This window comes from Nerophis ophidion, linkage group LG10, assembly GCF_033978795.1.
Source record: "Nerophis ophidion isolate RoL-2023_Sa linkage group LG10, RoL_Noph_v1.0, whole genome shotgun sequence".
Classification (NCBI taxonomy): Eukaryota; Metazoa; Chordata; class Actinopteri; order Syngnathiformes; family Syngnathidae; genus Nerophis; species Nerophis ophidion.
The window spans coordinates 40,128,995-40,201,083 of NC_084620.1; the positions used below are offsets into that span (position 1 = coordinate 40,128,995).

The window sequence follows — 72,089 nt, forward strand, 5'->3', positions numbered from 1 at the left end:
TATTATATATATACATATGTACTGTGTATATACAACATATTATATATATATACATACGTACTGTGTATATATATACAACATATATATGCATACATATATATGTGTATATATATACTGTATATATATATATATATACATATATACTGTACATATATATATACATATATATATATATATATATATATATATATATATATATATATATATATATACACATACACATACATATATACACATACATACATTTAGTTAGTTAGGGACGGTGTGGTTCAATCCCGGCCTAGTACCAACTTCGTCACGTTCGTTTTGTCCTGAGCAAGACACTTCACCCTTGCTCCTGATGGGTGCTGGTTAGCGCCTTGCATGGCAGCTCCCTCCATCAGTGTGTGAATGTGTGTGTGAATGGGTAAATGTGGAAGTAGTGTCAAAGTGCTTTGAGTACCTTGAAGGTAGAAAAAGCACTATACAAGTACAACCCATTTATTTATTATAGTTAAAAGTAAAGTACCAATGTTTGTCACACACACACTAGGTGTGGTGAAACTTGTCCTCTGCATTTGACCCATCCCCTTGTTCAGCGGTGCCGCGTCCGGGAATCATTTTTGGTGATTTAACCCCCAATTCCAACCCTTGATGCTGAGTGCCAATCAGAGAGGTAATGGGTCCCATTTTTAAAGTCTTTAGTATGACTCGCCCGGGCTTTGAACTCACAACCTACCAATCTTAGGGCGGACACCCTGACCACTAGGCCACTGAGTTTGACTTTGGTAAGCTATGAAGCCGCACCGCTTGATGGATTGTCAATATACGAGTTCTATAATGGTGTGTGTATAAGGACCGCAAAATGGCACCTACTAGCCGACATATTATTTGCCGTTTTGTTTTGCAATATGATGCAAAACCAACTTTTCTTACCTTCTGGTACCCACTGATGTTTATCTGGGATCTGCATAAGTCTTGAAAATTTGCACTCGTCCGCCATTGTAGTCCGACATTGTGGTCAACAAGTGACTTCTTTTTCTCTGTCTTCTTGTTATGGGACATTCATCCTCCGCTGTCGCCATTTCTAATATAAATTAGTGTAAAGTTCTAACTTGTATCTTCCTATAGAAGCGCTAAAAATTACCGGTGTAGTGGGTGTAGATAATTCACCCAAGGCACTTTAGTAATTTGAGAGTTCCGGTCGGACGGTTTTTCACGGGACACATTTCCGGCGCTGTTGGACTAGTGAGCCACGGATGAGGAGATGCTGCTCCGTTATTGGAAAGTCTGAATGTCATTAAAACAGTTAGCTCCATCTTTTGATACTTCTTCCACTCCCGTCCTTGCACGCTACACCAAAAATGACTGCGAAAAGACGCTGTTGAAGGTGAGCCACGTAAATAAGACCGCCCACAAAACAGCGCATCCTGAAGCGACTGTAAGAAAGCGACTTAAAGATGATCGGTTTAACATAACCTATGCAACATTTTGACCAAAGAACCACCATTAGACCACAAGGAAGTGTTTTACATTTAGAAAAAAAAAATGTGGAGGTCTTGCACCTCTGGGTTCTTTGGACCACCAAGTATGGACATGCTTGCCTCGTTCATTGTTGTGTACAACAAATGTATTTTTCAATAAACAGTTTTTAATCAGTCATTATTTCTCGCATTTGTTGCGCCTCCTCTCGCTTGGCTCCAACTGTGCTCTCCACAATCAACAACCTTCTCTCCTTCCCGACTGTTGCCTTTAAACGGAGCGAAAGGTGATCAGACAAACCCTCACAGCTGTGTCATTTACGCCCTGTCGCTTATCTCGAAGCTGTTCCTGGCACACCTCGCTTCGCTACAGGCCCGCAGGCCACCCCCCCCCCCCCCCCCCCCCCCCCCCACAAAACATACCGTATTTTTCGGATTATAAATCGCCCTGGCCGAAAATGCATAATAAAGAAGGAAAAAAACATACAATATATAAGTCGCACTAGAGTATCCATCCATTTTCTACCGCTTATTCCCTTTCGGGGTCGTGGGGGGCGCTGGTGCCTATCTCAGCTACAATCGGGCGGAAGGCGGGGTACACCCTGGACAAATCGCCAGCTTATCGCAGGGCCAACACAGATAGACAGACAACATTCACACTCACATTCACACACTAGGGACCATTTAGTGTTGCCAATCAACCTATCCCCAGGTGCATGTCTTTGGAAGTGGGAAGAAGCCGGAGTACCCGGAGGGAACCCACGCATTCACGGGGAGAACATGCAAACTCCACACAGAAAGAACCCGAGCCTGGATTTGAACCCAGGACTGCAGTACCTTCGTATTGTGAGGCAGACGCACTAATCCCTCTGCCACCGTGAAGCACTAGAGTATAAGTCGCATTTTTAGTGGAAATTTATTTGATAAAATCCAACACCAAGAATAAACATTTGAAAGGCAATTTAAAATACATTAAGAATAGTGAACAACAGGCTGAATAAGTGTACGTTATATGAGGCATAAATAACCAACTGAGAAGGTGCCTGGTATGTTAACGTAACATATTATGGTGAGAGTCATTCAAATAACTATAACGTATAGAACATGCTATACGTTTACCAAACAATCTGTCACTCTTAATTGCTAGTCTCAGTTTTTATAAGTAACCCCCAATGTTGAAATGATCAATTTTCATAGGTACGAAAGTAGTAACAGGTAGCATCTTTTTTTTTCACAATGCACTTCTGCCATGACTCGCCTCCGCCATATTTTTATTGGTTGACGTGTGTGTGTGTGTGTGCGTGCTTGTGTGTTTGCGTGCGTGCGTGTTTGTGACGATTGCTGATATACGCCTGGTCTCTTACGTGAATGAGATAAATTTCTTATTTGAAATTTCATGATAATGTGTTAATAATTTCACACATAAGTCGCTCCTGAGTATAAGTCGCACCCCTGGCCAAACTGAAGAAAATTAAGGCTTATAATCCGAAAGATAAGGAAATAATAATGACGCCCTATAATCCGGCCCTATAAACCTGACTAGACCCGCTCATCGGCAGTGCGCCTTACAATCCGGTGCGGATTGTAAGGGAAAATACAGTACTTTTCCCCTCACAAATCTTACTCCTGGTAATTCCGTCCTTCCGGTGTGTCGCCCCAGCTGGAAAAGGCTCAGAGCAGGAGGCAGGACAAGCTGATTCTCAGGCAACGCGAGGTCCTTCAACACATTGACGAGGAACTGCCCGTGGTATGTGACAGCACGGATCACAGAGCTAAATATGTCTGGAAATAGTTTGGTTTTCAAGTGATATGTGTGTGATGCTGCAGAGGCTGGCTCAGCTGAAGAGCAAGCTCGACGAAGAGTTCTATCAGCTCCCACAGGAGATCCACCAGCACCTGGAGATGGAGCACCATTCCAAATGTCAGCACAATACCGCCCCGTGCTCGGCCATGTCCAACAACAGTAGCCCCTACTCCGGCTCGGATCCGCCGTCCAATTGCTCCACGCCCACCTACCCCACTACGTCGGATCGCAGCGCGTCGAACCGGAGCTGGGACAATAGCACCGCCTCGCTGGCCGACTCCACGTCCTCGTCCACGACCCCCGTGTTGTCCGAGGCCGAGATGTCCTTCAGCTGAAGTTGTGTTTTGTACAAGTACGTTTAAATGGGGTCTATAATGATTATATTGCGGGTTAGTAATAATGCTCTTGATTCTTGAATAATTGTACTCTTTTTTTAAAACGGTTATTATTGTCTACAGAGCTATATTATTTTTTTCTAGTGATACATCAAAAATCATTAGCAATAGCAGAAAAAAAAAATCCTCGTTTTCTTTTTTTTGTCAAATTCTTCCCACTCAGCAGTATTTGTCGCCTACACTGCCGAGTAAATGTTCCAAACTTTTATTAAGCCAATGCACACATTTCACATTAGAACAAAAGGCAACCCACTAGTGGAAGAGCATTTTATTTGTCTACTTGCCAATGTTCGTCATTGGCGCCGATGGACCATTTGTTGTAAATAATCATTGTCGGATCCATCACGTAAAATTGGATAGGGTGTGGCGCAGCACATTAGTTGGGAATTACTGCACTATACTATTACTTAAAACCCTCTTTTTTAACCTGGTTATCGTGTTTTTTTTTTTTAAACTTCTGGTACTATTTTCCGAGTTTGTCCTTTCTACACACAACGAAATGGAGGACACACTGGCTATTTTAGCTGTAATGGCTGCAGTTGACCAGCAGGTGGGGAGGGAGTTACAGACGTGTTTTTCTTGCCCATCTCCATTAGTCTCCTTTTTAAAAGCTGCACCAAATCCCCCTTTTTTGCCCAATTGTGTTGCACAAGAGTAATGGTACTTTAACTTCTCAATGTTCTTTTTTGAGGGGCTTTATCAAACATTCATGTATACTTTGTACATTTCCATGTTTATCCGCCAAACCTGTGGAGTTGAGGGTTAAAAACGACAACGTCGTAAATGTTATTGTTGGATGTGAATTTTACTACTGACCATAGGTGCTGGAGGAGAGCGAGGCATCACGTGACGCCGCCTCCTGCCTCCATGAGCACTGTCTGCCTGTCTGTCTGAATGTCTCCCTCACAAACCAAGACCTATTTAAATGGCATTTTCACTACACCTGCCCTGTCTAGTCTGTTTGTCGTCAGCGTTCAGATGTTTGGATCAGGGTTTTTGAACTCATTTAAGATCGGGGGCCACGTGGAGAAAAATGTACTCCCAAGTGGTCAAATCACGGCACGATAACTTAAAAATAAAGACAACTTCAGATTGTTTGGGGGATTTTTTTACACTTACATGTTGTGGTTAATAGTATTCTATCTTTTAATTGTTGTTATTTATACTTACTGAATAAATTTATCTGATAACGTTCATCGGTCAACTCATTGGTGTTCATTTTCAATCTATCAAGATAAAAAAATATATATATCAAAATAAAGGAGGTTATTTATGTATTTTGCTCATTTTCCTCGACTGATGCACTAACGTGGTTTATTTTGCACATATGTTGCATCATCTACAAAGATACAAATAATTGCTCTAGTGATTCATCCGACCCGTGGGCCGTATGTTTGACACCCCTGGTTTAGATGGTTGTAGATCAGGGGTGTCAAACTCATTTTAGATCGGGGGCCGCATGGAGTTAAAATCTACTCCCAAGTGGGCCGGACTGGTAAAATCACGGCCCGATAACTTAAAAATAAAGACAACCTCGGATTATTTTTTTTTGTTTGTTTAAAAATAGAACAAGCACATTCTGAAAATGTACAAATCATAATGTTGTTGGGGGTTTTTTTACACTTAAATTATGCGGTTAATAGTATTCTATCTTTCTCATTATTTATACTTTCTGAATAAATTATCTGACCATGTTCATCAGTCAACTCATTTGTGGCTCATTTTCAATCTATCAAGATAAAAACTATCAAAATGCAGGATGTCATTTACAGTGTTGGGTTGGTTACTGAAAACCAGTAACTAGTTACAGCTACTAGTTACTGTATTTAAAAAATAACTCAGTTACTTACACCAAAAAGTAATGTGTTACTGTGAAAAGTAACTATTCAGTTACTTCTTTGTTTTTGTTTTTTTAAAGCTCCCATTAATGCTCTTTCAGCCTTCATTTCAGTACTGTTATTGCACTGGAGAATAATACAATCTGTTGATCAACTTGACATGCTTTTGGATAACTGAACTCTGCTAAGCAATTTGGTCTACATACAACACACAAATACAAAGATATGTTTCAAAGGGCCAATTTATTTTCGGACCAAAACAAATTGACTAAAACTATTTTAAATAGCTGCAACATAACATACATAAGTAACAAAAAGCATAAAAAACACAGCTGTTAACCTGGCTTCACACATGACATACACAGAGCTAAACCAGGCGTTTTTTTCTCTCAAGGAATTCTGAAATAAAATCATGTCCTCAGGAGATCAACACTGTACTGAAGCCCGAAACACTACACATTTCCCCAGTTTTATTTTAGAGAAAAGGAAAGATTGGCCTGGCCCACTAGGATCTCTCTTTGTTTGTGATCGTTATAGTCTATACATTTATGCTGTGATGTGATGTGATAATCTGAGGATTGCAGGTTCGCTTCCTGCCTCTTTACATACAAATCGCTGCTGTTGTGTCCTTGGGCAGGACACTTCACCCTTGCCCTTGGTGCCGCTAACACTGGTGAATGAATGACGAATAAATGATAGGTGGTGGTTGGAGGGGCCGTAGGCGCAAACATTGGCCCAGCTTTTACTCACTGGCGTGAGCTCAAAGACGAAGTATTTAACACCGATGGTGCCTTGGCTTTGTTCTTGCTTTACTAAAAAGTAGCTTTCGTTGCGCAAATCCAAATAAAAATGCTAACTTTAGCAAACGGACATTTGCGTGATAGCATTATAAATAGCCACCATCTCGATAGTTGGCAGTTCCACACTGACACGACCAGCCAAGAAAACCAACTCAAAGGTACTGTATAAAGAAAAAAAAACAATGCTATGACTGAAAATGAATATATGAAGTTTGAGTAAATGTGTATTATCAGTGTAACTGAATCATTGTGGTATTATCGTGTCAGTTTTTTGTTTTTTAGAATTTTATAAACTTTTATTCATAAACTGCAACATTTACAAACAATCGAGAAATAATAATCAAAATGAGTACAAATCAGCGCGAAGTTTTATTTAATTTTTTTTATTTTATAAACCTTTGTAAACATTATCGTGTCAGTTTCTGACGATTTACGACGCTATGCGCTGGTTTTCTTTGGAAATGTAGTCTTTCTGCAGGCAAAACACTACCGCTTATGTCCACTGAATGCCGCTAAAATCAAGCAAAACTGAACGTTCTTTCTTTCTTTAGTTTATTTCGAACATGAACAAACTTACGGCACACACATACATCGCACAATTTCATATCATTTCACTTTACATCATGTCCGAAAAGGACTAGGAAGAAGCAAATCTTATTAAATCCTACCCCTGTCCCACTTCAGAGCGCCCACAAATACATATATTCATTTCCTGACTTCTTTTTGTAGCGCACTGACATCCGTGAATGATTAATACAGCAGTTTTGTAATATATAATTAAGTCAGTTATGGTACACATACTGAAATGAAGAATATCTTATTTTCAATTAGGTTTAAATTTTTTCTCATAATTGTTCTTCTTTGTACTTTGTAAGCACTGTTAATTTCAACAACCTCTTAAAGGCCTACTGAAACCCACTACTACCGACCACGCAGTCTGATAGTTTATATATCAATGATAAAATATTAACATTGCAACACATGCCAATACAGCCGGTTTAGTTTACTAAATTACAATTTAAAATTTCCCACGGAATTTCCTGTTGAAAACGTCGCGGGATGATGACGCATGTTTGTGACGTTATTAGGTGGAGGGGACATATTAGCCCAGCACCACTTACGGCTAAAAGTCGTCTCTTTTCATCGCGCAATTAATATTAGAGAAGTCAAAGTAGAAGGATGGAGTTGGGAAGCTTTAGCCTTTAGCCACACAAACACCCGGTGATTCCTCGTTTAAAATTCCGGGAGGTGAAGCTTTACTATGGATCAGAGCGGTCAAGCGAACATGGATCCCGACCAAATGTCAACCAGCAGTTTTCGTTGAGAAAACTGTGGAAGGGCCACAGAGAAGGGCCACACCTCTCCGATTTTAAGGTACTCTTTAACTTACTAAAACACTAGCAACACAATACACAGATAAGGGATTTCCCAGAATTATCCTAGTAAATGTGTCTAAAAAAATCTGAATCGCTCTCACTTGCCCTTACCTTTTTTTTATTTTTTTATTTTTGTTTTTTTGGGGTTTTATTCTAGGCCTTTACTCTAAATTTCCTCATCCACAAATCTTTCATCCTCGCTCAAATTAATGGGGAAAGTGTCGCTTTCTCGGTCCGAACAGCTCTTGCTACTGGAGGCTCCCATTATAAACAATGTGAGGAGCCCTCACACCGGTGACGTCATCGTCTGCTACTTCCGGTAAAGGCAAGGCTTTTTTATTAGTAACCAAAAGTTGCGAACTTTATTGTGGATGTTCTCTACTAAATCCTTTCAGCAAAAATATGGCAATATCGCGAAATGATCAAGAATGACACATAGAATGGACCTACTATCCCAGTTTAAATAAGAAACTCTTATTTCAGTAGGCCTTTAAACTGGATCATATCTGTACATTGTTTGACTTCTTTACTTAATGCATTACATAACTTAATTCCACATACAGATATACTAAAGGTTTTAAGTGTTGTCATCATCATCATTATTATAGCAGTCTGTCGGGCGCGACAATGACTGTGCCATTTAGGTCGGATCATAGACCTCCACTCAGCCCTGTTTTTTGCCTTCAGCTGCCAGGTTGCAGTTTCGATTTTCAGTTCCCTCAAATTCCGTTTAACGGTGTCCTTGTACCTTAACCTTGTACCTAACCTCCCTCGGTTTCGTTTCCCTTCCTCCAACTGTGAGTAGAGCAGATGGCGAGGGAGCCGCTCGTGACTCATTCTCTCTACATCCCCATCTCAGGTTCGTTTGGGTTAGCATGTCATCCATTGATGGCAGTCCAGCACGACTTAGGGCCTCTGTGTTCGGGATTTTGTCTGTCCAGGAGATATCCATGATGGTCCAAAGGTGGCGCATCATGTAGGCGTGAAGTTTTCTGACTTGCAACCTGTAGATGCTCCAAGTTTCAGCACCGTACAAAAGTGTAGCTAGCACATTGAGACATGACTGTTGTTCCAGAGTCTTTCCCTTAATTTCCCAAACGCAGCACTTGCTCTCCCCATCCTGAGTCTGATCTCATCATCAAGCTTGGCATTTTCTGTCACTGTGCTTCCGAGGTACTTGAATGTTTTGCATTGCACAAGTGGGTCTCCCATGACACAGACCTCCCCTGGTAGGGATGATGTGGGCTCATACTTGGGTAGCTGGTACAAACATTTCGTCTTCTTAATGTTTATTTTGAGGCTGAACTTACTAGCTGTTACTGAAAACTTGTTCACAAGATCTTGTATGTCCTCTACATTGTGCGCAACTATAGCACTGTCGTCCGCAAACGGTAATTCTCTCACTCGAAAATGAGCAACCTTGAACAGATCTGCATCTTTTCTTGTCAGGATGTATACCCCCTTTGATGTGTCCTTGAAAGCAACCTCGAGCTTGGCTGATAGGTAGAGTGAGAACAGGGTTGGTGCTAGAACACAGCCCTGCTTCTCTCCATTGCTGACTGGGAAGTCCTTCGAGACAGATCCACCCAGTGCCACATTTGCCTGCATGCCCGTATGAAGCGCCTCAATAAGCTCAACAAATTTGTTTTTACATCCGTACTTCTTGAGAACTTGCCACCATCCCCTCCTTGAAACCGTGTCAAAAGCTTTACTGAAGTCAATGAAGACCACATAGAGCGGCATGTTCTGCTCAATACACTTTTCCTGCACTTGTTTCGGACAAAATATCATGTCCATTGTGCTCCTTCCTTGTCTGAAGCCACATTGAGTTTCTGGAAGTACCTCTGGTGAGATCTGTTCATTTAACCTGTTAAGAAGCATTCTTGAGAAGATTTTACTGACAATGGCTAAGAGTGAGATGCCTCGGTAAGTCCCACACTCTCTTCTGTCTCCTTTCTTGAACAGTGGTACAATGCTGGCATCCTTCCACTCCTGGGGTATCTGATGAGTTGCCCAAATATTTGTGATCATCTTATACGGACAGGTCAACAACTGGGCACCCCCCAACTTCCACACCTCAGTTGGAATGCCGTCACGACCTGGGGCTTTATCTTCCTGCATTGTGTTGATTGCTGTTGTTAATTCGGAGATATCAGGCGGCCCATCCAGACTCTCTACTACTAGGCCCTGTGCTATAGCATACGTGACATCCTCTGCTAAATCCCCAAGTTGGTTCAGCAGTTTCTCAAAATGACATGCAAATTTGTCCTAGATCTTATCCTTTTCCTGCAGGACTGTCTCGCTGTCTTGTGCTTTCAGCTGGATCAACCTTCTGGATGTTGGGTCATAGATTTCTCTGAGACCTGTGAAGAAAGTTTTCATATCATTCCTATTGGCGGAAATATGCAGCTCTTCTGCCTGTCTTTCCCACCAGTCAGATTTCATTTTTCTGGTGTACCTCTGTAGTTCACTTTGGGCTCTGCTGTAAGCATGCTTTTTGGATCTTGTGTTGCACTGCAGCCTCTCCTGCCTAGCTTTGTTCCTGGTTACAAGCAACTCCTGCAGATGTTCGTCCCAAACATCGAACCAATCCTGATATTTCCTCTTTGGGTGGCCCAAAATATTGCAGGCTGTGTTGTACACAGTTTCCCTCAATGCAACCCATTTTTCATTTATGTCTAACCCTGCTGTCTTCCTGTCCCATTTTCGCAAACTACAATTTATTTCCTCAGCCAGCTTTACTCTCTTCCCTTGAACTCTCAGTGCACCAGTATCCAGCTTGCGTGCGGGTTTTGTCCCTGTCTTGTGGCAATACTTCCGCCTGTAAAGCTTCAGTTTAGTTCTCAACATTACATGATCCGTGCCACAGTCAGCGCCCCTCATTGCTCTGGTGTCCAGCACTTCTCTCAGGTCCCGTTGTCTCTCCATGGTGTAGTCCAGCGGATGCCAGTGTTTAGATCTCGGATGTATCCAGGTCTTCTTGTGTGATTATTTGTGCTTGAACACGGTGTTAGTTATAACAAGGCTATGTTCTGAACATAGTGCGAGCAAGAATTCACCGTTTATGTTGCACCTGCCGACCCCGTGGCTACCGAGGACGCCTTTCCATTTCTCGTTGTCCAAGCCAACTCTGGCATTGAAATCACCCACCAAGATCAGTCTGTCATCTGTTGGGACAGATTTTATAGTTTCACGTAGATCACTGTAGAATCTATCTTGCCTCGATTGGAGTTGTCATAGAAGGGGCAAACAGACTGATGAAAGTGGCATACAGCTTCTTCTGTAGTGGGAGCCTCATTGTCATAATCCTGTCGCTAATCGGTATGGGAGCTTGGTCCAGCATGGTGGCCAATTCCTTCTTGAGTGCGAGTCCAACCCCTGCCTCTCGCCTGTCGTCAGCAGCCTTCCCACTCCAAAATAATACATTTCCCTGATCTTTCAGAGAGTTGTAACCAGGTAGTCTAGTCTCACTGAGTGCGGCGATGTCTATATTATACTTAGCCAGCGCGAGAGCTACGAGTGCGGTCTGACGTTCTGGGCGTTCAGCTGATATTCGGTCCATCAGAGTGCGTACATTCCACTCTGCTAAACACAATGGTGTCGATATACTCTTTCTGGTTTCTCTTCCCGTTGTTCTTCGTCTTCGTCTTTGTCTTTCTCCTGACTCACTTTCCACTGTCTGCCGGAGTGTGAACAGATCAGTGCGGACCTTGGTAACCCGGGCTACGTCCGAGCCGGTTTGAAATCTATTTCTCCTGACTATGTTCATGAAAACTGCTTGCAAGAGGTTTCAAGTATTGCTAGATTTTGCGGGACTAACAGCACAAACTTGGTGAATCGAGGTTTCTCAGGGGCAAGGCCAGGCTGAGACAGACTGATTCCCCGACTCGTTACTGACCAGATGATAGGTTTGTCTATCTCTGCTCATATGTAGAGTATGTCGCTATGCTCTGACTGGCATGGTCCACCACAGACCTTGTGGCAGTAACATGATTGGAACCGCCAGGATGTCCAGCCTCACCCAGAAGCCGTGATTTGTCTTTGGGGTTTACTCCCTTAGCCTTTGGTCAAACAAGACCTTAAAAGCCTACTGAAACCCACTACTACCCACCACGCAGTCTGATAGTTTATATATCAATGATGAAATATTAACATTGCAACACATGCCAATACGGCCTTTTTAGTTTACTAAATTGCAATTTTAAATTTCTAGCGAAGTGTCCTGTTGAAAACGTCGCAGTATGATGACGTGTACCCGTGACGTCACGGACTGTTAGGAAATATGATCGCTGCAGAAACACACACCTAAAAGACGTCTGCTTTAACCGCATAATTACACATTATTTTGGAGATCTGTGTTGCTGAATCTTTTTCAATTTATTCATTTGATAATGGAGACTATAAAGAAGAATGCTGTTGGTGGAAAGCGGTGGATTGCAGCTGCCTTTAGCACCGAGACACAGCCGGTGTTTCTTTCTTTGTTTTTAACACAGAGCGGTCAAGCGAACATGTTTTCTCTACGTCAACCAGCATGTTTTTGGTTGGGGAAATTGTGATATATAGCTTACCGAAGACATCCGTGGATTATTCGTCGTTCTGCAGCAGCTGTGGGCTTGGCTTCTCGGCTTCTCTCTGAGACACAGTGTGTTCAACGCAGCCATCCGACCTCGAGGTATGTCTTTACAATCTTTACTTTACAATCTTTAAAATCTCACTAAAACACTATTACAACAATAAGCATATAAGGGCTCTTCCAGAATTATCCTAGTAAATGTGTCTAATTACATCTGAAACGCTCACACTGCCGTCGCCCGGAGCCGTCGCTTTTTTTTTTTTTTTCCTATTCCTTCACTATCAATATCCTAATTCACAAATCTTTCATCATCGCTCAAATTAATGGGGAAATTGTTGTTTTCTCGGTCCGAATAGCTCTTTTTGTTGGAGGCTCCCATCAAAAACAATGTGAGGTTGTGAGGAGCCATCCACGGGTGACATCATCGTCTGCGACTTCCGGTAAAGGCAGGGCTTTTCTGTTAGCGACCAAAAGTTGCAAACGTTATCGTGGATGTTCTCCACTAAATCCTTCCAGCAAAAATATGGCAATATCGCGAAATGATCAAGTATGACACATAGAATGGACCTGCTACCCTCGTTTAAATAAGAAAATCTAATTTCAGTAGGCCTTTAACCACAAGGCAGCAGTAAACGCTTTGTAACCCTGAGGAGGGAGGCTACCAGGTGCTACACCTTGCCCAAGGGCGACCTGGAGTTTTCTGTCGGGGTTGTCCATCCCCTAGCCTTTGGTAAACCAAGACCTGCCCGCAAGGCAGCGGTGACTCATGGAAGGCGGGGTTGTCAAAGCCCGTGCAGTAACCAAACTGCCCACTTTAAGTGTTGTACGTGCATACAGATGTTTTAAATTAGATTTTCCTCTGAGTTTATATTGTTCCTCTCTAGTGGAGAAGAATTATTGTACATTCTTGGGTAGCAGGTTATAATTTGCTTTGTACATCATTTTAACTGTTTGCAATTTTACCAAATCATCGGACTTCAATATTTTTGACTCAATAGATAAAGGGTTTGTATGTTCTCTATATCCAACATTATGTATTATTTGTAATTGATCTTTTTTGTAACACAGTTAAAGAATGAAGCACACATTTGTAGTTATTTCTCAATATTTCTGCTCAATAACTCAGATATGGTAACACTAGCGAGCAGTAGAGAATATGAAGTGATTTTTGGCCCAGGAAATATTTTGCTTTGTTCATTATTGAAATGTTCCTTGCCACCTTATGTTGTATATGAGATTTCCAGTTAATTTTATCATCTATTAATGCTCCCAAAAATCTGGTGACGATTGAAAAGGACTTGGCCTGGGGCTGGGCTACGCACCGTACGTATGCACTGAATGCATTTGTCACCACAATTTTGTCATTCTTTTTAAAATCTTTTGTTTCTATCGTCTCCTAAATATATCCAAACATTTGATAAAGTCAAATACAAATAAGGCAACAAGAGCAGTGTTCACACTTACATGTATATATGCAACAGAAATAAACATCAACAATATGATTTTCCTGAGTGGCGGAACAGTAGTGGTTTAATATATATATATATATATATATATATATATATATATATATATATATATACATGTATGTATGTATTAGGGTTGTACGGTATACCGGAATTAGTATAGTACCGCGATACTAATGAATCGTATTCGGTACTATACCGCCTCTGAAAAGTACCTGTCGGTTTTAAGTACTTCTACTAACTAATCCTCGCCTACATGGCGACAAAGTAAGTAAATCTTACAAGTATCATCTCTACAGGACGAGGAATAGCTAAACATGCTTCACTACACACCGTAGCTCACCGGCATTAAAATGTAAACAAACGCCATTGGTGGCTCTACACCTGACATCCACTGTAACGATACCAAGTACATTAGTGTATCTAGTCGATACTACTATGAATACGTTGATATTGTTTGGCATCACATCTTTAGTTTTTTTTAATTTATATCATGTTTATCAACTCAGAAAATATGTCCTTGGACACAAGACTTTGAATATGAGCAATGAATGATCCTGTAACGACTTGGTATCGGATTGATACCCAAATTTGTGGTATCATCCAAAACTAATGTAAAATATCAAACAACAGAAAAATAAGTGAATATGTTTTAACAGAAGTGTAGATAGAACATGTTAAAAGAGAAAGTAAGCAGATACTAACAGTAAATGAACAAGTAGATTAATAATTCATTTTCTACCTTTTGTCCTTAATAATGTTGACAAAATATTAGAATGGAAAATGACACAATATGTTACTACATACGTCAGCAGACTAAATTAGGAGACTTTGTTTGCTTACTTACTGATAAAAGATAAGTTGTCTTGTATGTTCACTATTTTATTTAAGGACAAACTTTGTGGGATGTATGTATATAATGTGTATATGTATATGAATATGTATTTTTGTATATGTATTGTATATATATATGTATGTATATATGTGTGTGTCTGTGTGTATATATATATATATATATATATATTGTATATATATGTGTATGTATATATGTGTGTGTATATATATGTGTGTGTGTGTGTGTGTGTATATATATATATATATGTGTGTGTGTATATATATATATATGTGTATATATGTATATATATATATATATATATGTGTGTGTATATATATATATATACATATATATATATATATGTGTCTGTATATATATATATATATGTGTATATATATATGTGTGTGTCATGCCTGCTAATCTGGTTTTATGTTTGATCGTGTTTTGTTTTGTTTTTGGACTCTTGCTTCATGTTTTGCATTTCCTGGTTTTGTTTGTTTCCATGCCAACCCATTGATTTTCACCTTGCCATCCTAGTCACGCCCAGTCACTCAGCTCTCACACCTGTTTCTCATTACCACTGCTACTATTTAAGGATTTTACTTTCTGTCCATCAGTCTGGGATTTTTATGTGCTTACCTGCTACGCACCCTGCTATCCATGCCCCTTGTTTCGGTCACAGTAAGTGTTTTTGTTTTAGTTGTTCATAGTTCTGCCACAGTGCAAGTTTAAGTTTATAGTTTATCGTCTTTCATGCCATCGAGCAGTTGTTTTGTTTTCCTGTTTGTATTTTTGTAGCCAAGTTTTGTACCTCCTTGTGAGCCCCCTTAGTTTGTTTAGTTTTGTATTTAGTGGTCAAATAAACGACCATGTACTTACACTCTCGTCTGGCTTGTCCTGTATCCTCTCTGCATTGAAGAAGAAGAAAATAACCACAGTCCAGGCTTGACAGTGTGTGTGTATATATATGTGTATATATATACATATATATGTATTTGTGTATATAAATATGTGCGTATGTATATGTGTATGTATACATATGTGTAAATATATACACGTGTGTGTATATATATATATATATGTCTATATATACATATATATGTGCGTATATATGTATATATATGTATGTATACGTGTATGTGTATGTATATATATATATATATATATATATATATATATATATATATATATATATATATATATATATATATATATATGTATGTATGTATGTATGTATGTATGTATGTATGTATGTATGTATGTATGTATGTATGTATGTATGTGTGTGTGTGTGTGTGTGTGTGGACGTTTTCGTCCTCTCCCCTCCCGCATTTGTCGGGTAGACAGGATCACCACTGCCAACTTCAGAGTTTCACACAGTTTTAGTTTCCTTTTTCACACAACAGTTCGGCTTCTGCTGTGCAGCTCTCTGCCTCCTCCTTCACCTCATGGTCTCCAGCGCTGCCAAATAAAGTAACAGGTGATTAGACAACTCGTTCCTGCTGAGGTATCCACTCACCTGTTGCCGCTTCGTGGCCGGCCCCTGCACATACCCCGCCCGCAGCGAACGCGTGCGCCACGCCCCTCTTCACATGCCTCCACCGCCAGACTCAGAAGCGCACAGACCCATCCTTCTTCCCTACAAGAACAATCGGGCTGCACCACGCACTGTGGGATTCTTCTAATACTCCCAGTTCCAGCATATTTTTTAATTCTTCCTGAACTACTTTGCGTTTGTGCTCAGGGAGCTTATATGGCCGAGACCGCAGCGTAATTCCCGGGCTGGTCTCAATATGATGTTGGATGAGATCCGTGCGCCCGGGCCGCGAGGAGAACACATCCGCATAGCGCCGCTGTAACTCAGCCACCTTCGCTCTTTGTGCCAATGTGAGCTGGCCATCACAGGGAAGAGGAGGGGAAGAGGCGGAGCGCGGAATCTCAGGCCCCAACTCCTCCTCCTCTCTCACTACCGTCACCATGGAGACAGGCAACGCCTCCGTCCATGCTTTCAGCATATTTATATCATAAATTTGTACGCCTTCGCTTCGGTACAAGTGCCGAACTTCGTAATCCACATCATTAACTTGCCGTGTGACCACAAAAGGTCCTTGCCACTTTGCTAGTAATTTTGAGCTGGAAGTTGGATGTAGTAAAAGTACTTTTTACCCCGGTGAAAATTTTCTAAGCTGGGTTCCCTTGTTGTACGTGCGCTGCTGCCGTTGCTGGGCATGGAGCAAATTTAAGCGTGAAAGGTGCCCCACCTTGTGGAGTTTTGCTCGCATGTCCAAAACATACTGAATTTTATTTTTACTGCAGCTTGGACCTTCCTCCCAGCTTTCTTTAATTAGGTCCAGTATGCCGCGCGGTCTCCTACCGTATAACAACTCGAATGGTGCAAAACCGGTAGAGGTCTGGGGTGCCTCCCGCATCACAAACAGTAGGGGATCCAGCCATTTATCCCAATTAGGTTTGTATTCGTGCGTGAACTTACGGATCACGATTTTTAGCGTTTTGTTAAACCGTTCCACCAGCCCGTCAGTTTGTGGGTGATAGACGCTGGTGCGGATCGGTTTAATCCCCAATAACCCGTACAGTTCCTTTACCGTGCGTGACATAAAGGACGTGCCTCGGTCCGTCAAAATCTCTTTCGGGATTCCGACGCGGGAGAGGACCGTGAAGAGTGCTTGCGCCACACTCTTGGCAGCGATGGAGCGCAGCGGCACTGCTTCGGGATACCGCGTTGCGTAATCCACCAGATCTACCACAAAGCGATATCCCCGTGTGCTCGGGTTAAATGGTCCGAGGAGGTCCATTCCAATCCTTTCGAATGGGACCTCCATGAGTGGTAATGGGCGCAAAGGGGCTTTTGGGATGGCCACTGGGTTCACCAGCTGGCAGTCCGGGCAGGCGGCACACCACCGGCGTACGTCTGCTCGGATGCCGGGCCAATAGAAGCGGACCATGACCCTATTGGGTGTTTTGTCGTACCCTAGGTGGCCAGCGAGGGGATTGCAATGCCCCGCCTGTAAAACCATTTCCTGGCAGGGTTTTGGCACCAACAACTGGGTGGACTCCTCACCTGTTTGAGTGTCACGGTTCACTCTGTAGAACCTATCTCTAACAATTGAAAAGTGAGGGAATACCCGCGTTTTCCCCGGGCGCACCAGCTGACCGTCTATAAAATCCACCTGGTCCCAGGCCGCGCGCAAGGTTTCATCACGGGACTGCTCTACGGGAAAGTCCTCTGTTGGCTGCCAACGGGGGGTTGGGGGGGCTTCCCGTGAAGCCCCCGCCGGTTCCCGCTTGGCAGCGCCGGATGAATCCGCGTCGCCAGCGAGTACTGCGCGGATATTCCCCTGTCCTACAGTCCGTGAACGCATCCCCACACATTGTGCTACTAAATAGTTAAATCCCGGCCAATTTGTTCCCAGAATTATGGGGTTAGTAAGGCCCGCGCTTGCGGCAACCTGAACACTATGCTTTTGACCCCCGTACTAAGTTTCCACTGGCACCATCGGGTATTCGTGCACATCCCCATGAATACACCTGATTTTACCCCGTGATGCTTTCCTCAGCGCCCCGGGTCAAATCAGGTTTTGGTGAATCATGGACTGTTTACAGCCCGAATCCACCATCGCCCGATATGTACTCCCTTGCACCCTTACCGGGACGCAGTACGTCTCTCCTGGGTCGGGGGCGGGTTATGGAGGCCCGACAACCTGCAACACCTGCCCTACCTCCATTACGGGGCACTCCCAGCGCATGTGCCTAGGTTGGCCGCACCCCCAGCACACCGGCCCTGGTATTTGAGGCGCCGTCTGTGAGGGAAGCCCTCTTTGCCCGGCGCTGGAACCCTGCAACAAAAAAACAGAGGGAGCATTATATCCCTGAGTCCCCCCCCCCCTTGTTAAGCGTGTCTGTGTAGATGAATAGGTGTGTGTGCTAGGGTGTGGATTGTTCGCGGAGGGGACCTGCTCGATGTTTCCGGGTTGACCAGCCGGGCGGTGGCGCTGCTCCAGGGTGGTTCTGTCTGGTGGCATGAGTCGTCGGCGGGGCGCTGGAGTGGGTCTTTCGGCCGGCTTCGTGATCGCGTCTCGGTGCACTGCCAGGTGGTCCTCAGCCAGTGTCACAGCTGTATTGACGTTGGCGGGGCGGTGGTACCTTACCCACGCGGCGTCCAAAAATTGCTCAAGGTTTATGTACTCCAGCATTCCTGGGTCCTGCCCATTTGGCTGGAGCCATCGGGTCGCCGCATCCCGCAGCTGCTGCGCCAGGACGTAGGGATGGTCTTCTGGGCCCAGTCTCATGGCGCGGAACTTCCTCCAGTAGTCTTCCGAGCTGCTTCCGACCCGATCCAGGATGGTGTGGCGCAGGTTGGAGTATTGCATGCGGCCTGGAGCGGCAGCAGCCTCGCTCCCCACTCCTCCTCCGGCCATTCGCACTATCTCGCCGTGGCCTCAAACACATCCAGGAATATGTGCGGGTCTTCAATTTTCAGGCATGCGTTGCATAGGTCCCATTGCACTCGCCCCTTACGAGTCTGATCTGTCCATCAATGATTGTATCAGCTGAGTCTGCTGTTGGCTCGGCGCTGACACCTGAGCCAGCACTTGTCCCAGCGCCTCCAGAGGGGTTGTAGTAGACATTTCTTTTTTCAATTTTATATACACATATATTTTTTCCTTACTTGGTTCTCTTAGTTGGGCGCCAATTGTGGACGTTTTCCTCCTCTCCTCCCGCATTCGTCGGGTAGACAGGATCACCACTGCCAACTTCAGAGTTTCACTCAGTTTTATTTTCCTTTTTCACACAACAGTTCGGCTTCTGCTTTCCAGCTCCCACACAACAGTTCTCTTCCTGCTGTGCAGCTCTCTGCCTCCTTCCTCCTCTCATGGTCTCCAGCGCTGCCAAATAAAGGAACAGGTGATTAGATAAGTCGTTCCAGCTGAGGTATCCACTCACCTGTTGCCGCTTCATGGCCGGCCCCTGCACATACCCCGCCCGCAGTGAACGCGTGCGCCACGCCCCTCTCCACAATATACAAACCTCGTTTCCATATGAGTTGGGAAATTGTGTTAGATGTAAATATAAACGGAATACAATGATTTGCAAATCCTTTTCAACCCATATTCAATTGAATATGCTACAAAGACAACATATTTGATGTTCAAACTGATAAACTTTTTTTTTTTTTTTAAATAATCATTAACTTTAGAATTTGATGCCAGCAACACGTGACAAAGAAGTTGGGAAAGGTGGTAATGAATTCTGATTAAGTTGAGGAATACTCACCAAACACTTATTTGGAACATCCCACAGGTTTGCAGGCTAATTGGGAACAGGTGGGTGCCATGATTGGGTATAAAAGCAGCTTCCATGAAATGCTAAGTAATTCACAAACAAGGATGGGGTAAGGGTCACCAATTTGTAAGCAAAATGTCGAACAGTTTTAGAAAAACATTTCTCAACGAGCTATTGCAAGGAATTTAGGGATTTTACCATCTACGGTCTGTAAAATCATCAAAAGGTTCAGAGATCCTGGAGAAATCAATGCACGTAAGCGATGATGTTACGGACCTTTGAGCCCTTAGGCGGTACTGCATCAAAAACTGACATCGGTTTGTAAAGCATATCACCACATGGGCTCAGGAACACTTCATAAAACCACTGTCAGTAAGCAGAGTTGGTCGCTACATCTGTAAGTGATAGTTAAAACTCTACTATGCAAAGCGAAAGCCATTTATCAACAACACCCAGGAACGCTGCCGGCTTCGCTGGGCCCGAGCTCATCTAAGATGGACTGATGCAAAGTGGAAAAGCGTTCTGTGGTCTGACGAGTCCACATTTCAAATTATAGTTGGAAACTGTGGACGTGGTGTCCTCCGGAACAAAGAGGAAAATAACCATCCAGATTGTTATAGGCGCAAAGTTCAAAAGCCAGCATCTGTGATGGTATGGGGGTGTATTAGTGTCCAAGGCATGGGTAACTTACACATCTGTGAAGGCACCATTAATGCTGAAAGGTCCATACAGGTTTTGGAGCAACATATGTTGTCATCCAAGCAACGTTATCATGGACGCCCCTGCTTATTTCAGCAAGACAATGCCAAGCCACGTGTTACAACAGCGTGGCTTTGTAGTAAAAGAGTGCGGGTACTAGACTGGCCTGCCTGCAGTCCAGACATGTTTCTCATCGAAAATGTAAGTCGCATTATGAAGCGAAAAATACGACAACAAGACCCCGGACTATTGAACAACTTAAGCTGTACATTAAGCAAGAATGGGAAAGAATTCCACTTGCAAAGCTTCAACAATTAGTTTCCTCAGTTCCCAAACGTTTATTGAGTGTTGTTAAAAGAAAAGGTGATGTAACACAGTGGTGAACATGCCCTTTCCCAACTACATTGGCACGTGTTGCAGCCCTTAAAATTCTAAGTTAATTATTATTTGCAAAAATAAAATAATAATTTTATGAGTTTGAACATCAAATATCTTGTCTTTGTAGTGCATTCAACTGAATATGGGTTGAAAATGATTTGCAAATCATTGTATTCCGTTTATATTTACATCTAACACAATTTCCCAACTCATATGGAAACGGGGTTCGTATATGTATATGTATACACACATATATGTATATGTGTGTATATATGTATAATTGTGTGTGTGTATAAATATATTAATTGGGAAGTCCTGCGGGCCTGATTTTGGATGCCTGTGGGCCGTAGTTTGGGGACCCCTGGTATAATGCAAAGCACTGTAAAGGTACAGGTACAGTAAAGCGCTGAAAAATAAAGACCATTTTCCATTTGAATTAAATGTGTATTCTAAAAAGCCTAATGTAGGTCACAAGTGTTTCTCGGTTGTTTGTGGTCGTCCCTTCTCGGGGTGGGAGGGTTTTTAGAGAGGATGTACGGTCTATGTGAGTGCTTTCAGTGTGGAAACATGAAGCTTCTTATGAGCTGCCTGCTTCTCGCCCTCCACTGTGCGCCTTCATCATGGGGTAAGTACAAAGAATGTAACAGCAAGGTCTGGAAGCTGACAAGCTACAAAAAAGTTGTTGCCATCAAAGTGATCAGGATCTGACCCCGTCTCTAGGTTCCAACATGCATGTGACCCAGAGTGCTGACATCCGCGTCACGGAGGGCCAAGATGTCAACATCACCTGCTACTGGACAGGAAACTTCAACGGAGTTGTGGTCAAGTGGCTGAAAAACAACACCACAGTCCGCTCCAAAGACATCCAGCAGGATACAAAGACCACCTTAACCATCCACAACATAACAAGAGAGGAGTCGGGGAAATATGTATGCCAGGTCTTTGTGGACATACCGGCGCTTAATGTCTGGACTGGGAATGGTACGCGTGTCACAGTCGAAAACCAAGAGCCCAACTACAGTGGAGGAAGCGGAGGTAGGCCTCAGGGTCCTGAAATGTCACCTAACATTCTCAGTGACTTTTTATGCTGTTCAAACGTATGAGTGTTGTTATTATTCGTCAGGTTCAAACACCGATGACATTTAATAATCAGACAAGAAGCAAGGAATCATGCAGAGACAGAGTTCAATTTAGCTCATGAGGAGACACGTGTTTTGGGCTGTATTCTAGTTACAGATCCAAACTACGTTCTAAAAATCAAGCCCGCGCACCTGCTCTATTTATTAGGAAAGTCCCTATTATATCATTGTCGCTGAGGGAAGTGGGTAGACTCGACAACTCCAGTTAAACACAATATATGATTATACAAAAATGCAAATATGTTCACACTTGGTGCTATCACCCAGTCTCCGCTTCGTCTGGTCCCGGTACCCCAATGTTCGGTCTTGGCAGTCAGCAGGCCGAGTCTGGGCGAAACACTGATAAAAAAAGGCTAGCAATCTTTTGGACTGCTAGCTCTGCACAAATACAGAAATACCACTTCAGCACAAATTGACAATACTTTATAACAGGGGTCCCCAAACTACGGCGCGCCAGCGTCCAATATCCAGCCCGCGGGAAGTCCCAAGTTAAAAAAAAAATTAATAATTAAATTATTTTAATCCATTTTACTCTCCTCGCCGCTCAGGAAAATCATAGCGTCGAAAAATGCATTTTCCCATCGATAACTTGACATCATCAGCGGCAAGTGTGCGCTCTTTCAGTCAATTAGTGCGCCAGGAATATATATATATATGTTTATATATATATGTATATATAAACATGTGTGTGTATGTATATATATATGTATATATATATATATATATGTGGGTTCCCTCCAGGTACTCCGGCTTCCTCCCACTTCCAAAGACATGCACCTGGGGATAGGTTGATTGGCAACACTAAATTGGCCCTAGTGTGTGAATGTGAGTGTGAATGTTGTCTGTCTATCTGTGTTGGCCCTGTGATGAGGTGGCGACTTGTCCAGGGTGTACCCCGCCTTCCGCCCGATTGTAGCTGAGATAGGCGCCAGCGCCCCCCGCGACCCCGAAAGGGAATAAGCGGTAGAAAATGGATGGATGGATATATATATATGTATATATATATATATATATCTATAGATATAGATATAGATATACTAAGAAAACAGTACCACTTTTTATATTTTTTTGGGTTGTTTTTTAATGTAGCAATAGTAGTATATATATTTCATTTCATTTTTATTTATTTCATTCATTGATGTGCATTTAGAACAATACATAATTACATCACAATTATACAATTTAAATTCACACAATTCCTGAGAGGGAGCAGGATGAAGAAAATCTTATATTTTCTTGCCCCCTTTGACATAGTACATTATCTTACTTCATGAATATCATTTAAGCCGACACATATATCCAAATGTAATGAAACAATCAAAAACAAAAAACACAAGAAAAACACAACAAGTGCAAAACTTCATAAAGTATAAACCATACCAAGAAAATAATAGTAATAATATACACCTCACGGAATGATAGAGTAAATACAAAACCAGACAAAAAATAAGTAAAATAATAAATAAAAAACAAAATGTAAACACTTATGGCTGTCCATATGATATTATAATTCTATCTTTATATATTTTTTTCAATTAGAATATATTTTTACAGTTTTTTATCTCGTTGTAAAGAGAATTCCACAATTTTACCCCCACCACTGATGTACACATTTGTTTTAAAGTTGTCCTTGAATATTGTTGTTTGAAATGACCTTTTCTTCTATGCTCTGTATTCTCAGAAGTGATGACAAGCATTTTTTGTAAATTTGCTGATAATGTTTTACTTCTAGCCTTAAACATGACACACAATGTCTGTAGCTTTAGTAACTCCTGTAGTTTCAATAGTCCAGAGTTAATAAATAATGTTAGTGTGTTCTAAGTAATCTACTTTATGAATAATCCTTATAGCTCTTTTCTGTAATTGATACAATGCCTTTATGTTACTCTTATAAGTGTTCCCCCACACTTCCACACAGTAGCTGATATATGGCAATATAAGTGCACAATACAATATGCGCATTGCCCTATAATCTAACACATATTTTACCTTGTTTAATATAAAAATACTCTTAGACATCTTTTTCCGTACATGTGCAATATGACATTTCCATGTCAGACCGTCATCCAGTATCACTCCTAAAAATCTAAGTTCAGAAACCCTTTCAATATCAATTCCATCTATTGACAGTTTGATGGTGTCCTCTCTTTTCCTCTTACCAAAAAAATCATAAACTTTGTTTTTTTTACATTTAATGATAATTTGTTGACGTCAAACCATCTCTTAAGTTTAATCATTTCCTGTTCAATAAGTATTGATAACGCTTTTAAGTCATGTCCCGAACTATAAAAGTTGGTGTCGTCCGCAAATAAAACAAATTTAAATAACTTTGATACCTCACGTATATCGTTAATATACAAAATAAACAATTTAGGTCCCAAAACCGAACCTTGTGGAATTCCACATTCAATCCTCATTTGTTCAGATGTATTACCCAAAAAATCCACAAACTCTTGTCTATTATCTAAATAACTTCTTAGCCATTCTAAAACTACTCCTCTCACACCAAGTGAATGCAACTTGGACAATAATATAGAATGACCTATAGTGTCAAATGCTTTTTTAAGATCGATAGACACACCAATAGTGTATTTCCTATTATCAGTTTCTGTTGCTATATCCTGCATTATATTCATTACAGCTGAAGCAGTGGATCTTCTAGTTTGTAATCCATACTGGCTCTCACTCAACAGCATGTTCTTCTCAATAAAACTGTCTAATTTTTCTACAAATATTTTTTCAATTATTTTAGAAAATTGTGACAGCAGTGACACTGGTCTGTAATTAGTAAATATATGTTTATCTCCCGTTTTATAGAGTGGAATTACTTTTGCTACCTTCATTATATATATATATATATATATATATATATATATATACACTATACACAGTATATATTTATATATACACTATACACAGTATATATATATATATATATATATATATATATATATATATACAGCTCAGCCCTTGGCTAAATTGTTTTAACCCAATGCGGCCCCCGAGTCAAAAAGTTTGGGGACCCCTGCTTTATAGTAACGGCCCTTAAGCATAAAGTTATGATGATAACATATACATAATTATTTTAACATTTTTCCAGAGACTCCCTGGGTGATTTCCTTGGCCTCGGTGGCTTCATTGGTCCTCGTCATGATTGTTGTTTTCCTCAAACTGGAGCGAAGACAAGGTAAATACAGCGATGTGTTGTGTGTGCACCCGTGCGCACACCATCTGGTAGCAGTATGCCCAGCACTGCCAACCTGTTCATGTGTACTGTAGAAGCCAGGGTGATCTACGAGGTACCACACTCCGATTCAGATTCCGCCGACATGGACAAACGCAACAGCGGCTCCTCCGGAGCCTCGTCCCAGTGGGTGAGTCCACTCACACGTACACCAATTAGGGCTGCCAAAGCCATTTTTTTGGACGTACAGTCTTCCAGCTGATGTTGAACCACAAATCGCCAACGAATAGCAGAACATGGAGAACAAAAGGTGGTCTTTTGAACGGCACAAAACCAAAGATACCCTCGCTGGGAGTTGAGTTATCACTGGAGTCTCAACCTGGCAGTTTTTTTTTGCCATTTATAGTTCAGTTCAGTTTCAGTTTATTTGGAACATGCAAACAATACAATGTAATGCATCACATATTTCCAGTTGTTTCATAACAGCATGTCCGAAAAGGAGTAGGAAGAAGCTGAGCTTATTTAATCCTACCCCTTTTAATACCATAGCACTTTTATCCCATTTCCTTGTTCTCTGTAACAGAACAGTGAATAAACATACGTGCCAACCCTCCCCATTTTCCCGGGAGACTCACAAATTTTAGTACCGCTCCCGAAAATCTCACAGGGCAACCATTCTCCCGAATTTCTCCCGATTTCCACCAGGACAACAACAATATTGGGGGCGTGCCTTAAAGGCACTGTCTTTGGCGTCCTCATCAACCATTCGTCACATCCGCTCTTCCTCCGTGCAAACAGCGTGCCGACCCAGGCACACAATACATGCGGCTTTTACAGACACACAAGTGAATGCAAGGCATACTTGGTCAACAGCCATACAGGTCACACTGAGGGTGGCCGTATAAACAACTTTAACACTGTTACAAATATGCGGCAATTTGTCAACCATCACCAAACAAGAATGACAAACACATTTTGGGAGAACATCCGCACCGTGACACAACATACACACAACAGAACAAATACCCAGAAACCCTTGCAGCACTAACTCTTCTGGGACGCTACAATATACACCCCCCCCCCACTACCACCGTTTTGCCACAGTGAAGCGATCATTAATTGCGGCATAAACGTGTCTTTATTATACACACAAATGTAGTCACGGGTGACTGAGCACGCCATGGCTTCGATTTTTCATTTTTGCAATGTTATTTCTATGCTGAATTGGTTATGAAATCATCTGCAAGGAAAGGTGGCATTATACCACTCCACTTAATTGTGCATGAGCAAAATGTTGGGGATCAAGAGTGTGCTTACCTTGCGGATCAAGTTGACTGTGTCCTGAATGTGTTTCAGACAGTGCTTTGACAACACTCAATAAACGTTTGGGAACTGAGGAAACTAATTGTTGAAGCTTTAAAAGTGGAATTCTTTCCTATTCTTTTTTTATATAAAGCTTCAGTTGTTCAACAGTCCGGGGTCTCTGCTGTTGTGTTTTACGCTTCATAATGCGACTTACATTTTCGATGAGAAACATGTCTGGACTGCAGGCAGGCCAGTCTAGTACCCGCACTCTTTTACTACAAAAAGACGACGCTTAGGTGGGAGCATATGTTGTTCCAAAACCTGTATGTACCTTTCAGCATTAATGGTGCCTTCACAGATGTGTAAGTTACCCATGCCTTGGGCAATAATGCACCCCCATACCATCACAGATGCTGGCTTTTGAACTTTGCGTCGATAACAGTCTGGATGGTTCGCTTCCCCGTTGGTCCAGATAACACAATGTCGAATATTTCCAAAAACAATTTGAAATGTGGACTCTTCAGACCACAGAACACTTTTCCACTTTGCATCAGTCCAACTTAGATGATCTCAGGCCCAGAGAAGCTGGTGGCATTTCTGGATGTTGTTGATAAATGGCTTTCGCTTTGCATAGTAGAGCTTTACCTTGCACTTACAGATGTAGCGACAAACTGTATTTCATGACAGTGGTTTTCTGAAGTGTTCCTGAGCCCATGTGGTGATATTCTTTAGAGATTGATGTCGGTTTTTGATACAGTGCCGTCTGAGGGATCAAAGGTCACGATCATTCAATGTTGGTTTCCGTCCAGGCCATGAAGTGATTTTTCCATATTCTCTGAACCTTTTGATGATATTATGGACCGTAGATGTTGAAATCTCTAAATTTCTTGCAATTGCACCTTGAGAACGTTGTCAAACAGTTTAAGAACAACGTTATAGACAAAGGGGTGTACCTCGCCCCATCCTTTCTTGTGAAAGACTGAGCATGTTTTGGGAAGCTGTTTTTATACCCAGTCATGGCACCCACCTGTTCCCAATTAGCCTGCACACCTGTGGGATGTTCCAAATAACTGTTTGATGAGCATTCCTCAACTTCATCAGTATTTATTGCCACCTTTCCCAACTTCTTTGTCATGTGTTGCTGGCATCAAATTCTAAAGTTAATGATTATTTGAAAAACATCAAATACGTTGTCTTTGTAGCATATTCAACTGAATATGGGTTGAAAATGATTTGCAACCCATATTGTATTTACATCCAGCACAATTTCCCAACTCATATGGAAACGGGGTTTGTATATATATATATATATATATATATACACATACATATACACACATATATATATATGTTCCCTAAGATCTTCTTCATCCATCCATCTCACTACCCCCTTATTTAAGCTGTGCACCTTGGGTGCCCGAGCTTTCAGCTGCTCTGCCCCTCATCTTTGGAACTCTTTGCCACCAGACCTTCGTAACGTAGACTGAATATCCCTCTTCAAATCAAGACTCAAAACACACCTATTCCTGACTGCTTATTCATTGTAAATCTTATCAAACTTTGTTGTTGTTGTTGTTTTTACCCAATTGTTTTTATTGATTTTGTACGGTGTTCTTGAGTTCCCAGAAAGGCGCATTATAAGTAAAATGTATTATTATTATTATTATTATAATACATAAATTGTTTATTCTTCAATTATTCACTGTTACAAGGGGCCCTTTGAAGGCAACCATAACTACAATGTGGCCCTCAACGAAAACGAGTTTGACACGCCTGATTTAACGAGCAGAGGTGGGTAGAGTAGCCAGAAATTGTACTCAAGTAAGAGTACTGTTACTTTAGAGATTTATTACTCAAGTAAAAGTAAGGAGTAGTCACCCAAATATTTACTTGAGTAAAAGTAAAAAGTATGTTGTGAAAAAAATAGTCAAGTACTGAGTAACTGAAGAGTAACCTGATTACGGCAACAAAAATAATATTATACATTAAATAATAATACATTAAAATAAAATAAAAATAAGGCAAATTGAGCCACTCTAACTTAACAGCTCCATAGGCTCAGTAGGCATTCATTGATCGATTGATTGATTGAAACTTGCATTAGTAAATTTCACAGTACAGTACATATTCCGTACAATTGACCACTAAATGGTAACACCCCAATAAGTTTTTCAACGTTAATCAATTACTTAATAAATGACCAAGTCGAGGTGATCTACCTCATATATACATATACATACACACACATATCTAATATATATATATATATATATATATATATATATATATATATATATATATATATATATATATATATATATATACACCTTTATATATATATATATATACACCTTTATATATACAGTATATCATTTATATTTATCTATTTTGCCGTTTTTTTTGACATGTTAAAGGTGTTTTAATGAATATACATGCATGTTTAACACATATAGATTCCTAGCTTTCATGAAAACAAGAATATAAGTCGGTGTATTACCTGATTCTGATGACTTGCATTGATTGGAATCAGACAGTATAGTGATGATAACGTCCCGGTTTTCAAATGGAGGAGAAAAAAAGTTCCTCCTTCCTGTCTAATACATCATGAAAGTCGATGGTTTTTGGCATCTTATTTGTCCAGCTTCCATATTCGTTTTTATACACTTTATAAGAAATACATTGGCGGCAAACTCCGTAGCTTGCTAGTTTGTTTGCGCTGTCTTTCGGAGACTCTTATTTTGTTAACCCAGGCGCGATGGAGCGGCACTTTTATTGTGAAGACAGGAACTGTGCGATCAGTCTTTAGGCTTTTGACGGGAAGTACGGTTGAAATAAAAATTGTCCTTTTTCCTTTACACTTGTAATTGATTGGTTGATTGATTGAAACTTTTATTAGTAGATTGCACAGTACAGTACATATTCCGTACAATTGACCACTAAATGGTAACACCCCAATACGTTTTTCAACATGTCGGGTTCTTCGTGTGACGGTCACGTGACCACCTGGCTCTGTTTGATTGGTCCAACGTCACCAGTGACTTCATGTGATTGGTGAAACGCAGGCATGCGCAGATCCTACTTTGAATGCGTGTCTGACAAAAACAAAACAAACAAAGCGTGCATTAACAGATCGATAAAAAAAAAAAGTAGCGAGTAGCGACCTGATTGCAGATAAATGGAACGGAGTAAAAGTAGCGTTTCTTCTCTATAAATATACTCAAGTAAAAGTAAAAGTATGCTGCATAAAAACTACTCTTAAAGTACAATTTATCCCAAAAGTTACTCAAGTAGATGTAACGGAGTAAATGTAGCGCGTTACTACCCACCTCTGTTAACGAGTCAAAGTACCGTATTTCTTCCCGACTATACAGCGCGATGGGATATGAGCCGCACTGAATAAGCCAACAACTCCACGGTGACGTTTTGGTGGGTTTACCAAGGAATTTGTGAAAGTGAAACAATACAAAAAGAATGCCATTGTAAGTCAATAATACTAACACAGACACGCGTAAACCTGTTCGAAATATTAGCTCATTCTAACGACTCTAACGCCATCACATTACGGTAGCACGTACTGTACAATCATGCACGAAAACACTCCCACAAACATCACACATGGGACGGTTTAGCAACCATAATTTGTTGTAGTTATATTGGAAAACTTCAAAATGAATGAAGAATCATTCATACGAGTCGAAACGCTATGCATGGCTGGAAGACAAACACAGCACTCCGGTTGAAAAAACAAAATAAAATAAAAAAATCACACCTGCAGTGAACAAACTCGTCCATAAGATAGCGCCATAGCACAAACCATAAAACACTATTTTGATGTATTTGATTTTTTTTGTTTTTTTTAACTCTTTTCATTATGGCTTTTATTTGAGTAAAGATTCATTTATTCGCCGCACCGCCGCAGGTTTCACAGTGTAAGAAAAAGTCGTCTCGAATTTATGGTAAAGCATCTTCACTATACCATGTTGCACACACTTCCCTCTTACCTAAGTTTAACCTGCATCTGGAAATCTTTGACTTGTCTTTTTTTAGACCTGAATTAGCTTAAGTCTTTCTTCAAGAATGGAGATTTATTTCACATAGGGCTGGGCGATATATCCTCTTTTTAATATCTCGATATTTTTAGGCCATATCACGATACACGATATATAATTCGATATTTTGCCTTAGTCTTGAATTAACACTTGATGCATATAATCACAGCAGTATGATCGTTCTATGTGTCTACAGTAAAACATTCTTGTTCATACTGCATTAATATATGCTCATTTTAAACTTTCATGCAGAGAGGGGAATCACAACTAAGTCAGTTGACCAAAACAGTATTTATTAAACAGTTATTAAGCAGTGGCACAAACATTCATGGCATTTCAAAACAGAAAGTGCAAGATTGTCAGAGACATTTTAAAACAAGCTATTAGTGCAACTTTGTGCATGATGTCACTAAGATGACTTGTCAAAACAACACTAAATTAAAGTGCACTTTTTGTACAGAACGCCACTACAATAGTTTAAAACAAATAAAGTGCAGTTCACACAAGATATTTCAATAACTGTCAAATAAAAGTGAGCTGCATAATAGGAAATCCAATCGCTATGTGGTAGGTTACTACGGACGTTATCTCCTTATTTTGTTGACAATTTTTTTTTCACACGGTGTTGATGTTAAAATGGCATTTTCTTGGTGTGGCACCGAATGGAGATGTTGATATGTGGAGTAAGCACTCTTCATTATATAGCAGGTGACTTTTCAAATGATGCTACATATTAGCAGTAATGCTAATTTTTGTAGCAATGCTTTTGCCCCACACTTGACAAATTACGGTTGTCTGTTCGACATATTCCCATTTGAAGCCAAACCACCGCCAGAGGATGGACCCCCTGCTGTTTTTCCTGGTAATTAATTCTTTCTTCATTTGGTACCAGATTTGCACCTTCTTTCTCTCGTGTTACCACTCGCACCACAACTAATGTTACCCATGCTGCTACCTCTCTGCTCCGCGAGGCCTTATACGTATGTGACGTAGGTAAGAAGGTGCGCTTGCTGTCTGTGAGAAGAAAAGACAAGAAAGAGTGAGAAGAGCCTGTAGTGTAATGCCCGCAGAGACAAACCCGCGATATATCGAGTAAATCGATATATCGCACAGCCCTAATTTCATATTTAAATCCAAGACTATGTTAATCGTGTTTGATCCAGGAATTTTAGTAAATTCATGTCCAGTAGAATCAGTACCAGAAATCCGTTTATCAAACACCTTTAACTAGTGCTGTCGACAGATTAAATTTTGTTTTTAAAAATGGGAAATTTATTTAATCATTGTCATTAATCTAACTCAGTGTTTCTCAACCTTTTATCAGTGATGTACCCCCTGTGAACATTGTTTTAGTTCAAGTACATTTTTGGTTGAAAAAAGAGCTAAAGAAGTAAAATACAGCACTATGTCATCAGTTTCTGATTTATTCAATTGTATAACAGTGCAAATTATTGCTCATTTGTAGTGGTCTTTTTTTAACTATTTGGAAAAAAGATATAAAAATAACTTAAAAACTTGTTGAAAAATAAACAAGTGATTCAATTATAAATAAAGATTTCTACACACAGAAGTAATCATCAACTTAAAGGGGAACATTATCACAATTTCAAAAGGGTTAAAAACAATAAAAATCAGTTCCCAGTGGTTTGTTGTATTTTTTCAAAATTTTACCGGTCTCCGAATATCCCTAAAAAAAGCTTTAAAGTGCTTGATTTTCACTATTTGCGATGCCACTATCCATTTCCCTGTGACGTCATACAGTGCTGCCAATGTAAACAAACAATGGCGAATAGCACAGCAAGATATAGCGACATTAGCTTGGATTCAGACTCGGATTTCAGCGGCTTAAGCGATTCAACAGATTACGCATGTTTTGAAACGGATGGTTGGAGTATGAAAGTATTGAAGAAGAAACTGAAACTATTGAGCGAATAGCTATTGACGCTATTCATGGCCCCGTGGCCGAATAGCTGCGTTAGCATCACCGGTAAAATGTGCGGACCAAACGATCAGGACTTTCGCATCTTGTGACACTGGAGCAACTTAAATCCGTCGATTGGTAAGCGTTTTTTTCGCAATAAATGTGGATTGAAGGAAACGTAATATAGTTGCAAATGCATCTGCAGGTTATCCATACATCTCTGTTCCATGTCTGCTTTAGCACCGCCGGTAAATAGCATGTTAGCATCGATTAGCATAGCATGTTAGCATCGATTAGCTGGCAGTCAACATCAACAAAACTCACCTTTGTGATTTCTGTGACTTTATCGTTACAAATGCATCTGAAGGTTATCCATAAATCTCTGTGCCATGTCTGCTTTAGCACCGCCGGTAAATAGCATGTTAGCATCGATTAGCGTAGCATGTTAGCATCAATTAACTGGTAGTCACGCCGCGACCAAATATGTCTGATTAGCACATAAGTCAACATCAACAAAACTCACCTTTGTGATTTCGTTGACTATCATTGCAAATGCATCTGCAGGTTATCCATACATCTCTGTGCCATGTCTGTCTGCCGTAGCAACGCCGGTAAAATGTGGAGTCACTCTGGTACATTCAATGGGGGTCTGGCGGCAGACACTTTCACATCTTCGGGCCAGTGGTGCAACTCGAATCCCTCCCTGTTAGTGTTGTTACACCCTCCGACAACACACCGACGAGGCATGATGTCTCCAAAGTTCCAAAAAATAGTCGAAAAAACGGAAAATAACAGAGCTGATACCCAATGTTTACAATGTGTTGAAAATGAAAATGGCGGCTGTATTACCTCGGCGACGTCACATTCTGACGTCATCCCCTCCAGAGCGATAAACAGAAAGGCGTTTAATTCGCCAAAATTCACCCATTTAGAGTTCGGAAATCGGTTAAAAAAATATATGGTCTTTTTTCTGCACCATCAAGGTATATATTGACGCCTACATAGGTCTGGTGATAATGTTCCCATTTAAAGTGCCCTCTTTGTGGATTGTAATAGAGATCCATCTGGATTCATGAACTTCATTCTAAACATTTCTTCACAAAAAAAGAAATCTTTAACATCAATATTTATGGAACATGTCCATAAAAAATCTAGCTCTCAACACTGAATATTGCATTGTTGCATTTCTTTTCACATTTTATGAACTTACATTCATATTTTGTTGAAGTATTAATCAATAAATAAATTTATAAAGGATTTTTGAATTGTTGCTATTTTTAGAATATTTTTAAAAATAATCTCACGTACCCCTTGGCAAACCTTCAAGTACTCCAAGGGGTACGCGTATCCCCATTTGAGAACCACTGATTTAACTTACCCATTTTTTTAGATCACCAAAAATGCTAAAAAACAGCCCTCAACATGAGGTCTTATCATTTTCAATTATTTTTATTATTATAAAGATAAATGTATAGACAAAAAGTGGCTTTATAAAGTCATTTATTGTTCTTAACCGATTTGAACCGATGCAGTCTGTTCTATTTACTAAAATAACACACCAGGTCCAAATAAAATGAACATGTTCCCTAGCATTGAGCAACAAATGTTGAAATTGTTGCTTTTCCTCTGCCTCAGATAATGCAGACCCATCAATCACAATGCAAGCAAATGTTACTCATCGTGGTTTGAGAACACATTTTACATTTCGGTGAAATGCTTTAAATGAAAAATTAACATCAACGTGTTCATTTTAACTTTGCATCCCTCTGTCTGTTGCAGTGTCAGGTGGACGTGTACGAATCCGTGGATTACTTTGAGCGCGTGGAAATGAAGCAAAGCGGGTGAGGACCTGCGCTGAAGACAAGTGATGTTGTTTGTAAAGCCTTGTACGGAATGCTTTGCTACACCTTTGACGCATGTATCATATCATCCTGTTATGCTGTGTAAACATGTTTTGTCTGTTCAAAGAGGGGAAAAAAAAACAAAAAAAAATGGTATCAGCTGTGAGAATTTCCGTATCGCCGAGTGGAAACTGTGTGTCTTTGTGGCCGTGAATGACGGGTCAATGACAGGAAGTGCAAACTGTTTGTGACATTTCAAGTTGTTGCTCTTCTGCACCTTTTTAAACCGTCTTAAAGGAGCAGGCGGGGTCCAAATAAATGTGCATTTATGGTTAATAGGGGGGCGCACATTGCTTATTTATTTAATTTTAATTCATAATTTTTAAGAATCTATTTAAAAGGATCATATCTAGGAGCCAAAACACTGCCGGTAAGATTTAGTCTAGAAAAAAAATTGACATAGCAGAAAAAGTTGTATTGATTGACAAATAATCGATCAAGCTTTATTGTAAGTAGACATACAAACACATACAGTATATACAACTAAGAAAATACAGTATAAAAGGCATTTTCACATAATATTTTAAAAACAGTGCTTGGGCATATTCAGTAATATATATATATATATATATATATATATATATATATATATATATATATATATATATATATACACACACACACACACACACACACACACCGCATTTTTCGGAGTATAAGTCGCTCCAGAATATAAATCGCTCCAGAGTATAAGTCGCACCTGCAGAAAACGCATAATAAACAAGGAAAAAAACAGATATAAGTCGCACTGGAGTATAAGTTGCATTTTTTGTGGACATTTTTTTGATAAAACGCAACACCAAGAATAGACGTTTGAAAGGCAATTTAAAATAAATAAAGAATAGTGAACAACAGGCTGAATAAGTGTATGTTACATGACGCATAAATAACCAACTGAGAAGGTGCCTGGTATGTTAACGTAACATATTATGATAAGAGTCATTTAAATAACTATAACATATAGAACATGCTATACGTTTACCAAACAATCTGTCACTCCAAATAGCTAAATACCATGAAATCTTATACTTCTAGTCCAGTGGTTCTTAACCTGGGTTCGATCGAACCCTAAGGGTTCGGTGAGTCGGCCTCAGGGGTTCGGCGGAGGTCAATACACACCCGACTCATTGTATAAATACAGACTTCTTCCTATCGGCGTATTACGGATACGGCAACAGCTGACTGATTTGCAGGTGTCTAATTTGAGTTTTGTCACTGTGTTGGTTTTGTTGTTTGAACAAGTTAATGTTCATGCACGGTTCATTTTGTGCACCAGTAAAAAAAAAAATAACAAGGTATTTAGTGTGGGGAACATATTCACCATTAATTAGTTGCTTATTAACATGCAAATTAGTAACATTTTGGATCTTAACTAGTCATTATTAAGGCCTTATTATAACCCTAACCCTCTAACCCTGTCCCTAACCCTAACCAAATAACTCTAAATTAAGTCTTTATTACTTAGAATATGTTCCCCTAGTGTCCAAATAACTCTAAATTGGTCATGATCTGTGGTCTGGATTATGTTTGTTATTTTTTGTTAGTTTTTGGACTCTTTTAGTTCCTGTTTGCGCTCCCTTGTTATGTTTGGTTACCATGCCGACTTATGATCATTCTGTCATGACGGGAGGGGATTCGCAGCTTACTGCGAGGTTTTTTCTCCCGGGATGCAAATAGACTATTCCGGACAGGGCTTGCAGGTAGGAACATATGTATTAACTCGATAAATCTTGGCAGGGCATGAGGTAAACAAACATAAATTATGGCGTGGAACAAACACAAAACTGTGGCATGAAACAAACAAACATAAACTATGGCTTCGAACAAACACGAAACTGTGGCTAGAAATAAACAAGACTTACGTGGACACGGCATAATTCGAGCAACACGAACTGTGGTATCGCATGAAAACAAGCAATGGCGCCAAGCAGACTGACTCGTAAAAACAGGCTTAAATAAGGGTCTTGATTAGAAACGTGTGCGCGGTCAAAACACCAGAGGCAGGTGAAAATACAAACATTAAAATATTTTTTTATGTTTTGATGGCAATATTCATATTTTTACACGTTTTATTGTTTTGTGTTTCGCGGGTTTTTATTTTGACTTTTCATTTTTCACATTCATTTCTCTTTTTTTTTTACGGTTTAAAATGAATGGCAGGGTGCCTGTGGGCGGGGCTTACAGCAAGTTTACCTGAAGCCGGTCTTACTAGACTTGGGCTTGCAGGTAAAACGCCGTAGAAAAAGAGCGTACGAGCGAGGGGCGCGAAATCAAGTCGAAGTTTGATGGTGTTTTTGTGTTGACCTTGCTGTACTGTGAGGATGTAGTATAAGTGGTGTACATAAATATATTATGCATTTTTTAAATGTTCATTTTTGTTTTGATAGAGTCGTGATATTTGGTGAACAGTACTTTGTGGAGAGAAAAGAAGAGCGACCTTAAAATGTAAATATAGTTAGTTTTATTCACTTAAAACAATTAACAGCGGACACACAAAGCTTGAGTAACTTCAATTTGTGTTAAAATACGAGACTTTGAGTATCCTAATGTTGAGCGATTTCCGTGCTATTCTTCCTCTTGACTTCATGTACGGAACTATTTTCAGCATTCGGAAGTAAAGGCTTACATCTTTTTTCGTTCTGTCTTTAGACGTAAATATCCATCCATTTTTTACCGCTTGTCCCTTTCGGGGTCGCGGGTCTGGCTGGGTGTTGTTGTATTGTACTGTCAAATATTATGTTGACTTGTATACATTAAAAAACAATGTACTGAAACTACTGCTGTGGTGATTCATTTCCTGCCTTAAATGCAAATATTACAAACTAGATAGAATACATTCAGGTTATCTTGAATTATATTTCATATATTTGCATGCACATTTAAAAAAAAATTAACTGCTATATTGAAGAGCTGAGGGATTGTTTGAAATTAATAATTAGAAAATATATATATTAACAATTACATTAAAACATTTAGAAATATTATCTGAGGAGTACTTTTTGATTTTGTTTATGTGAACAAAAAAGACGAGACTTATTTTCTAGAACATTATCTAAGGTGCACCTCAGGGATTAATACTAGGACCAAAATTATTCAATCTATATATAAATGACATTTGTAAATTTACAAAAGGTTTAAAGTTAGTATCATTGGCGGATGATGAGCAGGGGATACATTTGCAGACAGCAACACACACAGGCCTACTCGAGATGAAAGTAAAAAAACTACTTTTGCTTCATAATTTCATATTCTGAAGCTTTTTTCAACTTGATTCAGATGCCCTTGGCGGATGGGAAAAAAAGAAAAACTTTAATTACTGATAGTGGTTTTCAGAAGTGTTCCTAAGCCCATGTGGTGATATCCTTTACACACCGATGTCGCTTTTTGATGCAGTACCGCCTGAGGGATCATGGGTCACGGGCATTTAATGTTTATTTAGCTTATGTGCAGCGATTTCTCCAGATTTTCTGAACCCTTTAATATATTTTGGACCGTAGATGGTGAATTCTCTAAGTTCCTTGTAATAGCTTGTTGAGAAAAGTTGTTCTTCAACTGTTGCCAATTTGCTCAGGCATTTGTTCACAAAGTGGTGACCTTCGCCTCCATCTTTGTTTGTGAATGACTAAGCATTTCATGGAAGCTGCTTTCATACCATGGCACCCACTGTTACCAATTAGCCTGTTCACCTGTGGGATGTTCCAAATAAGTGTTTGATGAGCATTCCTCAACTTTCTCAGTCCTTTTCGCCAGCTCTTTTGAAACGTATTGCAGACATCAAATTCCAAATGAGCTAATATTTGCAAAAAATAACCAGTTGGAATGTTCAGTATCTTGTCATTGCAGTCTATTCAATTAAACATAGGTTGAAAAGGATTTGCAAATCGTTGTATTCCGTTTTTATTTACAATTTACACAACGTGCCAACCTCACTGGTTTTGGGTTTTGTACATTTCTATCTCAGGTATTGTAAAGTATGCTTGGGTTGGAGTTGGGGTTGCTCAATTTTCTTTTGTCAGACATTCAGCGATTTTTGGAAATGCAATTTTGAGAATACCTTTTTTAAAAATAAACGTCTTAAGCCATCCGCGTGTGAAGGTCATACGTCAGGAGCTAAGTTGAGATTCTGTAACAGGTTATTATAATATATACCAAATAATATACTATATTACAAACATTTGAATGGTCACCCCAGTAATTGGATCGAATCGAATCATGAGGTGCCCAAAGATGAATGAATCATGGAATATTTCTTGTTTAATCTTGAGTTAACTTGTTATTTTTGTCAGCCCTAATTTTTTATTTTTTTATGGCACATAGTAGAATAAGGGTCAATCCTTTGTGCAAATGAACGTGAAACACGGGTTTTTGGCATGCAATAGTATCAGCACAAAGGACACAAAGAAGAAGACCACTCCTTAGCACAATCAGAATGAGCAATAAGCCCCGGAATAATATGTTGTATACACACGGGACCTAGTTGTGGTGGTTATGATGCACATCTTAGGTAAACACTTCAACCAGGTGAAAGGCGAAGACTAGAAACTATAAAAAGCGAGTCTCTGCCATCCCTTCACGACACATCTCCTTCCCAACAACACCCGTCCAAAATGAGCTCCTGTCAGCAAGCCGGGATGACCAACCTGGAATCCGCCATTGCCCTTCTCCTCCAGACCTTCAACAAGTACGCCAGTGCTGAAGGGGACAAGCGCACCCTGAGCAAGACTGAGGTCAAGACTCTGCTCCGTCACGAGATGCCCAAATTATTAACCAAGGTACTGTCAACGTAGTTCTACTTTAGAGGACATTCAACTATTGATAATATTTAAATGTGGATTCTGGGCATATGCATTTGAAAAAAAATTCCTCCATGAAAGTCCAAAGCTGATGTTTGTGTTTCACGTATATGTGCAGTGTGCAGAAGACCCAGGGATGGTGGACAAATTCCTGGATAAGAACGGAGACGAGGAGATAGACTTCGGCAAGTTCATAAAGAGCGTGGCCGACCTCACCTGCTTGTGCCACAGCCGCTGCCCCGGGAAGTGAGAGCGCCACCGTTGAACCGGCCGCACAATCGCAATGCCCTGTTGAGGCTTTGAATAAAAACAACTTCCACAGCTGAACACGGACGTATGTTCTTGGTTTGTTCTTTGACTTCTGGTGTTCATTGGCAAACTTCCGTTCTTAATCAAAATCAGAATCAGAAATACTTTATTAATCCCCGAGGGGAAATTAAGATTTTTCACCACAATCCCATTCAAGAGCAGACAAACATTACAGGGAGACAGAACAGGATCGCTGACGGGTCTGCCAACTTCAGGGGCCCCTTACAAAAAAGGTGAGAAAGAAGGTAATTGCTGGGGGAGGTCCAAACTGCGGCCAATGAAAAAACAAATAAATAGCCATAGCACACATAGACTCGGCACGTAGAATCAACAAAACTTGCAAAAGAGGGGATAGTGTGGGAGCTATGGAGGCCAGCTGCTGCTGTATAAGCGCTACTCAGCCGTCCATCGCCTCTAAGGGGAATCAAGCAATGGTGAAGGTGTGGGGTGGGTGTTGGGGGGAGGAATGTGCGCATATGCCCATACACAGACAACCAGTCTGGTATATGCTGTCCAGTCCAGTGACAAATGCACTGATTTACATCTTTGGAAAACTAATCAACAACTGAGCAGAGCAAACAGATGAGGAGTAAGAGCATGATTGAGAAATGATAAATAAATGGGTTGTTATTGTATAGCGCTTTTCTACCTTTAAGGTACTCAAAGCACTTTGACACTACTTCCACATTTACCCATTCACACACTGATGGAGGGAGCTCCCATGCAAGGCGCTAACCAGCACCTATCAGGGGCAAGGGTGAAGTGTCTTGCTCAGGACACAGCGGACGTGACGAGGTTGGTACTAGGTGGGGATTGAACCAGGGACCCTCGGGTTGCGCACGGCCACTCTTCCACTGCGCCACGGCGTCCCCGTCAAAACAATGTAACAAAGTAATGACAACTACCTGTGCCTGCATACAATGCTGTTATTTCCTTAAAGATTCAATCATTTAGCCGAATAAACACGAGCCAGCTATGGGAAATTCAGTCTGACGTCCAGACTGTGTGAGGCCAAGGGGGGAAAAAATGCATAGCCATAGCACACATAAACATGTGTGTAAGAGGGAAACATCAAAGAACACAAAGGACATTAAAAGAGCAGAGCTGATGCAACCATCCATTTCTACATACAGCTACAAAAGTAAAACAACAACAACAACAACAAAAACATACACTGTGGTGGCCTCTGCGGTGTTCCACACCATCGTCTACTGAGGTGAGGGGAGCATGGCCAGAGACAGGAGCAGACCCAACAAAGCAACCAAGCCCACCCTCACCCGCCCACTAACACTAGACCAGTCTGCATGGATGAGCGAGGATGCGTCTAAGGAGACCGAGGTGTCCGATACCTGCTCATTCCGCCAAGACACTGTGAAGCTTGTCCGTCCCGGCGCTCAGCACCATCTCCTCAGCCCTGTCTCTTCATCCGCATCCCCTCCAGTCTTTCCAAACGGACTCTGGTGTGGCAGAGACCCAGCAGCTGGTCTCCATGGCCAAAGGGCTCCCGCAAGGCAGATCCAGAAGTTTACAAAAAAGCGCCGCAGAAGTCCAAAAAGTGCCACCCCTTTTTACACGGTCTCAAAGGGTCCCGAACCAAAAGGCAAAAAAATAAAAACACATGAAAAACAGAGGGAAATATCAGGTACACAAAAGGATGACACAAGAGCACACAGTTAAAGTTAAAGTACCAATGATTGTAACATACTAGATGTGGCGAAATTATTCTCTGCATTTGACCCATCACCCTTGATCACCCCCTGGGAGGTGAGGGGAGCATTGGGCAGCAGCCAGGAATAGTTTTTGTTGATTCAACCCCCAATTCCACCCCTTAATGCCGAGTGCCAAGCAGGGAGGTAATAGGTCCCATTTTATTTTTATAGTCTTTGGTATGACTCGGTCGGGATTTGAACTCACGACCTACCGATTTCAGGGCGGACACTCTAACCACTAGGCCACTGAGTAGGTAAGAGCAGAGCTCCTACCATCAGAAGCCATGACTGCTGTCTGATCCCGGGGAAATGAAAACAAAAACTGATTCATTCAATTCATGTATTCATTGCGGTTTAGACCTGCTCAGTAGCCTTGTGGTCAGAATGTCCACCCTTAGATCGGTTGGTCGTGAGTTCAAACCATACCAAAGACTACAAAAATGGTACCCATTGCTTCCCTGCTTGGCACTTAGCATCAAGGGTTGAAATTGGGGGTTTAAATCACCAAAATGATTCCTGAGCGCAGCCACCGCTAATGCTCACTGTTCCCCTCACCTCCAAGGGGGTAAAACATGTGTGACTATCAGTGGTACTTAGGGGAAGTCATGGCGCAGTTGGCAGAGTGGCCGAGCCAGCAACCTGAGGGTTCCTGGTTCAATCCCCACCATCTACCATTTTCGTCACGTCCGTTGTGTCCTTGAGGAAGACACTTCACCCTTGCTCCTGATGGGTCCTGGTTAGGGCCTTGCATGGCAGCTCCCGCCATCAGTGTGTGAATGTGTGTGTGAATGTAGAAAAGTGTGAAAGCGCTTTGAGTACCTTGAAGGTAGAAAAAGCGCTATACAAGTACAACCCATTTACTTTAACTGTTAACTATCAGCCTCTTTCAGTTACCTACCAAAAGAAATGCTCTTCTGTTCATATTTTGTAAGCGGATAAACTTTTAAAATCAAATAACAATGAAATATTCATTTTCCATACTATATTTATGCTGACTTTTGAGGGGAAATGATAAAGTTTGAGTTTCGAGTGGGTGGAAGTTGTTCTTGACTTCAGACTTCACACAACTTTGACACACCAACATGGGCAGGAAGAGGATTTATAAAAAATAAAAACATTAAAAAAAAAAAAAAGAACAATAGTGTCACAGTCACCATCCATCCATTTTCTACCGCTTGTCTAGTTTAGGGTCACGGGGGTGCTGGAGCCTAACTCAGCTGCATCCGGGCGGAAGGCGGCGTACACCCTGGACAAGTCGCCACCTCATCGCAGGGCCAAAACAGATAGACAACATTCACACACTAGGGACCATTTAGTGTTGCCAATCAACCTATCCCCAGGTGCATGTCTTTGGAAGTGGGAGGAAGCCGGAGTACCCGGAGGGAACCCACGCAGTCACGGGGAGAACATGCAAACTCCACACAGAAAGATCCCGAACTCAGGACTACACAAGACTGTTACTGAGCACGCGCAGTCTGCGTCTCCCTCCACTGCAGGAGCACCCGGAGGATCCACTGACAGCATGCTCGGACACGCCCCTGCTCGCGCTGGGAACAGCACACCCACGCAGCTACAAGTCTGCAGATGATCAGGCAATCTGGACACCTGTGACTGATGAGGGCGAGCTGAATATAGGACCAGTGGACCCAAGGATCGGCACGGGAACTTAGTTCTCTAATGGTGCACTGTAAGCGAAGCTGTTTGCTCTATCCTTGTTTCCTCTCCGTTGCTTGATTGGTCCCTTGTCTTCTCCCGTGTTTTTCAGCAGTGTTTAGCTTCCGTTGCCCTGGCTCTCGACTGTCTCCCACGTTCCTCGACTCCTCGCTCGCCCCTGGACTGTGACGCCTGTCTCTTGCCCCTGATCATCTGCCTGCCCCCTAGACTTCCTCGTATCTCGTTCAACACTTTGGTAACACACACTTCAGTCAAATTCTACACATAGTGTTACACCATACACACTCTTGGATTTTTGTCACACTTCATTTCCTTAGTTTATTAGTTAGTATTATTTGTTATTGTTCTTATATATATTTACTATATATATGTAATAAATTATTGAACATACCACACTCTGGTGTTTGTTTGCCTTCACCTCCCCTTAGTCAGGACGTATTGTGAGGCTCATGCACTAACCCCTGTACCACCGTGCTTCCCGCTTGACAACACATTGTGTCCAATATTTTCCACAAATGTATTATAGGTCATATTTTCTGTTCATTTAATAGTTAAAACAAATTAAAATAATGGATCCCATATTCCAAAATTTGACTCATTATTATCTAAATTAAATGCAGTTTAAGGCCTACTGAAATGAGATTTTCTTATTCAAACGGGGATAGCAGGTCCATTCTATTTGTCATACTTGATCATTTCGCGATATTGCCATATTTTTGCTGAAAGGATTTAGTAGAGAACATCCACGATAAAGTTTGCAACTTTTGGTGCTGATAAAAAAGCCTTGCCTTTACCGGAAGTCGCAGACGATGACATCACAAGGGTGAGGGCTCCTCACATATTCACATTGTTTATAATCATAGCCTCAAGCAGCAAGAGCTATTCGGACCGAGAAAGCGACGATTTCCCCATTAATTTGAGCGTGTCACGTCAGTAAATCTGATTTTATATTTGATCATGTTTTTTTTGGTTTTCTGGGCTGTTGTTCTGTTTTTTCACTTTCTGGTTTGTTTTTGTTACCATGACAACTCATTGATTTTCACCTTGCCCTTCTAGTCACGCCCCTGCCGTCAGTCCCGCACCTGTTCCTAATGATCACAGCCACTACTTAAGTTATTTTCTTTCTGTCCATCAGTCTGGGAACATTAACTTTCATTACCCATGCTGTTCTAACTTTCATTGTAATCTACGACCTTTGCTGCTCATTCTCCATGCCCACGATCAGCTGCCACACACCTTGCTATTCTTGCCTCCTGTTTTTGTTGTCACAGTAAGTGTTTTGTTTTAGTTGTTTATAGTCATGCCATCATGCTGTTTCTGTTCTTAGTTCATTCATGCCAATCGAGCAAGTGTTTTTGTTTCCTGTTTTTATTTTGTAGCCAAGTTTTATACCTCCTTGTGAGCGCCCTTAGTTTGCTTATTTTTCTGTTTAGTGTATAAATAAAGAATCATGTACCTGAATTCACGCCTGGCTCATCCCATATTCCCTCTGCATCGAAGGAGCACAAACAATCCAAGTCCAAGTTTTGACAGAATGTTCCCAGCAAAAGCGCTCCTTCGCAGGAGATTTGGACGAGGCGTCTTTGGCGGTGCTGAGCGCGATGGAAGAGGAAACGCTGCGCTACTCTTCCCTCGCGCAAAGAAGGTTGACGTTGGGGCCAAATGGTGAAGAGGTCACCATTGACTTCATTTGGCCCGAAGACGACGAAATGTTGCCGTCTTCCCGGAAATGTCGCCCTCAACGGAGGATGTCGGGGAAGGCCTCCAGGTACGGAAAGGAAGCGTCGCGCCAGCAAGCTCCTCCCACTCAGGGCGGAAGTGGACCGCGTGCGGCCCGGACTCTCCATGAAAACGTCACGCCAACGTCAACACACATCACAGATCAGGAAGATTTTTTTTTCAAGACTTTCACAGTTAATCACCCACCTCCATCAGAAGACTCAAATCCCATAACATTGATAAATTGTTATCAAAACATGATTTTGCACAATAGATCACATCAATCACAGCCATCTGAATTTCATGCCACGCCTCCCAAGACTCAAGCTCCACCCACGTCACAAGATTTTTTTTTTTTCAAATAATCAAACCAAGACAAATAAAAAGAAAATACAAGATGGACAATTTGGAGGGGAGGATTCTGCCCCCCTCCTCACCGCCCTCCACCCACCCCAAGAGACTGTTTCATGTCATGATGAAAGTGTCTGGCAGCCACTCCTTGGGGGGGGGGGGGGAACTGGGAGTTTGTGGGTTGGTTCTGCCCGGTGCGGTTCCAAACCACAGCGACCAGCACGTCCCCCACCTACAGTTTTTCGTCCGATTAAGCCGCAGCTTCCAGCTCCAAGACCAAGTCCGCGTCCAGCTCCAAGTCCAGCACCAGGTCTAAGACCAAGTCCGATGCTAGCACCAAGTCCAGGTCCAAGGCTAGCTCCAAGTTCAGGTCTGATGCTAGCACCAAGTTCAAGTCCAAGTCCAAGTCCAAGGCTAGCACCACGACCTGCTCCACGGCTAGTGCCACAACCAAGTCCACGGCTAGCACCGAGGCCAAGTCCAAGGTTAACACCACGACCTGCTCCACGTCCACGTCAAAGTCCACCTCCACGTCAACCTCCAAGTCGCCAAGTGCCCCCAGTGGCAGCTCCACGAAGCCAGGTGCCCCCAGTGGCAGCTCCACGAAGCCAGGTGCCCCCAGTGGCAGCTCCACGAAGCCAGGTGCCCCCAGCGGCAGCTCCAGGAAGCCAGGTGCCCCCAGTGGCAGCTCCACGAAGCCAGGTGCCCCCAGTGGCAGCTCCACGCAGCCAAGTGCCCCCAGTGGCAGCTCCACGCAGCCAAGTGCCCCCAGTGGCAGCTCCACGCAGCCAAGTGCCCCCAGTGGCAGCTCCACGCAGCCAAGTGCCCCCAGTGGCAGCTCCACGCAGCCAAGTGCCCCCAGTGGCAGCTCCACGCAGCCAAGTGCCCCCAGTGGCAGCTCCACGCAGCCAAGTGCCCCCAGTGGCAGCTCCACGCAGCCAAGTTCCCCCAGTGGCAGCTCCACGCAGCCAAGTGCCCCCAGTGGCAGCTCCACGCAGCCAAGTGCCCCCAGTGGCAGCTCCACGCAGCCAAGTGCCCCCAGTGGCAGCTCCACGCAGCCAAGTGCCCCCAGTGGCAGCTCCACGAAGCCAAGTGCCCCCAGTGGCAGCTCCACGAAGCCAAGTGCCCCCAGTGGCAGCTCCACGAAGCCAAGTGCCGCCAGTGGCAGCTCCACGACCAACGCCAAGTCCACGTCAAGCTCCAACGCCGTCATCACGCCGAGCGCCAACGCCTGCCACGTTGACGCCGTGGGTTGGAGACTACGTGGGTGCCCACCACGCCAAAGATGCCGACCTCGTCGGCCACAATTGTGGCCACTACGTGGTCGTCCGCCACGCCCTCCTCGACGGCCACGGTTGTGGTTTTTACATGGTCGTCCGCCACGCCAAGAGGGTCGGTCACGGATATGGCCGTTCCCGGGCGCCCACCTCGGTCTTCCACGCGTCACCGCCACCTGACTCTGCCCCGTTGGATACGGGGACACGTGGTTTGGCGATCCACCGCCATGTCCTCCTCCCGCCCTCTTATGACTCTAGATCATTGTGGACATCTGGAAGCTGTCCTGAATTCACGCCTGGCTCGTCCCATATTCCCTCTGCGTCGAAGGAGCACAAACAATCCAAGTCCAAGCTTGACAGAGTGAGGATGAACATTTCATCATTGATGTATAAACTATCAGACTGCGTGGTCGGAAGTGGGTTTCAGTAGGCCTTTAAGTAAACAACATGGTGTCAGAATTCGCCGACCTGGTCTCCGGGATGCATACACATGCTGCAGACAATAAAATGGAGATTTTCTTGAAGGCTTGAGCAAAGACACCGACAGGACAGGTCTCGTGAAAGAGCGCGAAGATAACCAACAACTATTACTTGTTTTCGATAAATCTGCCGGACTCGTTCAATTTTGAGGATTTTTTCAAACTGGCCTAGTTGGATTTGATGTTTCGAAAGGTTCCAGATTACTGCCGGACTCAATCTTAAAAGTCAAACTACAAAAAAAGGAAAGGATATGTGAAAGGTGAATGATGATATATGTTTATTTTTTCAGTCAGAGAGAGTTTTTGAGTTAAAACAAATTTACATACCACTGTTTATAAGTTTTATGTGGGCATACTTGCTAACCCTCCCGATTTTCCCGGGAGACTCCCGAATTACAATCCCCCTCCCGAAAATCTCCCGGGGCAACCATTCTCACGAATTTCTACTGATTTCCACCCGGAGAACAATATTAGGGGCGTGCCTTAAAGACACTGCCTTTAACATGCTCTCTCACCCGAAAAGGAGACTATTATATATTTCTCCGTTGTCTATAACCCATTAAGTAGGCAGGCACGGAGCTATTTCTCATCATGCATTGCTTCAAAACAATACGGCAAGTCGTAATGTCCAAAAACATAACAGAGACGAGGCAGAAGAACGAAGAAGAGACATGGCGAAGACGAGTAAGAAGAAGAAGTATGCTTGCAAGTTCCAAAATGATTGGAAAAAATTATTTCAGTTCATCCAGGACAGCTCGAAGGGCCTGCAAATTTTGTAGATCAGACTTCTCCATGGAACATGGTGGCCGAACGGATATACTCATTCATGAACGGATTATTTATATATATATATATATATATATATATATATATATATATATATATAGGAGTGATGGACGGCTGGGCAGCACCTGAAGAGCTTCAGCCCGCCATCATGGTCCCCACTCCTCCCCTCTGTTGCTAGATATCTTGGGATGTATGTTGTAATATGTATACTGTATGTGCTTTGCTATGGAGGTTTTTTCCCACTCCAGACTGGGCCCCCTTAGGAGCCCAGTCTAGATTTTATTTTTGTACTCATCCTTCCCCAGCATTTGACTTTTTCCCATCTTTTACGGGGCGCCTTGTGGCGACCCTTTGGCGTTGCTGTTCTGTAACCCTGTACACTGTTTGTTTGTCTAGTCTTGTATGGGTTTGTGCTGAAAACAAAGTTTAGTTGTACTTGTGCATTGACATAAAGACCTACCTACCTAAAAAGATAAGGTTGTGAGTCTCCATTTGTCCAACAATAGTCGTCTTCGTTGTTTGTTACCGAATCTGACAAGATTAGAAGACACACAAGCGTTTTGTATCCAAATGGGGTTTTTGTCAGAAGTCAGGCGAGCAATTATTTAAATTATTTAATGACCAAAATATTGTAAATATTGTACATATTACATAATGCTTTGAATGTGTCTGTTACTACATGACATGTAGACTTGCACTGTGTATATGAAACGTTGATAGAGGGTTTAGAAGTTGTTTTCGAGGGCTTTGAAGGCTCCTATTAGTCGCATCTTCCAATCGTTTTTTATTATCCTTAAAATCCCCCCCACCCCCTAAATTAAAAAAAAATAAAGTGGTTGTGGAAGGGGCGTGGTCCATGTGTCCCCTGCGGGCGGGGCATGTGCAGGAGCCGGCTGTGAAGCAACGACAGGTGAGGAGATTTTTCAGCTGGAACGAGTTGTCACCTGTCTCTTTATCAGCAGCGTTGGAGACCATGAGGGGAGGAGGAGACCAGGGAAGCAGAGACACGCTCGACTAAAAGGCCTTAAAAACTTTATACTGCTGAAAAGCAAACGAATCACAATAAAATAATTGTATCACCTGACAGCTGGGGTCCTGCAGGTCATTCGAGCCGTCACAAGAGAGTGCCACAGTGGTCTTATAATGATTGTGAATGAAAGGCAAAATTAAAAAAATATAAAAGTGCAGTTGCCCTTTAATCACAAGGCACTACTTACAGTATGTTGTTTTGCACAAACTTTAGAACAGGACTTTCCTGCTAAGTCACTAATAACTGCTTGAATAGTGCCATCAAATCTACCCTACACTTTAAAGCAATATGCATTTCAAAATAATGTATGTATAAAAATGCTGTTAAACAATTTTGAAATTTGGATATAAATATCAAAAATCTTTTTATTAGCCAACAGTACACTTCTCGTCATCCTGCGACCTGGTGTGTACTACACATACACAGATATATACATTACATTTATTATATGCACTCAAACAGGTTTGACTGCATTTAATATAATATTTTGGACAGTCAAACGAGCAAAATACCAAAACTAAATTAAAAAAAGTGCAAGGGGCATTTATGCATAATGTATGCAGGAAAACAAGCCAGGTTGCAAAAGAACATGATGATGTTGGTGTTTACTACACAAACACATATTTGGAGTAAATAACAGCTTAAGAATATTTTAGGGGTGGACTATCGTTTGATTCAATTTAGTTATATGTTCTACAATGTAAACATCAGGATAATAACGTGCACACTTGATTTACTTTGTAAATATTACAATAAAATAACACTAAAAACAGATCAAACTCCATTATTTCCCTTTTGTCAAACTGTCTTAAAAAAAAACGTTTTTGCTGCTCTCCAGCGGCCAATAATGGTAACTACACGGTTTACACGTTGATATTTTAAGATTGTCAGCACCACACAACTCGATTAATACCTCTGGAAATTGATATTAGTGTACATGACACATCCAAAAGTAACACAAAATAAAAGTAAAGTGCATTCCTTAAATTAAAGTGCACTATTTATTAAATGTAAAACGTTGTTCTCCAGTGGTTTACTTCTTTTAATGATGTAATGTTATGTGGGCCTACCGAGGATGTCGTAGTGGTTCGTGTTGTGGTTTGTGCAGCCCTTTGAGACACTGGTGATTTAGGGCCATATAAGTAAACATTGATTGATTGATTGATAATGTCCAACGTGTCCGACCTGTCATGTGGTGTGGCCCGGTTTCTGTTCTGTTTTATTTTGTTTGTATCTAATGCCGCTTGGGAGGTTGATCTGTAGTTTTAAAAATGTTTCTTATCATTTCTATGCAGATGATATTCAACTGTTATGCTCCTTCAACGATTTAGTTTCACTTTTTATCTGAGTTCTTGGAGTGCGCATCCTGTATTAAAAACTGATTGTCCTCAAAGTTCCTCCAGATAAATTCTAACAAACTCTGATAATTGCTCCCGATAAAAAGATCCCCCTGATCAAGAACTCCCTTGGTGCTCTGGGTGCATCTGTTAAAAGCAGCTTCAGAAACATTGGGGTTGTGTTTGATCAGTCCATGTCTTTGGAGGGTCACTGCCGTCAACTGACCAAAAACTATTTTTATCATCTCGGAAATATTTCCAAAGTGAGAAAATTGTTGTCAAAATTGGATCTGGAAATGATCATTCACACGTTCATTTCTTATTGACTATTGACTATTCTCTTTTCACTCTTTTCAACACCTCAATGCTAAAGAGACTTCAGACTGTACAAAATGCGGCTGCCAGACTTTTGACCGGTGCACCCAGAACAGCCCGTATTACCCCCATTTTAACTAGTCTTCATTGGCTTCCAGTTAAATTCTGCATTGAGTTTTAAGATTTTGGTCCTGACATTCCGTGCGTTGCATGGCCGGGCCCCTCAGTACATCACTGACTTGCTATGCCCCTACTCTTCAGGGCACAGCATCCGGTCTTCAGGCCCAAAAATGTGTTTTAAAACCTGTGGAGACCTGGCATTCCAGCCTATAGCTTCCAGACTCTGGAACAACTTGCACCAGTCCCTCCATGATCCTGACTGTTTTGACACTTTTAAGAAACATTTGAAAACTTCTCTTTTCAGTAAAGCTTTTAATTAATGCACATTTTAAACTATCCATTTGAATCCACTTGGTATCATTTTTATGACATTGCCCCTGTTGTTTTAATTGAATTGTTGTTTTACTTCACTTATGTTTTGTACATCGCTTTGTGATTTTATCTGTGAAAAGCGCTTTATAAATTAAATGTACTTACTTACTTACTTACACTTCCTTCCTTCTTGTTAAATGACTGTATTGTGTTCACAGGAAAGTTTCTGCTGCCTCCCAGTGGCTAATATAACATGCGCATGAGTTATTTTTTTATTATTATTATTTTATTTTGTACTGTCCAGTCACTCAGGTAAATCATTAGCCTTACTTGTATTTGACTATATTAAGTATTTGGATACATTTAGTGTTTCATCGAAGCAGGAGTGGATAAAAATAAGTAGAAAAAAGGAAACAAGGTGGAATTGTGGGGAAAATGGGGGTCAGAGACAACAACAGCAACAACAAAACAACAATCATAAGCAAATACAATACATACATGATACCAGCAATTTCAAAGGAAAACAATTAATGAAGTGGATAGTAATAAAGCAGGAATGACATTGAACATTATTGCACCACAATTAAAACAATAATGATATCAGTAGAAATAACAGTTTTGAAAAGAAATGACAGTTTTTACCTGTACTATCAACATTTCAATCGCCTCAAATGCAAAATCACATATGTGTAATGAATAATTGGAAAACAAAAGAGGTGGTGGAGAGGAGTGGACCATAATAACCTTTTGCATTGTTATGGTAAAGCTGTCATAAGTGCTACTGACGGTTTGTTTATGTTGGGGTTTTTCTGTGTTTAAAATAACTTCCTGTCCTGGTGCTCTTGTTTTGTCAGTGTTTCCTGTTTGGTCTCTGAGTTTTGCAGCCCTTTTACTTTCTGTTCCATGTCCTGGCAGCACACCAGTTCCTTATTTAAGTAATTCCATTTAGTTCCACCCGGGTCCCTCCTTCAGTGTTGGATCATTCTTCCGCTTCCTTTCGAGGCCGATGTGTCATGTGCTGTTTTGGGTTGAACGCCTCTTTGTAAGTAATAATTTGTGTTTTACTTACATTCCGCCTGCCGTTCTCTGCATCCTTTGGGGTCAACGCTCATCACACCATGACAGAATGATCCAACCCGTGAGTGACCCTGCAGAGATTTCAATGGCAGTTTAACAAAATTTTGCCTCTGATTTGCCGAATCGAAAAGATGTTTTGTCTCTTTTCAAGCTCCCTCCAACACTTCCCCGTTGTCCGTTGGACTCTTTGGATGTCTGGGATCCGTCATTTGGGTGGGCGGCTAAGGTCAGCTTTGCGACAGGGGAGGCACAGCTCTCATCTTTCCCAGTGAGACCACCGCAGACGCAGGTGTCAAACCCGGTGGGCCTGCGGGTGGCGCAGTCAAGCCCAGTGGGCCTGCGGTCGCCGCCGTCAACCCTGGTGGGCCTGGGGACGCGGACGGTGCAGCTGCCTGGTGGGCCTGAGGACGCCGACGGTGCAGCCGCCTGCTGTACCAGCTCTGCAGAAGCAGACGGTGCAGCCGCCATCTTCTTCGTCGTCTGCTGCTGTGCAGCCGCCAATCTTCTCCGTCATCTCCAACAGGCTCTTCGCCGCCTCCACGACCTCCAGTTTATCGGTCACACAAGCAGCTATGCCAAGGACCTGGGCCTGGACGACTGCAGCTGCTGGTCCACTGTGGCCACTCGTGTCTGCCTTCTCGTTGGCCACAGATGTTGCCAATACGTGGGCACCTACCTCGCCAGATGCAACGGCTTTTACCTGACTCTTTCCCGTTGGCTGTGGGGGCACATGGCATGAACTGATGGTCGGCTTTTTAAGGCAGGGGCGCACCCTCCGCAATTTCTCCCTGCACCCTCCCTTGGTTTTGGACTTTTTGCGCCGCCTTCTGCCCGATTGTAACTGAGATGGACACCATTGCCCTCCGTGACCTCAAAGGGAATAAGCGGTAAAAAATGGATGGATGGATGCGTAAACATCTGTAATTAATTGTGTGGATGTATTACAACTAAACCTATTTCATTTATGTAAAATACACAATGGACTGTTTATTTCATGTTTATATTTTCAGTCTTCCAACCCTAAATAAAGGAAGAGTAAAGAAATAAAACTGAGGACGGAAAATAATTCAAAAAAAGGAACATCAATCCTCGAAAAAAATTCTGGAGTTTCTGTTTCTTCTTGCTGTTAACTAGCTGTCTAGCTGCATACGTTGGAAACGAGTAGCCAGGGCAGACTAATGAATGTATTGACAGTTCAGTTTGGAAGCCGGCGTGTTCACTTTGCAAATAAGTAAACGCAGTCTCAAAGGTATATAACCTGCGGAAGCACTTCCTGACAAAACAAACACGTCTTGATGGCACTGACTAGTGGTAAGTACTAGAAAAGGCAAGGGGGAGTTTGTTTGTACACGTTCAAATCGCTGTACAGATAGATCGAAATAACCAATCTCAGACCAAGCCATCAATCCACTGTGCCTACATTTAACCAACCATGAGACGCCACGGAATTTAAACCAATCAGAAACAACGTGAGGCAAGTCTTAAAGTTTATCTGTCACGCACCTCAGCTGTACGTTTTTTCTGATTTGTTTAAATTATGTGGTGTCTTCCGTAGTTTGTTAAATGTAGGCGTGCCTCGGATACGCACATGCACGCACTTCTGAATGCACGCGCAAAAGTTGTATTACACACTCAAAAATCTGGATACGCTCGCTAAAATCGTACACGACAAAAGTCAGGTGTAAGTAGACAGCCTATCGAGGTTTTTTTCTGATTATGGACAAACGGTCAACTTAAAATAAATGTATGCGGATCTGCATACACACACTCAGATTGACAGACACACAAATTAGTACACACAATTCGGATTACTTGCACACAGATTCAGATACACATTTGCAGTTAATTTTGCTACAGTAGTTCCACAGAGAAAGAATGAAGCCTAAAGAAGATAAATCATTTACCGTATGACACGGCCCGGGCGCACACCAGTGCGCATTCCTATGTGCGCTGCAATGGGCGCACCTCGAATAGCGCGCCAGTCCGGCTGCAGCAAGCAGCTGCAATCATCCATCTGCAGTCATGCACCAGTCACTGATAAGAAGCCCTGTCTTCATAAAGTACCAATGAGTGTCACACACACACTAGGTGTGGTGAAATTATTCTCTGCATTTCACCGATAAGCCAGCACAACCTGCTATCCTGCGCCAGAACGTAGCTACATGTCCTGTACTGTAAGTCAAGCCTGTCAAGTCCTATGCATCCTTTCTCTCTCTGTTTTTTCTCCCCCGCCGTGTTCATTTTGTCTCTTGTCCTCCTCGTCGCCCTCCGGCAGCAGACCTCCGTTCCCGCGTCACGAGCTGCGTGTCTCATTTCCCCGTATTTCCCCTGCTTCCCTGGCTGCCTCTTGGATCTCAACCTCCCGCCTGGACACGGACTTTGACGCCTCGCTATTGCCCCCGACTTCCTGCCTGTCTCACGGACCTCCGAGCTTGTCTGGCCCCCTTTGGACTTCCGCAGCGGGAACAGATGACAGCTTAGATGAAGCCGTTGATGCTCAAACCGGTTCCCTTCACCTGGTCCTTTTGCTAGTGATGTTCACATTTTGCCACAGACGGGCTCGGTCTACTGGCCAGTGTATGCGATTAAAGGTTAATATTCTCAACGGCGTCCACTAAAAGTTGGAGTTGAAGTTCCATGAAGGTCTTCACTGACTCCTCCCTGTCTTCTTCTGCCTTTTGCCCTTCTGGGAGTCCCTCATGTGTCTCGTCTCCTTCATGTACTGGTTTTCCCTGGTGAGATGGGTAACGCTGTCGCTGAGCACTTTCACAGAATCCCGGAGAGCAGCGTTCTCCTGGGCGAGAGAGACGACCTGTTGTTGTCCAAAATAGACACTCTCAGAGGGTTTGGAACTCCCTGTGGAGCACCTTGACAAGCGCGAGGCGGCCATCTAATCACTTCGGGGTCTTTTCCATGGAGTCCAAGATGGCGCTGACGCCTATTCCTGGTGGCGACACTTGTCCAGGTGAGTCTTCCAGGCGGCTCCGTTTGGGGGTCGGACTTTCCCACGACTCGACGTAGTGTTTGTGTGCCTTCAGATTTTGATATTTTAATTTGTGGTTTGCTTAAAATTTGCCTTAATTTGGCAGATGTCTGATTGAATTGGAATTAGAATTGTTTGACAGCCGTTTGATCTGCTTGACTGTAACTCCGCATCACATACATGTTCTCATAAGACTACAGTTGGGGTGTCAAAATCATTTCAGATCCGGGGCCACATTGAGAAAAATATACTCCCAAGTGGGCTGAACTGGTAAAATCACAACACGATAACTTAAAACAAAGACAACTTCAGATTGTATTGTTTGTTTAAAAATAGAACAAGCACATTCTGAAAATGTATAAATCATATTGCGATTAATAGAATTCTACCTTTATTTTTCGTTATTTATACTTTCTGAATAAATTATGTGATAATGTTCATCAGTCAACTAATCGGTGTTATTTTTTTATTTATCAAGATATTAAATTAATATCAAAATCTAATTACAGTGACTGGGATAAGTTCCACAGGTTTATTGAAAGTGTGTACTCTACTACGAATGTGTGGTGTAAGACGATGTGAAGAATTCACAATGTAAATGTTACCTGCGGGTGTTGTTCGTGCGTGTTTAATGAATTGTCAACAAATCCAGAGGGCCAAGGCAAATTGCGGCCTGTGAGCAAGTGAGAGGTCGGGGGCTGGAGAGATGTGTCGAGGTCCGTGTCCGAGCGGATGTCTAAGATCAAGGGAAGCAGTCCAAAGTCCGGCGGGAAATCCAAAGAAGCGAGGCGGACAGCTCGATCAGTGGAGACGGAGGGAATACTGCGGGGAACACAAAGGACGTATAAGACGAGGCAGAAGGAAAGCACAGAGAGCAGGTACGGGGAGGGAAGCCAGAGACGTGATGCTTTCTACGAGGAGTGAACTATGTTCCAGCACTGGATCTTTGGGTCCGCGGCTCTTTATGTTGTCTGTCCTCATCAGAACTAGGTCCGCTGATTGTAGATTGCCTGCAGCCGTGCAGGGAAGAGCGAGCAGGGGTGTGTCCCGGGGCGCTCCTGGCGGAGCCGTTGGCGGCGCTTGCTGCAGATGGCATGAGGGATTGTGGATTGCCATTGTGGCATCTAGAGCAGTGGTTTTCAACCTTTTTTGAGACAAGGCACATTTTTTTAATAAAAAAATCCGTAAGCACACCACGAGCAGAAAACTTTAAAAAATGAAACCCTACAAGGTCATCGTGCCTTATTTTGAGTTTGTTGGTATTTTCTTGTGTGTAGTGCTTTAGTTATTGTCTTGCGCTGTTATTTTGGTGGCCCTTCCTGTTTTGTTGATGTTTTCCTGTAGCAGTGTAATGTCTTCCTTTGAGCGCTATTCCCCGCACCTGCTTTGTGTTAGCAAGCAAGACTACTTAAGTTGTTGCTATCTTTCTTTGTGGGGATTGATTGCCAAGTACAGATGTTCTTTGGGGACGCCGTCTCCACTCCACACGCTGCAAGTTTTTGCTGTCGTCCAGCATTCTGTTTCTGTTTACTTTGTAGCCAGTTCAGTTTCACTTTTGTTTTGCATAGCCATCTCTACGCTTCAATGCCTTTTCCTTTCCCTTTTGATAATTTTTGGCTTCAGCGTTAGATACCTTTTTACCTTTTGAATATTAGGTTCGCGACAAAACCATCCTCAGCTCCACCGACACATTCAGACTTTTAAAAAACAATTAACTCCCTGCTGCCACCTACTGACGTGGAGTATAGAATGGTTAGCCTGCCGAGCTCTACACAGCACAGACTAAGGAACGACAAATTATTTGCAGATTATAATTATTGATTTGCAAAAAATGTTTTTTGGACCACTTAGGTTAAGTTGCATAATTTCTCACGGCACACCAGAGAATATCTCACCAGTGTGCCACGGCACAGTGGTTGAAAAACACTGATCTGGAGAATAGAATAGAATAGAATAGAATAGAATAGAGTTTTATTGTCATTATTGCAATGAACAGGTTCAAAGAACAACGAAATTGGAGCAGCTCCTCCTAAGGTGCATATACAATATGGTAGTATAAATTAAAAAAAATAAATAAATAAATAAATAAATAAAAAATAAATTTAAAAAAAAAAGATAGAGATGACAGATGTATCTATGTATACATACATAAAACATTATTTCACATTGTAGTCCAAAAAAATAGAAAAACATTTAAACATTACACATGAGGACATGATGGACATATGGACACTCAGTGCCTGTTTAGTGCTACTATGGCTCTTGGGTAAAAGCTATTTTTTAGTCTATTGGTGCTCGCTTTTAGCACCCTGTAGCGTCTGCCTGAGGGTAGCAGTTCCAGGTGGCTGTGCCCGGGGTGGAATGGGTCTTTCAGGATGCTCTGTGCTTTCCTGAGACAGCGGGAGCTGTACAGGTCAGCCAGGGGGCGGAGGGGGCATCCGATTAACTTCTGGGCGGTCTTTATGACTCTCTGGAGCGCCGTTCTCTCTGCGGCCGTGCAGCTGCTGAACCACACGCAGATGCAGTAGGTCAGGATGCTCTCAATGGAGCACCGGTAGAAGGACACCAGCAGTTCCTGTGAGAGGTGGTTGTTCCTGAGTATTCTCAGGAAGTGCAGTCTCTGGTGTGCCTTCTTGATGGTAGCCGTGGTGTTGGTGCTCCAGGATAGGTCGTTGGCCAGGTGGACTCCCAGGGAGCGGAAGTCGGAGACCCTCTCCACACAGTCACCACTGATGATCAGGGGCAGGATGTCCGTTTTTTTCCTCCTGAAGTCTATGACCAGCTCCTTGGTCTTGGAGGTGTTCAGGGCCAGGTTGTTGACTTTGCACCAATCCGACAGAACACATTTACAACAGCAGTTTCTTTCATTCAAAAATGTTGCCTCATTTTTATACCTAGCAAACTCGTCCCGGGTGCCGGATAAAACCTGTTCGCGAGCCTAATCCGGCCAGCGGGCAGGGGCGGAGCTAGAGGGGAGGCCAGGGTAGCACTGGACACCCCTGAAATCTGATTGGACCCCCAGGTGCCACCCCAGATGATTGACATACCACGGCACTGCACATCTTGTCGGAAGGAGCCAGTTGCATTTTTAAATCAGTGAAGCCTATTGACTGTTAAGTCCCTCCCGTACAGTAGTTGGCGCTATGTACCACAAAGCCTTGCGAGCCACGTTCATTAGGGGAGAAGAAGAATCGCCACTGAAGAAGAGGAAGATTTAAATTGGAGTCGCTTATCGTTGCTGGAGACCGGAGAGCCGGAGATCAACGAAGCTACAAAGAAAAAGAAGGATACTTTACGACGAGAAGGTTAAGTTTTACGGTGGTGTCCTAATGAGTCACTATTTAAAATAACTTTTGTAGATAGAAGTGTTTTTTTTTCTACAAGCAGAGAGCCACGGCATCAAGCAAACGTTAATGTTACATTTCATGGCGTCTTGCTAACAACAGCCGCTAACGTCTCGTTTAATTCATTTGGGTCGCTATTTATATTTACGTGTTTCTCCAATGATTCTAGAGCAGTGGTTCTCAAATGGGGGTATGCGTACCCCTGGGGGTACTTGTAGGTATGCCAAGGGGTACTTGAGATTTTTTGAAAATATTCTAAAGATAGCAACAATTCAAAAATCCTTTATAAATGTATTTATTGAATAATACTTCAACAAAAAATTTATGTAAGTTCATAAACTGTGAAAAGAAATGCAACAATGCAATATTCAGTGTTGACAGCTAGATTTTTTGTGGACATGTTACATAAATATTGATGTTAAAGATTTCTTTTTTTTTGTGAAAAAATGTTTAGAATTAAGTTCATGAATCCAGATGGATCTCTATTCCAATCCCCAAAGAGGGCACTTTAAGTTGATGATTACTTCTATGTGTAGAAATCTTTATTTATAATTGAACACTTGTTTATTTTTCAACAAGTTTTTAGTTATTTTTATATCTTTTTTTCCCCAAAGAGTTCAAGAAAAGCCACTACAAATGAGCAATATTTTGCACTCTTATACAATTTAATAAATCAGAAACTGATGACATAGTGTTGTGTTTTACTTCTGTATCTATTTTTTTTAAACAAAAATGCTTTGCTCTGATTAAGGGGTACTTGAATTAAAAAAATATTCACAGGGGGTACATCACTAAAAAAAGGTTGAGAACCACTGTTCTAGAGGAATGAACCTAGCGGAGAATCAGCCAGCCAGCTAGCTGTTTCATGCTCTGTTGTAACGTAACGTTCTCATGGTAGTTAGCCTGCTGTAACTGAAAAGTCTGAATATTAAACTTAGGTCTACAGTGGTTTATTTGCCCAGACATGTTTTAGGCTTGAAGTGGAGATTTAATAACACTGTGTGATTGTAAGTGATGCCTGGAGTAACGTTAACCAGACTGGCTTATTTTTTCATAGGGTCAGTTGAGAATGAAAAGGCAGGGGGAGAATATCTATGACCTCTTTTTAAAAAGAAGCAAGTCAGGGTCAGGAAAAGATGAGGCAGACAAACAGCCAGGATTCAGGTCTGCCAGCAGTCCTGGCAGCTCCCATCCTGGGACGAGTCAGGAGGAGAGAGAATGTGATGCACACAGGCCATCATCACCAGGTCAGAGCATAGAAACAGTCACATGCACACTTAAGTAATTTTAAGTTACAGGGTTCCTACGCTAGTATGGAAAGTTTGGAATTTCTACATTTCCAGGTCTGTAGTAATATGGAAGATGGAAACAATTGTATGGAAATATATTTATACTTATCTGGGTTATTTTAAGATTTGTGGGTTAATTATTTTGCATACACTATCTACAATCTTCTGGAAATAATTTGGTGACTTAATGGCATACAAATTCAATAATGATAACAAATGATTTCCATGATGAATTGCATAATTTATTCACATGATACACTCATCTCAAATGTCACAAATTATTGGATTATTTTTTTGATTATTTTTTTTACTGAGAATTCTGCAAATTAGGGTCTGGAAATTTCAAACGTGTAGGAACCCCTAAGTTTATTTTTAGATGTTCTGAAGTGTTGGTTACTGATGTGTGTTGTTTTTTGATGGTGGTTGTATGTTAATTTTGCTTACACTAGTATTTTCATTTTTATACAATGTAGTTCCATTAGACACAGAAGAAAAAGATGGCAGCTCCCTTCCTGGGACTAGTCGGGAGAGAGAACTCACAACACAGCACAGCCCATCTTCACCAGGTCAGAGCATGGACAAAAACAGTCACATGCTCAGTTCAGTAATTAAGTTGCCAAGTTGTGTTTTACATTTTCTGCATTGTTAATAAACTGCAAATTATATATACATAAATCTCATCTCCTGTGTGCTTAGTATGTACATTTCAACATTTGCCGCTCCAATTGTAATTGATAAGTCAAGAACATTTTTTTTATAGTCTGTGGACCCCCTGAAATAGCCTTGGCCACCCCAAGGATAAAAGTCTAGCTCCGCCACTGCCAGCGGGACGTACCTTTGACACTCCTGGACTACAGCATCACATCACTTCTTCTCTCCTCTGTAAAAGTTTGACTCAACATGCTTCCCCTTAAATGTTCTTCCTCTGGCTGGCCATGATTCACTGAGATACAGGTGATTGTGGAAAAAAAAAAAAAGAGTTTGCCTACTCGAAACAAATACAAACCGATGTCTTTGTGACTAATTAGTGAAATATTACATCTGTGTCATTAACCAAACAAAGACAGGCGTCACCTGCACCTTCAAACCTGTCGGATCAGCTGACAGCGTGGCATGCACATTCCTCTTTAGCTGCTGTTGCAAAGGTTATTTTAAGTCTCTCTGTACACCTGTGTTTTTTCCGTTGACATCACGTTTTGACCGTATCGTTCCTGTTTGTGCAACACGACTGGGAGGGAGCTCAGGCTAACAAGGAAGGCAAACTCTAAGTGAACAAAGGCCCCGCTTATACAACCTTTGACCTACATACATAGCTCAGAATGTTCTAAGAGGTCCCCGATTCCACCAAAAAAAGCCTGGGAGTGATCACATTGCACTTGAAAAATAGGTGTACTTGCTAAAGTAAGAACCGAAACGAGCGCCTGTAACGTGCTGATAAGACCATGTGTCGCAATCCACCCCCGCCACTCTGACTGTGACATCATTACCAGCCATGAAGGGTTCTCTTATTCGGAAGGAATCACATGACAAGGAGACTTTGAGCCTTGTTTATCATCAAGAGAAGCCTCAGGTCTTGTCCGTGGTCCGATCTCATCAGTAAACATTTATTTTTATACTTTTGGAGTAGAAGCTGCTTTGTTTCATTGACAACAAACAGCTGACATCCATTAGTCAGCGATTTCTCGGTAGCACAGATGGTTTGCAAGAGTGCAGAAAAGAGTAGATATACGAGATGTATGCATGCCTCATTTTACAAACCCTGTTTACATATGAGTTGGGAAATTGTGTTAGATGTAAATATAAAGGGAATAGAATGATTTGCAAATCCTCTTCAACCCATATTCAATTGAATGCACTACAAAGACAAGATATTTGATGTTCAAACTCATAAACTTATTTTATTTTTTTTGCTAATAATAATTAACTTAGAATTTCATGGCTGCAACACGTGACAAAGTAGTTGGGAAAGGGCATGTTCACCAATGTGTTATATCACTTTTTCTTTTAACAACACTCAATAAACGTTTGGGAACTGAGGAAAGTAATTGTTGAAGCTTTGAAAGTGGAATTCTTTCCCATTCTTGTTTTATGTAGAGCTTCAGTTGTTCAAACGTCCGGGGTCTCCACTGTCATATTTTACGCTTCATAATGCGCCACACATTTTTGATGGGAGACAGGTCTGGACTGCATGCGGGCCAGGAAAGTACCTGCACTCTTTTTTTTACGAAGCCATGCTGTTGTAACACGTGCTGAATGTGGCTTGGCATTATCTTGCTGAAATAAGCAGGGGCATCCATGAAAAAAAAAATCCTACTACCGGATGTTATCTATGTAGTTTGATCATTTTCCTCGACTGATGTACTAACATCATGTGGTTTATTTTGTACATATGTAGCATCATCTACAAAGATACAAAGAATTGCTATCGCGACATCTAGTGGACACATTTAGAACAGCAGTTTATTTCAATCAAAATTTCAGGTTAATACGATGAGGTGGCGACTTGTCCAGGGTGTACCCTGCCTTCCGCCCGATTGTAGCTGAGATAGGCGCCAGTGCCCCCCGCGACCCCGAAAGGGAATAAGCGGTAGAAAATGGATGGATGGATGGATTTGCACTTAGCAAACTCATCCAGTGGGCCAGATAAAACCTGTTCGCGGGCCTGATCCAGCCCTCGAGCCGTACGTTTGACACCCCTGGTTTACACGGACGATTATACTGTTTTATTTGCATTGTACTTGTATTTGGCAGTGGTAAACAAAACCAAAGCATTGTTATGATTTGAAAAGGTTAAACTGAAAGCAAACTGGTCTGTCTGCAGTAAAGCGTGTCGCTTGTTTGTCTCATGTCTCGTCTGCGAGGAGGTGCGTCACCGAGACACTTTAAGGTCGATAAACCCGCCTCACCTTTGTAAACTTGACAGTTCAACTGAAATGTAACACCTTTTGACAGTATTTTTTTTAATGCCGATTTAGTACATTGATTTGACCGAGACTATTCATCAACTGTCTCTGTTACTTAAATTAATCACAAGTGGTAACACTAATGAAGAGTTATATTTGATGGTGAATTGTGAGTATGTTTAATGCCTGTAAGGTGAAGTTGGGTATTTTTTTTAAAATTACTGTATTTTTGGACCATAGGGTGCACCGGAATATAAGGCGCACTCTTGATGAGCGGGTCTATTCAGGTCTATTTTCATACAAAAGGTGCACCCGCGCGTCTACTTTTCACACTTATCATTACACCATGTACCAAATAAAATTGCTTCAAGGTCGGTAAGCACAACCAGACTTATGCCGTATTAGGCGCACCGGGTTATGAGGCGCACTGTCGATTTCTGAGAAAATGAAAGGATTTTAAGTGCGCCTTATAGTCCGAAAAATATGGTAATATTATCCATCCATCCATTTACTACCGCTTATTCCCTTTCGGGGTCGCGGGGGGCGCTGGCGCCTATCGCAGCTACAATCGGGCGGAAGGCGGGGTACACCCTGGACAAGTCGCCACCTCATCGCAGGGCCAACACAGACAGACAACATTCACACTCACATTCACACACTAGGGCCAATTTAGTGTTGTCAATCAACTTATCCCCAGGTGCATGTCTTTGGAAGTGGGAGGAAGCCGGAGTACCCGGAGGGAACCCACGCATTCACGGGGAGGACATGCAAACTCCACACAGACGCACTAACCCCTCTGCCACCGTGAAGCCTGGTAATATTATAATTATTGTTATTATTAAAGATGTACCATTATGTAAGTTTTGATTGCGTTAGCTAATTCAATACTTTGTTTGAATTTTAACATGCGACGACTAGTTTTTAATTTGATTTTTAGACTTATCCACCACAAGGTGGTGCGGTATCTTTTCCCATTCAAAGCTTTCAGCTTTTCTTTTTTTCTTTTTTTTTTACCGTTTCCTGCCTCTGTGTGACTCTTGTTGTGTAATTGTGTATATGTAGAAAACATGTTGAACACAGTTCTGTTTTTTCCCCTCACGAAAACCAGTGGAGTTATGTAAGCTACTGGCCTTTTTAAAGGGTTGAAAAAAACGAAATACAACTTACGAGCCGAATTTGTTCGGTGAGGGAGCTCTTAACTCAAAACACTTGTATCTCAAATCAGCATCTCCTATTGAAATTAAATTAAATCGTTTTAATTGCTGCTTGAGCTCCCAAACAATACAATTTTAACACGTAAGAACATGCTTTTAAAAATAAAAACAAACTTTGAGATAAGATATATTTTGGAAAAATACAGTACAATGCAATGTACTACAAACATTTACAGCAGTTGTATGTATCAGGTTAAAACACTGAAGACATCTATTAAACAAGACAAGTAGCAAAGAATTAAACAGAGACAGTATTACATTTTGCTCAATTTGAGGAGAAATGTGTCAACCTGTAACCTCTTACAGTGTCACCCACGCTCTGGCGAAAGATTGTATGCCTCATCCTTTATTTGGACTTTCTCTGACCACATGTCAACAGCTGCTTCCAAAGGGACGGGGTCGTAAACAGTTTACAAAAAAGGTCGTAAAACAGTTCAAAGAAGAGGTTTGTAAAAGAGTTCAAAAAGAGGTTAATAAAACAGTTCAAAAAGACGTCATCTGGAACTTGGGCAGATCCTGTCTTCTCTCCGCTTTGTAGTTCTTGGGTTAAAAAAATATCTTTCAGTTGATTACAATACTTGAAAGAAACAGAAACACCTTCATGTTGCTTCCCCCCTACACAGTGGAGTTTTACGAGCCTTCTTCTTGGTAGTTCAAAGACAGCTTTTGGTCTTCTCGCTTGGAACTCATTTCAACACAAAGTTTTTGTGACAACTTAGAAAAAATTATTCGAACAGTATGAAGAAATTTAATATTAATGACAATATTTTTCTATCAAACACACAATCAGCAGCTTCTCCATATATTCATCAAAAAATATTTGCCGTTTGGATATTGTTTTAACATGTTTGGCTGCTATTTTCGACTTATTCTGCTCCAGTATAGTGCTGACTAGCAGTGCTTCACCAAGTTGACTCCCCACTCTGTCATGTTTTGTATGATTTTCTTCTTCAAATTTAATGAAATATCATTCAGTTCTTCCCAGCGCTGTCCTTCATACTCACATTTTTCCTTCCCATGTTTGGGATAAACAAATTTATGTCTATAGCTATATGCTAATGCTAGCGAGTAAGAACTAGGGCTGTACGGTATACCGGTACTAATACAGTACAGCGAAACTAATTAATCAAAAACGGCACTATACTCCCTTTGAAAAACACTAGATCTATTTTTTTTTCAATGGACATGACGGCATGCTGTCGTCACATTGTGACATAGCTGGTTTTACGAGCAGAAGAGCATGTTCGGCAGTGCACAATCATGGAGTACTTACAAGCAGACAGTTTATAGACAGAAATGGGAGAACGGACGCATTTTGGCTTAAAATTTGACAATAAAGGTGAAGTTGTATCACTGAAATGCCCCAGGAAGAGGTGCTTAAAGACATAGCTAGCTATCGGCTAACGCCCAGCCAAGTGTTTTAGCTACTTCTGAATCACTAATCCTCGCCTTCATGGTGACAAATAAAGTAAGTTTCTTACACGTATCATCCCTGCAGAACGAGGAATAGCTAAACATGCTTCACAACACCGTAGTTCACCGGCGTCAAAATGTAAACAAACGCCATTGGTGGATCTACACCTGACATCCACTGTAATGATACCAGGTACAGGCATGTATCTAGTCGACACTACTATGATTACATTGATATTTTTTGGCATCACAACATCTTCTGTTGTTTTTTAAAAATGTATGTTATGTTTATAAACTCTGGAAATATGTCCCTGGACACATGAGGACTTTGAATATGACCAACGTCTGATCCTGGAATGACTTGGTATCGGATTGATACCCAAATTTGTGGTATCATCCAAAACTAATTAAGCATCAAACAACAGAAGATTAAGTAATTATTACATAGATAGAACATGTTAAAAGAGAAAGTAAGCAGATATTAACAGTAAATGAACAAGTACATTAATAATTAATTTTCTAACACTTGTCCTTAATAATGTTGACAAAATAATACAATGAGTAATGACACAATGTTACTGCATATGTCAGTAGACTTATTAGGAGCCTTTGTTTGTTTACTTACTAATAAAAGACAACTTGTGTTGTACGTCCACTATTTTATTTAAGGACTTAACTGCAATAAGAAATGTATGTTTAATGTACCCTAAGATTTTTTGTTGAAATAAAGCCAAAAATGCTATTTTTTGTTAAAAAAAAAGCCAATAATGCCATTTTTTGTGGTGACCTATATTTAGAAAAGTACCAAAAAGTATCAAAATAATTTTAGTACCAAAATATTGGGATCGTTACAACACTAGTGTAGACTTAGCCTTAGGCTGAGGTACCACGGTAATCAAACCCCTGCTGATTATGTCTAACACCTTATAAAACATTTTAAATTCAAATCTCATTAAGGAGAAATCTGGACTGTTTACGTTTTGAACAGAAACTATTCGATCCCACAATGACAAACATGACTTACCTACAGTACAGAAGCCATGTTGGCAAACACAGAGGTTTTTGTGTCGCTGTGTTTGGAGCAAAACCGGCAAGAGGCCTGTCAGCGAGCCCTGAGAGGATTTCAACCGCGTCATTGGTCACCTTCTTTAACTTAACACGGCCCAATGAGGACGCTGTGCTTCATCTCGTAGACGAGACACAGATAGAAAATGATGAATGTGATTTTGTTTTGCGGTGTGTGTATATTGGGTGTGAAAGCCCACGTTTCCCAATCAGTCCTGTGTGTGTTGCAAATGATCAATAACATGTTTGGCCTTTGGCTGCAGAACTCCGGATGCTAGAGATCAGACACACAAGTCAATAATTGTTACTGTGGTGACAGGCCCCGGGGGAATCTTAGCTTTGTGATCAATTTTTACAGCTGGGACAATCAAAACAGGCCCTTCATGTCCATATCCTTCTTTTGTACACACACACTGTTACACCACATTTCATTCATTGCATTAATTCTGCAATAAAACGTCCCGTCATGCTGCTACGAGCGCAAACAGCTGCAAAATAAGCCTGGACTCACAGGGTTCCTATAAGGTCATGTGACCACTCCCAGAAGTCACGTGAAGTCCACGTGCCAGATGACTCGCACTGCTTCTCCAAGAAAAAAATGTAGCGCTAAGTAACCAAGACGGCTGTTACAAAAATAGTCCCATAAGGAATGACGAGTGCAGAAATGTTGCCGTTGTAGTTGCACGGGAATTGTCTGGAGACTTCTAGGTAAGGCTGTATAATTAGCTCCAAGTTAAAAGACAAACAAACGCTGCGGCAATAACACTGGCTGACACCGTGGGGTGAAAACACAACAAAAGCTGAAATTGCTGCATGTAAAAGTGTAAAAACAATGATTTGGGATTCATTGTATTTTTTACATTATTGTCTGCATAAAGGTGCTGTTTGCATGAGCTTGACAACGACTTTGTTTATACGTAAGATTTTGTCTTAGACTTAAACTTAGACAAACTTTAATGATCCACAAGGGAAATTGTTCCACACAGTAGGCCAGTTACAAAGGATGGAAAGGATAATACAGGTATAAAGTAGACAAAAATATACCGTAGTAGCAATATATAATATAATATACAAACCCCGTTTCCATATGAGTTGGGAAATTGTGTTAGATGTAAATATAAAAAGGAATACAATGATTTGCAAATCCTTTTCAACCCATATTCAGTTAAATATGCTACAAAGACAACATATTTGATGTTCAAACTGATAAAAAAAAATTTTTGTGCAAATAATCATTAACTTTAGGATTTGATGCCAGCAACACGTGACAAAGAAGTTGGGAAAGGTGGCAATAAATACTGATAAAGGTGAGGAATGCTCATCAAATACTTATATGGAACATCCCACAACCGACATCAACCTCGAAAGAATATCACCACATGGGCTCAGGAACACTTCAGAAAACTACTTTCACTAAACACAACTTGTCGCTACATCTGTAAGTGCAAGTTAAAGCTCTGCTATGCAAAGCGAAAGCCATTTATCAACAACATCCAGAAACGCCGCCGGACTGATGGACTGATGCAAAGTGTAAAAGTGTTCTGTGGTCTGACGAGTCCACATTTCAAATTTATTTTGGAAATATTCGACATCGTGTCATCCGGACCAAAGGGGAAGCGAACCATCCAGACTGTTATCGACGCAAAGTTCAAAAGCCAGCATTTGTGATGGTATGGGGGTGCATTAGTGCCCAAGGCATGGGTAACTTACACATCTGTGAAGGCAGCATTTATGCTGAAAGGTACATACAGGTTTTGGAACAACATATGCTCCCACCTAAGCGGCGTCTTTTTTATTTCAACAAGACAATGCTAAGCCAAATTCAGCACGTGTTACAACAGCGTGGCTTCGTAAAAAAAGAGTGCGGATACTTTCCTGGCCCGCCTGCAGTCCAGACCTGTCTCCCATCCAAAGTGTGTGGTGCATAATGAAGCGTAAAATACGACAGGGGAGACCCCGGACTGTTGAACGACTGAAGCTCTACATGAAACAAGAATGGGAAAGAATTCCACTCTCAAACCTTCAACAATTAGTTTCCTCAGTTCCCAAACGTTTATTGAGTGTTGTTAAAAGAAAAGGTGATGTAACAGTGGTGAACATGCCCTTTCCCAACTACTTTGGCACGTGTTGCAGCCATGAAATTCAAAGTAAATTATTATTTGCAAAAAAAAAAATAAAGTTTATGCGTTTGAACATCAAATATGTTGTCTTTCTAGCATATTCAACCGAATATGGGTTGAAAAGGATTTGAAAATCATTGTATTCCGTTTATATTTACATCTAACACAATTTCCCAACTCATATGGAAACGGGGTTTGTATATATTTTTATTACATATCGCTAAAATTTATTCCACTTTGTGCACAAGCGACGCTGAGATCATTATTCTTGCGTTTGTTACGTCTCGTCTCGATTACTGTAACGTATTATTTTCGGGTCTCCCTATGTCTAGTACTAAAAGATTACAGTTGGTACAAAATGCAGCTGCTAGACTTTTGAAAAGAACAAGAAAGTTTGATTGTATTACGCTTATACTGTATATACCTATATACATACAGTATATAGTTATATACCTATACTGGCTCACCGGCACTGGCTTCCTGTGCACTTAAGATGTGACTTAAAGGTTTTACTACTTATGTATAAAATACTACATGGTTAAGCGCCATCCTATTTTGCTGATTGTATTGCACCATATGTCCCGGCAAGAAATCTGCGTTCTAAGAACTCCAGCTTATTAGTGATTCCCAAATCCAAAAAAAAGTCTGCGGGCTATAGAGCGTTTTCCATTGGGGCTCCAGTACTCTGGAATGCCTTCCTCGTCAGTTAGAGATGCTACCTCAGTAGAAGCATTTAAGTCCCATCTTAAAACTCATTGGTATACTCTAGCCTTTAAACAGAGCCCCTTTTCGGACCAGTTGATCTGCCGTTTATTTTCTTTTCTCCTCTGCCCCCCTCTTCCTTGAGGAGGGGTGGCACAGGTCCAGTGGCCATGGATGAAGTGCTGGCTGTCCAGAGTCGGGACCCGGAGGTGGACCGTTCGCCTGTGCATCGGTTGGGGACATCTCTGCGCTGTGGACCCGTCTCCGCTCGGGATGGTCTCCTGATGGCCCCACTATGGACTGGACTCTCACTGTTATGTTGGATTCACTATGGACTGGTCTTTCACAATATTACGTCAGACCCACTCGACGTCCATTGCATCCCATCTCACCTGGGGGGAGGGGACTCACCCACATCAGCGGTCCTCCCCAAGGTTTCTCATAGTCATCCACATTGACGTCCCACTGGGTTGTGAGTATTTCATTGCCCTTTTGTGGGCTCTGAACCAAGGATGTCATTGTGGCTTGTGCAGCCCTTCGAGGCACTTGTGATTTAGGGCTATATAAATAAACATTGATTGATTGATTGATTTGTTGGGAAGACTATGTCTCCCGGCTGGCCTGGGAACGCCTCGGGATCCCCCGGGAAGAGCTAGACGAAGTGGCTGGGGAGAGGGAAGTCTGGGTTTCCCTGCTTAGGCTGTTGCCCCCGCGACCCGACCTCGGATAAGCGGAAGATGATGGATGGATGGATGGATGGATGGATGATTGATTGATATGTAATATTTAGTATTTATACAGTATATCATGTATACTGATACATTATATTTGTATATAATATATACCAATGTTTTTCAACCTTTTCTTAGCCAAGGCACATTTTCTTCATTGAAAAAAATCCCGAGGCAAAACATCAGCAGAAATTATTGAAAAATGAAACTCAGCAGCCGATATCGACAATAAAAAGTTGTTTTTGCAATTGTTGGATATGAATTCAAACCATAACAACCATTCAAACCATAACAACCGCCAAAATAGGAGCACAAGACTCGTGCTCCTATTTTGGCGGCTTTTCCTGTTTTGTTGGTATTTTCCTGCGGCAGTTTCATGTCTTTCTTGAACGCTATTTCCCGCACCTGCTTTGTTTTGCCAATCAAAGCTATTTAAGTTGTGTGGCTGCTATCCTTATTTGTGGGGACATTGTTGATTGTCATGTCATGTACGGATGTACTTTGTGGACACCGTCTGCCCCATGCGCTGTAAGTCTTTGCTGTCGTCCAGCGTTCTGTTTTTGTTTACTTTGCAGCCAGTTCAGTTTTAGTTTAATTTTGCATCGCCATCCCTCAGCTTCAATGCCTATTCTTAGTGGCACTCGCCTTTTGTCTATTTTTGGTATAAGCGTTAGATACCTTTTTACCTGCACTTTGCCTCCTGCTGTCGCCTGCATATTGTGATCTCAACGAACCATGTTCCCGACTTCTAAGAAGCAATTAGCTACCTGCTGCCACCTACTGATATGAAAGAGTATTACACGGTTATTCTGCCGTGCTTTAGACAGTACAGACACTCAACAACGGCACATTATTTTCGGATTATAAATACTGATTTGCAAAAAATATTTTTATCCAATTCAGTGAAATTACATAATCTCCAACGGCACACTAGTGTGCCGAGGCACAAAACACTAATATATACAATACATAACAATTAACCAGGTACAATAAATAGTACAGTATATGTAACAGCTGCAGCATAAAAAATCTCGGTTACACTTTAGTATGGGGAACATATTTTAGGTAACAAAGATTTAATTTAGAGTTATTTGGACACTAGGGGAACATATTTGTAAGTAACAAAGACTTAGAGTTATTTGGTTCGGGTTAGTGAAGTGTGTGAGTTATATTTAAATAGCGTTTTTTCTCTAGTGACTCAAAGCACTTTACATAGTGAATACCAATATCTAAGTTACACTTAAACCAGTGTGGGTGGCACTGGGAGTAGGTGGGTAAAGTGTCTTGCCCAAGGACACAACGGCAGTGACTAGGATAGCGGAAGCGGAGATCGAACCTGCAACCCTCAAGTTGCTGGCACGGCCACTCTACCAACCAAGCGCTATCGCCCAGGCATAACCCGGGTTAGGGTTAGGGTTGTATGATTAGGCCATGTAGAAAAAGGCATTAATATGTACTTAATAATTACTAATTAAGAAGTAATTTGGCCCTAGTGTGTGAATATGAGTGTGAATGTTGTCCGTCTATCTGTGTTGGCCCTGCGATGTGGCGATATGTCCAGGGTGTACACCGCCTTCCGCCCGATTGTAGCTGAGATAGGCACCAGCGCCCCCCGCGACCCCGAAGGGAATAAGCCGTAGAAAATGGATGGATGGATGGAGCCAATATGTTACTAATTTGCATGTTAATAAGCAACTAATAATGGTGAACATGTTCCCCATAATAAAGTGTTACCAAAATATCATATACATAAAATGTTTTGAATTATTTGAAAATGTCAATATAAAGCAATGGTTCTCAAATGGGGGTGCGCATACCCCTGGAGATACTTGAAGGTATGCCAAGGGGTACGTGAGATGTTTTAAAAATATTCTAAAAATAGCAACAATTCAAAAATCCTTTATAAATATATGTATTGAATAATACTTCAACAAAATATGAATGTAAGTTATTAAACTGTGAAAAGAAATGCAACAATTCAATATTCAGTGTTGACAGCTAGATTTTTTGTGGACATGTTCCATAAATATTGATGTTAAAGATTCATTTTTTTGTGAAGAAATGTTTAGAATTAAGTTCATGAATCCAGATGGATCTCTATTACAATCCCCAAAGAGGGCACTCTAAGTTGATGATTACTTCTATGTGTAGAAATCTTTATTTACAATTGAATCACTTGTTTATTTTTCAACAAGTTTTTAGTTATTTTTATATCTTTTTTCCCAAATAGTTCAAGAAAGACCACTAAAAATGAGCAATATTTTGCACTGTTATACACCTTAAAGGCCTTCTGAAATGAGATTTTCTTATTTAAACGGGGATAGCAGATCCATTCTTTGTGTCATACTTGATCATTTTGCGATATTGCCATATTTTTGCTGAAAGGATTTAGTAGAGAACATCCACGATAAAGTTCGCAACTTTTGCTTGCTAACAGAAAAGCCCTGCCTCTACCGGAAGTCGCAGACGATGACGTCACATGTTGATGGCTCCTCACATCTTCACATTGTTTTTAATGGGAGCCTCCAAAAAAAAAAAACAGCTATTCGGACCGAGAAAACGACACTTTCCCCATTAATTTGAGCGAGGATGAAAGATTTGTGTTTGAGGATA

The 72,089-nt window shown here is 41.5% G+C and overlaps 4 protein-coding genes and 1 long non-coding RNA gene across 8 annotated transcripts in view; all 5 read left to right on the top strand.

Annotated features, from left to right (window-relative positions):
• Nucleotides 1-4,754, top strand: part of plcb3 (phospholipase C, beta 3 (phosphatidylinositol-specific)) — a 141,566-nt gene extending 136,812 nt beyond the window's left edge. For both annotated transcript variants that reach the window (XM_061913741.1, XM_061913740.1), the window contains exons 33-34: nt 3,121-3,207; nt 3,288-4,754. In XM_061913741.1, coding sequence (XP_061769725.1) covers nt 3,121-3,207; nt 3,288-3,599 — 399 coding nt within the window. In that variant the 3' untranslated portion in view covers nt 3,600-4,754. The remainder of the gene's footprint in view (nt 1-3,120; nt 3,208-3,287) is intronic.
• A 1,477-nt stretch (nt 4,755-6,231) lies between these two features.
• LOC133560813 (uncharacterized) lies at nt 6,232-37,201 on the top strand. 3 transcript variants are annotated; one of them, XM_061913761.1, is made up of 5 exons: nt 6,232-6,455; nt 21,646-21,960; nt 25,165-25,251; nt 25,344-25,438; nt 34,303-37,201. In XM_061913761.1, the coding sequence occupies exons 1-5, from the start codon at nt 6,347-6,349 to the stop codon at nt 34,366-34,368; spliced, it is 672 nt and encodes a 223-aa protein (XP_061769745.1). In that variant the 5' UTR covers nt 6,232-6,346; the 3' UTR covers nt 34,369-37,201. The 3 variants fall into 3 exon arrangements, with proteins under 3 accessions (XP_061769745.1, XP_061769746.1, XP_061769747.1); XM_061913762.1 differs by lacking the exon at nt 6,232-6,455 and adding an exon at nt 21,229-21,550; XM_061913763.1 differs by lacking the exon at nt 6,232-6,455 and adding an exon at nt 21,467-21,550 and having other exon boundaries at nt 21,627-21,960.
• Nucleotides 37,202-38,979: 1,778 nt separating this feature from the next.
• On the top strand, nt 38,980-39,544 carry LOC133560817 (protein S100-P-like). The gene is made up of 2 exons (XM_061913774.1): nt 38,980-39,196; nt 39,336-39,544. Exons 1-2 carry the CDS (start codon nt 39,032-39,034, stop codon nt 39,465-39,467), a joined length of 297 nt encoding a protein of 98 aa, XP_061769758.1. The 5' UTR covers nt 38,980-39,031; the 3' UTR covers nt 39,468-39,544.
• An 11,996-nt stretch (nt 39,545-51,540) lies between these two features.
• On the top strand, nt 51,541-52,805 carry LOC133560811 (uncharacterized). Its single transcript, XM_061913758.1, has 2 exons — nt 51,541-51,773; nt 51,864-52,805. The coding sequence occupies exons 1-2, from the start codon at nt 51,642-51,644 to the stop codon at nt 52,449-52,451; spliced, it is 720 nt and encodes a 239-aa protein (XP_061769742.1). The 5' UTR covers nt 51,541-51,641; the 3' UTR covers nt 52,452-52,805.
• Nucleotides 52,806-53,805: 1,000 nt separating this feature from the next.
• LOC133560821 (uncharacterized) lies at nt 53,806-54,894 on the top strand. The gene is made up of 2 exons (XR_009808525.1): nt 53,806-53,886; nt 53,988-54,894. It is a non-coding gene; the product is annotated as an uncharacterized LOC133560821 (long non-coding RNA).
• Nucleotides 54,895-72,089: the final 17,195 nt, after the last annotated feature.

Excerpts from the sequence above, each read along its gene's own strand:
- LOC133560813 (XM_061913761.1), top strand. The coding sequence starts at position 6,347 with ATGCTAACTTTAGCAAACGGACATTTGCGTGATAGCATTATAAATAGC. Across the intron at positions 25,252-25,343 it reads CAAACTGGAGCGAAGACAAG|AAGCCAGGGTGATCTACGAG; the intron begins GTAAATACAGCG and ends TGTGTACTGTAG. Across the intron at positions 25,439-34,302 it reads CCGGAGCCTCGTCCCAGTGG|TGTCAGGTGGACGTGTACGA; the intron begins GTGAGTCCACTC and ends TGTCTGTTGCAG.
- LOC133560811 (XM_061913758.1), top strand. The coding sequence starts at position 51,642 with ATGTGTCATGTGCTGTTTTGGGTTGAACGCCTCTTTGTAAGTAATAAT. Across the intron at positions 51,774-51,863 it reads ATGACAGAATGATCCAACCC|CTCCCTCCAACACTTCCCCG; the intron begins GTGAGTGACCCT and ends TCTCTTTTCAAG.
- LOC133560817 (XM_061913774.1), top strand. The coding sequence starts at position 39,032 with ATGAGCTCCTGTCAGCAAGCCGGGATGACCAACCTGGAATCCGCCATT. Across the intron at positions 39,197-39,335 it reads TGCCCAAATTATTAACCAAG|TGTGCAGAAGACCCAGGGAT; the intron begins GTACTGTCAACG and ends GTATATGTGCAG.